Raw genomic sequence first — 69,750 nt, forward strand, 5'->3', positions numbered from 1 at the left:
TCCCACAGGAAAAGCTGCTCAGCAAGAGCCACATGACACACCAGTCAACGGAATCACTGCAGGCTTGTTTCAAGAAAGTCTGAGCCAAGACTGAACCTGAGCACACTGCATTTTTCTCGACAGGGCAGGCAGGTGAGCCAGCCCTGCAGTTGGCAGTAGCCATCATCAGAGCTGTAAAAGAGGAAAATGACATTTGTTTAGCACAAGCATAGCAGTAAGGGATAGATATGAAAGTTGTGGCTCACCACTTTCTCCTCCTCTCCTAGCATCCTGCACTGCACAGAACATCACTACGGTGTATGGAATGGAGGGGGGGACCATATCTGTGAACTGCACCTATAACTCCCGGCAGCAGCGGTGGAGAGAGAAGAGCTGGTGCAAGCAGATCGACGGGAGTAAGTGCCAACACGTGGTGAGCGCCCGCCGCTTCTGGCTGCCGTTCCTGAAGAACAGGAACGGCACCACCTCCATCAGCGACAACATCCAGGATGGGGTCCTGACCGTGACCATGAGGCGACTCAGGAAGCAGGACGCCGGGCTGTACCAGTGCAGAACGGAGTACCTGGGGGAAACCAACACCTTACGGAGGGTGCAAGTGGATGTGCTGACAGGTAGGTCCTGGGGCTCTGAGTTTCACCAGTTCCTACTTAAATTTCACATCCCTGCAGATGCCAGGACTGTACTTCAGTAAACATTTACTTTTGTCTGTCTCTAAGGAAGTCCCCAGCCTGTTTTTATTTCCCAATTTATAGCAACACAAACTCACTGCTACGGGACATCTAATACATGCCATCGGTCACCACCCAGACTAACCAGTGCCCAGCCTCACTTTGGTCACCCGTGCCTATCTGGGGCACTGGTTTTGTGACACCACTGAATATCACATGGAAACATTTGCAGACTGAACTGTTCTGTTTCTGTCACCAGCTGTCCTGGAGACCCAAATCCCAGAGGAGCCCAGTGCTGTGCAGAGCATCTCCAGGTAAACCATAATATTCCTTCTTCTAAGACTAAACTAGATTAGCACCTGTAATCCCATTTGAAGCTGAGAAGAATATCACCACAGGCACATTCTCTGCCCCTTCCTAATGCATGACAACCCTTGTAGCTGCTGCATGGTTTCTGAACACAAAGCAGTGCTCCAGGGCCAGGCAAGCCAAATCCTGCAGATTGCAATTTATCCATATGTGAGATCTTCCAGTTAAAACCTATTACAGTTGCTCTAACCTCGCAGGCTCTGTTGTGCCCAAGCAGGGGGTAGCACTCACAGGAGTTGTTACCACCTTTGCACTTCTATCCTATCCAAATACAAGAGTTTATTTAAGGTTGAATCATCCTCTTCCTTGCTAAGCCTCATTTTGTTGTGTTTATGTTTCCCCATAGCATCCCTCCTGAAGCTGATTTCACGGTCCTCTACATCATTGCTGGATTACTGGCTACTAAGTTTGTGGTGGCTGTGCTGATCTTTATCATTAGCAACAGCATGAAAAACAGAGAGGCAGAGCAGAACAAGCCAAGCTTGAATGAACAGCAGGTCCTCCGTTTCCCTGGTGACCTCGTAGAGCCTGCACATGGTGGAATCAGCCCCTCCTGGGAGAGCACTGCTTAGAGCCGAACCAAAGGGAATCGACAGGGAAATGAACATCAAGCTTTTTTGAGCAAAGCTTTGCCACCTGCTGTAAGAAAGAAAAGCACTGCCTACTAAACATAGGTATTGACAAACCTATCACTCTGGAGAGGGAATGTCACCATCTACCACCTTCTCTCATTGCTTTCTCCAACACAACCCAATTGAAATGATGCTGCCAGTAACACCTGAAACTGATGGAAGCGGGTGGGACTGAGGGCTGGAAGGAGGGAGGAAGAAGAAATCTTTTCGTCAAGAGATCCAACAAAACCCTACTCATGTGGCAGAGATGCTTCCCCAGACACAGTAATGCACAGATAATGCATTGCTGTAAGGAAAACCACTGAACATAAACAAGAGTCCAGGTTAACACATCTCAACTACCTGGTGCTTTTGTGCTCTCACACACACACACAGTGCAAAAATAATATGACAGTTTCATCTCAAACCTCCAAGGAAGTTTTGATTCGTTGAAGAGCAGTGCTGAAGAGCTCATGGCTTTTATTCAGAATGGCCTACACACCTCTACAGAAGCCATGAATGCTTCTCCCAAAAGCACGCAGTACAAATGGACGTATGTGGTTCTACTGAAAGCTAGTATTGCTGTCTAGAAATCAGCTTTGTTAAGACTTGTTTGTAAGACTCCTGTCCATAAGGACTGATTTTTGCCATGCTTATGGCAATGCAGTGCTCTGCTGTCACCTCCAGTCACTGCCAGTAACTGCACCACACGATCAGGCAGTTATTGCTAGTGCTCATCCCCTGTGCAGGTGAGGTCTGTCAGTGTTGTGCCATCTCACAGTACTGCTAGGTGACACAGTCTCTTCTTCCAAGACCCCAAGGATCTCCTTGCACAGAGTGGATCCTTAGCAGGCAGTCAGTGTGGAAAGGAACAAAGAACTGCAGAACATAACAAAGGCATGTGAAATCTGCACACAGCTCTGAGCTTGTTTCCTCATTTCTCAAATCATTCCATGAACACAAAGATCATCTGTCTCTCTCTGTACTTTACCTGCACTTTTTCTCAAGGGGTTCACTGTTCATCATACCCCAGAAGGAAGCTGCAATTACCTGTCCAAAGAAGAACCCAAACCCAATGCCATTCACACTGCTTCCCGCATTGCCTACAAAGCTAAATAAAAACAAACTGTTATCTTACATAGTGTGGATTCATGACAAAGGGCTGGAGCACAGCAATTCACAATAAACCACTCAGAACAAGCTGCTGTGTTCTGCAGTACTCCAAGCAGGCAGGTGGGTGGATCCAGCCAGCTCCATTTAGCACCTGGTGGTAACAGTAGCTGAGATCCCAAATCCAGACAAGGCTATGCACAGCTGTGCTCTAAACTAATTTCATTTCATTTTGGCATTCCCTCACGACTCTGAAGTGCCTAGCATAGGCATGGGCTGTAAAGCAAGGGAACTGCAGCACTAACCAGGAGGCAACCCTGACACCTCATGCAGGGCCACTCACTGCCTCATGTTGATGCTGGGCACTTCTGAACAAGAACATGGAAGTTGCACATAAGCACAAAACTGCAGGAAGGATTAACTTATCCTACTGAAAGCTGCACTGCCAAGGTGGCACCAGAGCCTGAAAATGCCTATTTCTTTTCCAGCCCCACAGTCTGATTGCTAAATAGAGCTATCTACACAACTAAATATTTAAAGCAAAAAAGCAGCCAGTAAACATGAAGCTGTCTTCCCACCCAAGACAGTTTGTGGTTAATAGATGTTCTCAGCAACTCCAAACTGCTATCATCACTCCAAGCACAAGAAACTGTAAATGACAAAGCAAGTTTAGCTTCCTCTGTATCAGAGAATTCCTCAGTGGTAACAAAGCTCTAGGATACATTCTCCTCCCCGTGCCATATACCATTTTCTACTGCAGGATGGGAAGTTTTCCAGCCCTGCTGCTCCTGCTGGTGCTACCAGGTAAGGCTTTGAATCACCCTGAGGAACAGGGTGCTCTCAGTGCTGCTGTACACATTGCAGCTGTTATTTGCTTGAATAATTTTTATTCAGGCCATCCAGGACCAGGCAAGGAATAGGATTGCCAGATGTCAACAAGAGGAGATGTTCAGCCTGAAATGTGTTTATTTTATTTACACAAGCTTAGGTTTTCTCAGTCTGAAATCACCTAGCATATGGGGAGGGAAATCTGTGTTTGTTATTTTCTCAAACATGATGGATGAGGCATTGTGAGCAGTGTGAGACAGGCTAGCTGCTGTTTGCTCTCTTACAGCCTGTGAATACTGAGTCCACAGAGAGGAACAATGTGAATAACAATGGAAAAAGGGTAGTGGCACCAAGGCTGGGTATGGATGTTTCTTTATGCAAACCTGCAGAGACAGATAACTCTTCTCACAGTCCCAGAGGTGTCAGCAGTGTGACGCAAGAAAAGGTGGCACAGGACGCGGTGACTACTTCTGGCATCAATTTTCTTCTTCCTTTCAAAGGATCACACATGGCAGCAGAGGACACGCAAGTCTTTCTGCAAGTACCAGGAGAGTCCTTCAGAGCTAACTGCTCATACGACGTGCACAAGCACTCACGTGAGAAGAAATTCTGGTGCAAGGAACAATCAGAAAAATACTGTCCAGTCTTACCCTTGAGCTTCCCTTCAGAAGAAAGGATTGCTCCTAGCCCTGCACTGCATCCTCCAGCTGAGCTGAGAGACTCTGGAGGCGGTTGGTTTTCTGTAATCATGACAGCACTTCGAAAAGAGGATTCTGGCACATACCAGTGTGGAGTTTGGGTTGAAATGAAGCAAGTTTTGCTGCAAAGAATACAGATGGTGGTTTCACCTAAGGGTGAGCTATGTGGTCAACAGCACGCCGGGTGGGAGACTACCAAAATAAATCAAGAATGATGTGTCAATTCCATTTTTTTGTTTCATAGCTAAACATGGTACATCTAGACATCGTAATTCCCCAAGAGGTTATCGAGGACAGGATAAAACTACGTTCAATAGCTCCATATAAAATCACAATACGTATCTGTATGTATCTAGAGGCAGAAATGGCCAATAATTTTTTTTTTCCCATACAAAATGAAGAAGTTCCAAAGCGAAAGAAAGCATTATTTTAAAAATCACCACGAAAAACCATGAATACAATTTTGTGGGATTGTACTAATCAAAACCAAATGGGTTTGGGATAGAATATTTCAGACAAGCTGATGAAAACTAAAGGAATACAACTTTCTTTTGCAGAAAATTTTCCATTTTGTTCCAAGTGTTTTCCAGTCACAGAAGCCTTTCACGCAGAAAGGCTCTGATAACTCAAGAAGACTCACGAGAGGGAGCAACACCCTCTTAAACTTGAAGATAGATATTAGGCATTAGAAATGTGCTGAGGTGGCTCCTTGTCACAGCACCGGGGCAATGTGACAGCAGTGACAGCCCCAGAATGTGACAGTACCTGATACAGGCTTCCACCTCTTCTGCAAGCTCTCTTTGTGCTGCTGTTGGCCTCTCTCCTTTGCTGGGTGATGCACACTACCACAGGGACTGTTCTTTCTTCTCTTTGATCCTTCTAATGAATCACCACTTTATTTTCTTTAGAACCTGTAACAGTGTTTGCCAAAAAAGGGAAATCTCTGTTCCTCCACTGCTCCTATTCTGCACCAATCAACACTGGAGAACTTCAACATTTTATTTGGTGCAAAATGGTGTCCCAAATTACTTGTCACCCTGTTATCAGAGGTAACACTGATCAAAGTATTGTTAAAGCAGAGAGGACTGAAATGATGAATGACTTCTCATGGAAAATGATTAGAATATGGCTGAAAAAGCTCAAACTTAATGACTCAGGAGAGTATCGTCTTGAGAGCCATCTCCAGGGGAGAAACAAACTACTGAGGAGGATCGTGCTGAAAGTTTTGGGTGAGTTAATCAAAGAATTAATGATGATCTTCTAAAAGTCAGCAATTTCTTAATACTTGACAAGAAAGATTACAGGTCAGTGCTAAAGAGCTCTCTTCTGAGCCTTGAAATTTCCTGAGACACAGATAACTCCTGAATTTCCTTTTTAAAACAGATTTTCTGACACACACTAATGGTATAAATTGCTGCCAGTTCTTGGGAGGGGGGCAGTCTGACTTGGCTTCCTAGACTGATGACATTTCACATTTGCATCAGCAGATGGAACAGACTCCAAGTGATCTGAATGTTTCCATGAATTTCTACCTGAGTTCACCTCTTTGTCACTGTCTGTTAATGAACTTTTGAATTTAATACTTCCCTTCTGCTTTCAGCCAGTGCAGAAAGCAGCAAAACAGAAAGCACTGAGCGGAAACAATCTGATCTTTCTGACCGGACTGAAAAACGCAGGAGGGGAGGTAAATAACGAGATCCCTTCTTTAAGACAAAGATGTCAAGATTTGTCTTCTAAGAAACTTTCTTTCCAGCAGCATTTAAATGCAACTCAGCTTTCAGGCTGCTCTCTAAACTGACATGAATTTTCGTGGCTTACCTATTTGGCAGCAGTGAAAAAGCACCAGAGGCCCATAACCTGAAGGAAAGAAACCTGGAATCACAAGATGTCTGTTCCTGTCCCCATAGCTATTTGCTGCTGGCTCTCTGGCTGAGCCTACACTGGTGCTTTCATGCACATGCACTGCTGACAGTACACCAGCCAACAGCATACACAAAATCCCAGCTCTTTCCTGAGAAAATGGATGATCCTATAACTGGATGATTCCTTTGACTCAGCTGCACTGATAAGCTTTCTTTTGCTGATGAATAGCACAGGATGGATATCCTTGTGCATTCCACAATGTCATGGTTAACAAACAAGCAGTATCTCTGGAGCATGCTAGCATGACAGAGAGTCATCAGGGATGGATCAGTGTGGGAAAATCATTCACTCCTGTTTTTTTTTTTTCCAAGGGGAAAAGTGGAATATGGATGGCAGCCCCACAGACAACAGCAGAAAGGACCAGAGGTAAAAAAAACCAAAGACATCCAGACTCTAATTATGGCATTCTGGCTGCACTGCAGGATTTGAGCAGTGCTGTGATAAACGTGCACACACACACACACAGGCTTCTCCCTGCGGAGTTTGGGTCAACCTGCTCAAGCCCTATGAAAGCCATACAAGTCTCCTATTGGTTTCAGGAGCTCTAGGTGGGGACTCCACTGAAGATGCTCAGTTTCAGTGTTATTCCTTTCTACCTGCTTAAAAAGGGACAACTATACAACCCATGCAATGTTATGTTACAATGATTCTGCTCTTGTACAAGCACAACAGCCTAAGAGCAACCCATAATGATCCTGATCAAAGACAGACCATGAGAAGGGCTCCTGCATCCCGATAAGGGATGCCTTTGAACTCTAAGCAGCACTGAATTGAGTGCAGGAAGAGATTTCAAGCTCCTGAATGTGCCCCAGGCTTGCAAAGAACCAGAGAAAATACAGCTGGGATGGATCCTCTGTGACTGCACATCAGTACTGACCTCACAGAATCACACTTGTTGAGAGACAATGGGGTTAATAGTTGTATGCTGAATTTAATTTCAGACACACAAAACCCCCCCCCAAACTAGCCTAGTCACTGTGGTGCTGTAAATAGTGATGGAGACACCATGCTTTCCTTTACAGGACTCCCTATGCTGTCATGGTGCTGATTTCCTTGCTGGCTACAGCTGCCCTGATCGCTACTGTTACACTCATCACCAGCTGCATCGGAAAGAAAAGAGCAGGTAAAGCTCTCTAATCCTCTTGTCTTTTTCCTGCCCCTGCAGCCTGGTATCCCAGCACCCTGAAGGTTAAGGATGGTTTATTCAGAGGTATCATTGTTCAGGAAAGAAGTGCAACTGAGCTGAGAGCGATACACAGCATGTGCACTAAACTTCAGGGAAGGGAGAGTGGAAGCAGTCATTTTTTTTAATGAAAAAATAAGTGTGTGGTTTTACACTCAAGAGACTCCGTTCTTTGTGGCAGGAAAAGAGATGGACTTTGACAGACATCCAGCTTTCAGAAGGGGAGTGCTACAGGTAAGAGATCATCTGAAATCCCTTCTTCTTGGTGCTCTGTTTGATCTCTGCTATCAGTGCTGGCTCTGCGCTCAGCGCTCAAGGGGATCACAAAGCACACGGTGCCACTCATCCTACAGTGAGAACGTGTTCCATCCAGCCAAGCCAGTAGGCTGAAGCTGTCTGTGTTTGTGACCACGTCTGGGTGCAAAACAGACACAGCCCCAGTAACCTGAGCAAGTCATAATCCCTGTTTTTGTTTACAGTACTCAGAAAATAAATTCAATAACAAATAGGTAATTGAGAAAGTTTACTGGCCTTGGATCTTCAGTAATATCACCAAAGCCTCTCATCAAAGTAAAACTTTGTTATTTGCGATCTCTCTAAATATTGAGCGTTATCTGTTACTGAGCCATTCTATCTATGATTCAGGATTGGAAAAGAGAGTTTTGTGTACAAGAATTTTCCCCTTTTCCCTGCACTCTCTCTCCTCCTCCTCAGTTTCATAATATGTGGAGAAAGTGTTTGTAATCGTAATCGAACCGAGGCTAATATTGAGAATCAAAAAAGTGCTGCGTTTCTTTTTAACTTCTCATTCTGTATGTTTTTAAAGGAAGGAAGAGAAAAAGCAAGTAGAATATCAGATGGGGACCACAGTGAGAGTACGATATACGCTGCAATAAGGCACCAACCTCGACCCAAACCTGAAGATGTGATGTATGCCAACATACAGCCTTCACCGAAAGTTTCCTTCCTTCAGGAACCACCAGGGAGCTCAGATCCCTCAGGGCCTGTGGAATATGCTACCCTTATCTTCAAGGACACAACTCCACAGTCTGAAATTGAAGAGAGAAGAACAGGCCCACTGAAAGAAAGCAGCACAAAGCCTTCAGCTTATTGATGGAACGCTGCTGAACTGAGCTTAGAAACAACCCGCACGTAACCAATTGCTGGAGATGCGTACACACAGCACTGCTGAAAGGATGAGACACATGGATGCACAAATCTTCCCTGAAAAACAACCAAACTTTTCTAATAGCACAGCAGCACAATTCAGCTATTAATATATAATATATATATAATATATATACATATAATATATATAATATATATAATATATAATTCATGAACAAACACTGTGAAAGGCTGTGGCGTATTTGCCTTCTGTACAGGGCTCTATTTTTAAGCAGTGAGCAACTATAAGCCCGACTTCAGGAAACAGGCGGGCTGTGATGGCAGCAGATCCAGTGCCACAGCCAGCAATGGGCTGCGAGATATGGGAGCACAGCACTTCTGTTTGGACTTCCAACTCACTTAAATATCTGCATGTGAAATGTTAATTACTGCCCACTGATTAGGACCAAAACAGCAAAGTAGTAAAAGTGCCTGCTGAATTTCAGCACAGAAGTTGTTTTGCGTACTTCAGGGAGACAAGTAATGCTCTCAGTTTCAACAACAACAAGTAATGCCTGGTTTCACCAAACCAGGGCTTTGCTGAATAGTATTTGTCCACTTAAAATGTCTTCAGTCTGAACATACAGTTGCAGAATTCAGACTGTATGTATAACTTTGGGTTTCCTTGCCTTCTCTGCTTGTTTATTAATGCCACACCCATGCTACAGTATAACTCTGTCTTGGCTCTGTTGTAAGTTTCACTCATTCTGATCAAACTACTGAATCCTGTTATCGTGGTGATCAACACCAACACCCCTAGGAATGATGGATAACTCCTAGGATAAAGCTGACTAAGATTCTCACCTCAGCTCTCTGAGTTGGATCCACAGCTGCTGAATGTGACACAGAAATGGCTTTCGTTTTTTATATTACAACTGGAAGAAAAGGCACGTGAAAAGGCACAGTCATCAATTAATCATATCACCTGCACAGAAACTCCACTTTGCCTGTGGGTTCTTCTCCATTTCTGAGGAGACGTGGGGAGAGAAGATGAAACTTCTCTTGCCAAGTCTGATGTGGCTACAGGACATCAGGGTCTTTGCTGTTAAAGCTGAGATGACTTTGTCACTCTATCGCAAATTCTCTGAAAACAGTACCAGAAAAAAAAACATTAAAATAACTGCTAACTATATGTGTGTGTGCTTTTTGATTCCTAAAGAGCTGCACTGGCTCACACTGGAAAGAATTAATGACTGAGGCTCATGTCACTTTTTAAACAACAAACGTGTTTGCACGCAGCCCTGCATTAAGGTCTGAAAATATGCACACCTGGAAAGACGAGTAATTGTCATAACAAGCATCAATACACAAACTCTACTTCTTATTTAACCAGTTTGATTCTCTGAAAGCAACTAAACTTTGTATGTCCAAATTTCTCATCTAGCTGCAGTGGCACACAGAGTAGATCTTAAAAGTAATGTAATGGAAATAACTAACTCACAACAGAAAGGCTTTCTGGTACACACTTCCTTTTCTCAACAAAGCTGAAGATATCTACTATCACACGATGAAGCTGAGGGGGTTTGTAGGGCCAGTTTGCCACTTAGATTGCATCAGTCCTCTGTCACAAAATGCAGATAAGTAACTGCCAGCCTTAGAGCAAAGGCTCTCTGAGGACTGTTTGCATCTCTAACAGGCAGTAGAAGTATTTCCAAATGCCCGATGGCTGAGCAGCCTGTCTGCTCACTGCAAAGCACTCTGGCCTTAAGTGGACTATAAGAACAGAACAAACACACAGACTGTGAATTACACTGCAGAGATTCTACCCCAATCACCACAGTATTATGCCATCCTGAGAACGTCCAGCAGCAGCTCTGCAAATTGGGCATGCAAAAGAAGCCATTGAGATCTCAGCAAAAGCCCCCCAAAAAAACAAAACGGCGAAGTAAATTGAATTTTGGATGATACTGGTTGGGAGCAATACCAGAGATCAAGGAGTCTCCTGCTGGATGAAATACAGTTGGCTCATCCGTACCTTCCCTTTTCCTCTGGAAATCACTGGGGCATAAGAATATTTTTGGAACAAATGTTTGTCTCCAGCTCCTTGAAATACAAAGAATTGGCAACATGTTACTGCATGAGGAACCAAGGAGCAGAGAAAACCCAACGCTTACCAACCGTGTCCACTTCACACATTAGCAGCACAAAATTTTATCCGTTCTGTTCGCTTTAGAATATCTGTTCAATTGTCCTCAACTTCCTGCCTTACTTCTCTCCTGTTTCCAGCAACTCAGAATATTGATTCCCGGAGCAGAAAGCTAAGCAATAAAGGACAAGATCCTGGCAACCGTGACTAGCCCAAGATTAGCAGATACAGGAACTTCTCTCCAAAGCGAGGGGTTGCTTTAAATTAGTCTGGTCCTGCTCTTGTTAGGGAACTGAAAAGAATTTCAAATTAAGAATAAAGCAAAAAGCTGTGAAAATCAATATCTGAGTGGCTTTGTAATCACATAACCTATTATGTGCTGTGGGCATTCCCTTCAGGCCTATGATGCCTGCTTATTCCCCTGGGCCACTGCCCTTCATGCTCTTCTGCATTCATGACTCCTCAGCTGCGATGTCCTTGAGGATTTATTCTGCTCTATTTGCCCACAGTCACACTTGTAGCATTTCTGCATTTCATCACCATCTCAGAGCTGCCAGCAACACTGTGTCAAAAGGGCAGGCCAGCATCTGTCAGGACCCACACTGACTGCCAGCCTTCGGCGCTGCAGCACAAACCAGTGTCCGAGCTTGAAGCCTGGTGCAGAGAGAAAAATATTTTTTTCAGAAGATAACCCCTAACAGCAGTACCTGACTGGATGCTCAGAACTGTCTGCTGGAGGCACTTCTAGCCCACCTCATCTATGGGGACACCATCCCTCTAATTTGGGCACTGACCACAGGCAGTATGACTGTGCTCTATCAGAACTGCTATTAGAAGAACTCACCTATTTTCACTTAGAGCTTTCAGCCAGTATTTCCAAGCTGTTTTACAGATAGCACGGAAAGCACTGTTAAGGCATCCCGTGCAGGAGAAAGAAACACAACAGTGCTTGGAGTAAAGCTGCCCTTTTTGTCCTTGTTCTGCTTGTGGGCAGCAGGTGACACTCATGCAAGCTCAACACCTCTGCTAGCAAAGGAGTTGCTTTTGCACCAGCAAGGGCAGAACCAAGCCCCAAGAGCTCTACATATTCTAGTTCTTTCAAGAACTCATTGTATGGCCACAAGTGCCTGCAAAGTTTAGTGTATCCCTTCTAAAATAAAGCATATCCCAAGAACACAGGAACAAATGAACAGGCTTAACACAGTATTTTGTTTATATAAATATATATATGGCAATTATTAATCCAAAGAGCTTTGCAAATAACAAACATACAGCAATACAGTAGCATACAACCACTTGATACCGTACAAAAAGAGCCTAACAGCAGCCCTGATAAAAGTATTTATGTTATCATTGCGTAAGTTACAACACTGCTGAGAGATCCTGAGCAGCATGCGTGGAAGGAACAGCACGCCTGAGAGGGATTAGCAGGCGGACATGGAAGCTGAGCATTTCTAAAGCCTTCCAAAGCCTGCCCAATCCTCTTAAGAGGAAAACTTCCTTTTGTACCAAAACACAAAAAATAAGCTCTAACAGTCTCCATTCTGCCATATTTGAGCAAATAAAGATAATGACATGATACTAGGGAGTTTGGGGACAAGAATAAACCACCCTTCTGGAAGATAACCAGCAATACAAAGAAGTAAATGTTTTGGGAAGCACAGCACTTGGGTAACGTGAAGGTAGTGACCTCTTTTATGCTTACACAACCCTGAGCAGATTCCAGCACTGCACCCATAGGGCACTCCCTGTGCTCCAGGGCTGTTTGTGTCATCATTTGACTTTTCTGGAAGACTTCTCCGGAATAATTACCCGAGGTGTGCAATGACTCCTGCAGCATGCACACAGAAGATGGCCCTCAGGTACATGGAGCATAATGCCAATGGGTAGCCAGGAGCTGGATTGGCAAGGGAGAAGAGACAGCGTGACTTCTGGGCATATTTCCCCAAATAATTATTGTCTGAAACAAAAAACTACCAAGCTAATCACTATGCACCTCCTTTAGCCACAGCCCAGAGACAATCCCCCAACAACTCTTCCACACTCAAAAGGACACACAAAAGGAACACTGACCCGGTGACAGCAGCCTTCCTTCCTTCCCTCCCGCAGCTGAGAGGCCATTCCCATCTCCAGGAGGGCGACAGCATCTTCCTCAGCCTCAGAGCTGAGCTACGCCCTCCCCCCAACTCCCTCAGCCCCTCAGCCGCCATCTTGAGACACTGCCCCATGCCAGGCGGGAAACTAGCAGGGCACCACCAGCCAATCAGAGGCGTCCCACCTCAGCACCCACCAATAAGCACGCGTGGCGGGACGCCACAGCTTCCCTCAGCCAATCGGGTTCCAGCCCTCGCGGGCGCCAGGCCTCCACCGGCGGTTCCTTCAGGCAGAGCAATGCCAGGTGTGGAAGAGGCTTCTTCCCTCTGACTGAAAGGAGGACTTTAAAGTAGAGCCAAAGCCGCTGCTTGGTTTATAAATTTTTATTAGCTGGATAGTGTACACAGTACTTACAATTGCATCTATTAAAGACCAAAATACACTTGAAAAAATGCATTATATAAAAAAAATTATAAACTTTTTAACTATATACAAACTTCGCCTTACATGATGCAAATTTCAGTGTCCCCTCCCCCCCTCTCTCCCCCCCCCCCCCCCCCCCCCATTCAGTCACAAAGAATTTTTTCTCCTCTCTCCCGTTTTTAACATGCAAAGCCTTGAAGCACTCCAGCATCACTCCAGGACCATTCTCCAAGTGTTGCCCTGCCACCAAGCAAACGCTGCTTTTAGAGGCCAACACAAATAACCAAATGCAGGTGAAAAACGTAACAGCTGCACTCAGGTTTTCACATCCTTATTTGAAGTATTAACAGTAAAGCTTCCTAAGTAACACGAATCCATAGGCCTTAGTACACGTTCTACAACAACAGATCAGAGAACCTATATATGAAGGGCTCACTGGGGAAAAAAAGTTCTAGTCGTTTGGGAGAAGTTGACAACTTCTTTAAGAAAAACAAGAATTACTAGTTTAAAAGAAATAAACAAAAACCTACGTCAGAGTAACAATCTCTGCTTCCATAACTTCCAACTGTCTGAGGGGGTTCTCTGAGACAGAGATTAGCTGTCAGTTGAAAAGCAGAAATGTTATGGAGGCCGTCTTACTGCAGCACAGAGATATTCCTCCAGCACATGAACACCCTATTGACAACATGTACAGATGCTTAAAAAAGTATTTACAATAGTGCGGCAAATTCAACTAAGGAAAAGGTTTTGTTATTCCTTCACTAAACGAGAGCTATGGGTTTCCTGAAATGGGTGACCTCACGAGAAATGCCAGGTGAGGATCTTATAGTTACTGACTGAAGAAAAAAAAAGCAGCAGCACCACGCTCTAACTGGCCAAGTATTTTAAGGCAGAAGCAACCAAAGGCACCAAAAATGCTATCAATGCCTTTTGAATAGCTGGAAAAAACCCTCATGTAAAGTTTGTGAGCAGAATACTAGATTACTAATATAATTTTTGACAACTGAATCCAAAGATCTATTTGGAACTTGGCTTTTACCTTTCTCTGTGGCTGCAGGCCTGCCTTGCAGAACTGTTTGTCAGCTTTGCTTCAGCTCACCACGTCAGCTGTGTAAGGGTAAGAATGCAGAGCTAGAAGCTCAGAAGAGAATAAACAGAACTTCATTTAGAAAATCCAGCTGCCTTACTGCGAATGCCAAATCTGCTCCTCCTCTTTGTACCTATACTGGCTAAGTGTCTTTGCAGGTGGTTGATCTGGACACTTGTGTTAGTACCTAGGCAGGCACTCTGCATCACAGGTTGCTTGTTCATGAATTCCATCACATTTTACATCAGTAAAAATGGGACAAGATGAAAAACCCATAACGAACAACAAGTTGTGTTGTTAAGGTATGCAGCCAGAAACCAGTTGTAATAATGAAAAATCCACGACATTGTTATTATTATTTTTTGAATGCAGCTACTTCTTGAGTGCCACATTTTAAAAACTCTTCTTTTTTAAGTGGATAGTCTGTTAGAAGCCTGAACAGTTAACCAATACATGCCTTCATTCAACAGTCCTTCAAAACATCAGTATGCACCTGGTTGAGTGGCCCTGTGCTTCTGCCATCATCAAACGTCCCTCACTCTATGTAGAATGAGAACTGTAGAACTGATTTACAGCACACATCAAGAAATACTGTCAAAAAGATGGTCAAGTGTTATCACTCAGACGTTGCAGATTGTATTTCTTTTGGAGAACCATGCATCAGACTGGTTAGGTTGGAAATAAAGATTTTAAAAGTAATCCTTTGGAAGAGACTCACTAGGAAGCTTCAATACTTTAATATTGGCATCCACTCTTCTTCCAAAGCACTAACTGCTGGCAATAAACATACCAAAAAACACCAACAAATTGCATTTACTAACTAAATCCTTATCCTCACATCAATAACCCTCTCCACTCTTACTTCCTGGTAGAGATACACAATAAATCAAATCCTGTAATAATCCTGAACTGTTTTGATCACTTTGACTTGATGGCTGAACTTTTCCCAGAGAAGAGTTTGCTGTTTACATATTTTACAGAGTGGAGCTTAAGAGAACCCCCTTCAGTTTCTGTCAGCTTTGCAGTTGCAAATGCAAGAGCAGAGAACAGTTCAGTAGACAGTAAATCCAAAGATGTAAATAGTGGATGTAACTAACAGTTCTCTACTGGGAAAACGAAGTACTGTGGTATAGCCACATCAGTGCTGGTTGCTATCAACTGGATTATGTCGCTGCGCAGAAGGGCCATAACTCCAAGAAGCCTCTACTGGCCCTCCTTCAGCACGCCAGTTATTGCTGGTCAGTCAGTGGTACACTCACCATGGCCAATCTTAATGTGAGAGATGTTATAAAGGAGAAAAAAAGGAAAAAAAAAAAAGGCATGACCTGTCAGACTGAAATCCCTGCACTGAATCAGAAGAGTATACCAAGACAGTCATTCAGTTTCTATTAGTTGAGTCAACTGCAGTTAAAATCTTTACCACACGCTGAAAAAGTGGTGTTTGTCTGTAGAAAAGGATAGGCTGTGATGTGGTGATTGTCCCATTGAAAGACTTGCTTGATACACTGGTAAGGTAGGACAGACTTGCAGAAGGGACAGGAATTCAGTTACATTTTTATGTTAGCAGTGATTAGGAGACTCTGATCATCTGTGTCATTGCTTCTTCATTGTTCTGAGGTGGATCCTAGAGATACAAAATAAATGTCATATTGTAATTTCAAAAATTTTCCATAACAGAGTCACTCACAACTGCCTTTATCAGGAGCAGATACTCCTCTACCCCCCTCTGCCCACGATCTTCAGACATACCACATTTCTACTGGGTCTTACAAGCCACCGCAGGGTAACTGTGATACACATCTATTAATAACTCCTAGCAACAGATTGTTTCTGGTATTAATGGAAGGTATAGGTCTAGCATTTGGACAGGATTCCACTTTAGAATGAGAAATATCATTCCACTAAAGTCATAGGACGACTTTAAAGCGCTGGTCAACAACAGAATTTGCTACTTCTACCCTACGATATTCCCTCCCTTGAAACCTCTCTTGCATTGGATTTATGTATCTAAGAAGACAGCTAAGAATCAGACAAACATTTTTGAATTTTCCAACATGTGTGAGACAAAGCATGTCCCTTAATACACGTCCTAATAAGGAAACTTCTGGTATGCAATCACAACAGCTGCACAGATTGCATTTCTTAGAACAATAAATACAGGCATTCTCTATTTGTAAAAGAAATGAATACATTTCTATCAACATTACTATGAATTAATTACTCAAGGTAAATGAGTGCTTGCTCTCCAAAGTGAACAGAGTGAGAGGGAGGATTTCTTTACAAAGCTCCAAACAAAAATCTGTAGGCAGGAAGAGCCAAAGGTCAGCAGCCTAACCCAAAAAAAGAACAGGAAACAGTAGCAACACTCCTCTAAACTGTAACCTGGAGAACTCAAAGCGTGCCCTGCTCAAAGAACAGACAAAATTCTACTCACCTGCATATGAGGACTGTCTTTCTCCTTTGGTGAGAAGAAACGCCCCCCTTCCCCTCGCTTCCTGGCCATGGCGTGACGATGCCGAGACTCATGCAAGTATTTCTGTCACAACATGGAAGAGAAGAGCAATGAGAGCGGCCTATTCCTCCTCAGTTCAGTACTTACAGTAATTGAGAACTCGGCAGAAAAACCTGATGCAGACTCCATTCTTTCCCCCCACCCCTGAACTAAGACGTTTATGGTAAAGACCTGTTTGAAATAGAGACATTAGATGAACTATTAAATGTTTGGAAAGGGAGGACTTACTACCACCAAGGGACTTGGAGATTACTCAGAAGTAGTTTATGAACAAGAAAAAAAAAAAAGGAAAAAATACTAAGATTCCAACCATCATTTTTCTGGCAGAGATGATTTTCTGTGCCTTTCTCGCGCAGCAGCCCTGTATTGGATTTGTGTTATATTCTCACCCTTCTCTCTTTGGGAATTTTCCCCTCCGCTTCAAGCTTTGCACGTGCCTGCCTCCTCTTCAGGATCCGATGGTACTGCTTAGCATTTACGTAGAGGGGCTCTTCTTCAAGCATCTCTGCTCCGGGCAAAGGTATCCGCTGGATAGCTGGTACTGATCCAGCTCCAGGCACCATCTGTATGGAGAAGAACGGTTTTAGAACTTTTAGTTTGGAATGAAAAGGGAATGCAGAGATACACTTTTGGAAGTGTTTGCGAATGGGCTTGTTTTTTCTGCAGTTAATGCGCCAATTTAAACTGAAAGGAGTAATAAAGTCCTTCTCAATCTGCAGGACAAATTTAAACACATCAATGACACCATTTGTGCTTCCTTTCTTCGTGATAATGGTTAAAATTTCAATACAATACACAATTCTATGACTATGTTACTGCATCTTGTCTAATTTGCATGCAGGACATGCCCATCACTTCCCCTTCTTTTAGGCTATGAGTTATTTAATTTATATGATAATTTCAGAGCATTTCTTAAGCAATTATTACTCATAGAGCTGCTGACATCTAGTGGAGATGAACAATAAAGTTCAAGTTGAAAGGCATCCAACTACAAAGACGTAAGAACTGGCAGAAAAAAGTCCTAAGAATCAGAAAAACAAATACCAAGGAATCCTCGAGACATGCGATAGTCGATTCAATCTTTTTAAATGCCTGCTTATCAGCTAACAGCTTATCTTGAGTTTCAGCTCCTGTATTTTTTTAACTCAATCTGCTGTAGCTGAAAGCAAGTACAGAATACACAGATCACAACAGGACAGTGGCCATTAAAACTGAAAGCTTTCATCCCTTAAACTTCTAACTCCTGTTCCTACTGAGAAGACTGACCTCATTAAGCTGACGTGGATCTCAGACAACAACTTAAGCACTGACACCTTACAGCTCTACCTTCAAGTTAAACACGTACCATAACCATTCCACCTGAATTGACAACATTTCCAGCAACTGGCAGTGTCACTGTGACAGTCCCTTGTCCGCTGCTGGTGGTATTGGTGTTGGCTCCTGCTTGCACAATTTGTGCTCCAGCCAGACTGGCTGCTGGAATGGTGATCATGCCTGTAACAGGGACTGTAACTTTAAGAAAATAAAACACAAAAGAAAACAAACAAAAACACGCACACAGAAAGAAGGGAACACCATTAGTCCCACTTCTGTTTTTCACTCATTCACCCTTCCGTAAGATTTAGAAATGCATTACAGGATATCAACTAAAACATACTTTGTATTTTCTGTACCTGCACTGTAATCCCAGCCTCAGGTAAGAGAGCAGGCATTTGAAAGTGCAGAAGGAAACGAGCATTCCTACTCTAACAGTTCTTACCATGGAAAAAAAGGATGTTGCAGTTTTCCTGTATAACGATACAAACACGTCTTCTTCCATTTGCTGTGCCATCACACCACAGCAGGCACAGCACTACAACGCACGGTTTGCACCGACAGCCATGGCAAGGCAATGAAAACCTATAAAATGGGCTTTGTGAAGTCCCAGCTTTTTGCACCAGAACTCGTACCTTGTTGGAGAATGGTTCCATCCGCGTTAACGGGCTGATAGACTATGGTCTGCCCTTCAGCCGTTTGTGCTACTTGTTGTCCTTGAACTGCTATTTGCTGCTGAGTCTAAACAAAACAGAGAACATAGGAACTTCAGAAATTGCTTCCTTCTCAAGTTTCACAGTTCCTGAATTAATACACAGTGCTTACGGCACTTCAGGCGTGTATTTCTTTTGCTTTATTACTAGCATAAAGAAATAGAATGGAGTACAAACCAACTGAACTGAAGGTAAAGCACCTGAAGCACGTATAATAAACTTTTTCTAATACTGTAGTATTTAACAGTCAGAGAAACAAGTTCCAGTGTCCTATCTCATTATCAGTACATTAAATTCTGGTCCTAACAAACAAAAAAAACAAACAGCAGAAAACCCAGGTATGACTGGACTACTGCACAACATGGCGCGAGGATGGCATTAGCAGTACTTATGTTTTCAAATTGCAACAGATAGACAAAAACAGCCATGAACCAATATACAGAAACACGATGGATAAGAACATGCAGTCTATTTACTCTGTAAATGAAACACTACAACAATATTAATTTTACTCTCAAGTTCTCCTCCACATTAATATTTTTTTCCCTTTTTACTTAACCGTATCTTAAGTCATTTGCCAAGTTTCTCTTCCTGTTCCTCTCAAGAAAACCCTTTCATGCTGGTGCAGTTACCTGTGTCTGGCCAGCAGTAACTGCAGTCTGTGGCTGCTGTATAATGATCTGCTGGGTCTGGCCCTGCTGCCCCTGTACCTGTACAGCCTGCCCACCTTGAATCTGAATCTGACCTGGCTGGACCAACTGAATCTGTGGAAGAAAGAGTCAGAAAGGAACATTAACTATGCCTCTTATTTCCCCCTCCTTGGCCTCAGCATTACCAGATCATCTGAGGATGATTTATTGCTGCAAAGAAAAACACAAAAACAAAAAAAACCACTGATACTTCTCTTTTTCTATTTTATAACGAAGAGCTTTAAATTACTCTTCCTTGTGACGCAGCAGTCACTGATAGAACAACAGTCAGGAACGTACAGAATAGAGGAAACGTAACACGTAACATGCCAGTGTCGTCATGTTCTAGCAGATCTCCTCTGCTTACACAGTAAAACAATCAGAAGAAATAAATTCACACAGAACTAGGAATACTACTCAGGTCAAAGAAACGAGGAGTAAGATTGAAGATATCTGCAGAGCGTTAATCATCCAGCATGCAGCAATACTCAGGACACAAATAAAAATGTCATCAGCTTTGTGAAATCCTTCTGCCAATTTGGAGCATTTTTGTGAGATAAAAAAAAAGAGAAACCGGGATATGGTTTGCAGCTTCTGCTTTAGAACCCAGTTACAGACCTTCCTCAACAACCACAGCATAAAGAACCTAAGACAAAAAATATTGTTTTTCAGCCAAGGAGTTTGAATTCAGTAACTAAATCAACCTCTCAGGACACCACCACCACCAACGCCTCCCTGGACGGTGCAGAACTTCATTCCCAAACCTCATTCTCTAATCACTGCAACACTTCCAACATGCTGCTCTTAGCAGTTCCTCTCTTATTTCTGAGGAACACGCTTGGAGTGCCTGCTGAAATTTAAAAACTGTCTTTTCAATAATTCAAAGCAATTGCTTCCAATAAAATCATCACATACCCTTCCACAATATTACTTTATTTGCAACAGAAACGTTGAAATCCCCCTTCTGCCATCACATGTAAGATGAACTCAAGCACAAGAATTATTTTCAAGATTTCTTTTTTTGAAGAATTCAAGTGTATTCTAATGAACTTGGAAGGTTTTCACTACCCCTCAACATACAAAAGCCCAATATGAAGTGCATTTTAGATCCACTCTGAATGCTCAGTTCAGATCACAGCCATCACTGCCCAGCCATTCTAACAGCGCTGAGGTGATCCCGCTCTATTTGACAAGGCAGAAACACAGCAGTTCATTCTCTGCAATTCACCTCTAATGAAATCAGGGTTATCTCACCTGCTGCAGTCCTTGCGTTCCAGAAACGGGGACTTGCATGATTGTCTGGCCCTGGCCCCCAGGCACAGCCTGCACCATGATGGGCTGGCCAGTCGATGTGATCAGCTGCCCTCCGCTCACCTGCACCATTAACGGCTGCCCCTGGACCTGAGGAACAGGAGAAAAAACAAACAGAACAATGAAAAAGTCTGGTGGTGTGAAGCCAGGAACAGAAGTGGACACCACGCATGGCTAGCTGCTTACCCATCTCAATGAGCGACCAGAGAACTGACTCACTTCAGTCACAGCAGGAGTCGCTGTGCTGGGCTCGTAATCAGTACCAAATACCTTTGGTTTCTACCACTCTCCATGCTGCTCTGCTGGATTTTGTAAATTATCTTTTCCTGCTGCACTCTATCCAATAAGGCATAAAAGCTGGAGAAGTTTTCTAGACACTATGACTATGTTCATGGACAGCCCAAGAGCAAAGTGTAATAAAAGAAACTTCATTAACTACATCACTGCTAATCTTTTACTGAGGCTTCTAATGAGAAAAAGCTCAAAGTAAGCCATTCTGGCAGAGAGATTCTGCAGCAGCTTCACTCTCTCCAATTACATGCTTACAACATTTCCATTTCCTAACCAATACACAGCCTGTGATATTCTCAGAGAATTTTTTCACGGCTATTAAGTGAAGTTATTAATGTAACAGCACAAAACGCAGCTCAGTAAGGAAGAGTGACAGCAAATGAGCTGCAGACATTTCTTGGACAAAAACCTCAATGCAGATTTCCAAATTGCACATAAAGGTCACTGCAATTGGTCACTGGGAAAAAACTTGATGAAAGAAAAGGCAAGGAGAGAAACTCCCCATTTAAACTTTATTATTACCTTCTAAGTCCCAAATGTATCTTTGAGAAGCCTACAGAAAGCCACACCTCCTCAGCTGGAATGTGAGAGGAGCCTTTTGAACTGGGTAATGACTCCTAACCAGCTGGGAGTTGTTTACAAACCAGAACAAGGTGACAAAAAAATCAGAGTTCTTGGGTTTCCTAGCAGTACAATTCAAGGCTAGGCAGTGCCAAACATACACTCTTCAAGCACTTCCACTGTAGAGCACCAGACTGAGATCGGCACAGACTTTCATTGCATTTCACTTCAAAAACCCACCAACTTCCCTCTGCATAGTTCAAATACCCTGCTGAACTACGTGTTAACACACAAACAGACTCAACCACAGTTGCATCCCAGGGATCAACACCTTAAATAGGACACGGTAGCTCTAGAGGTCACCTGATCCCCTTGCCACATTGATCCGTTCCTTCCTCAACCTCGCAGCTATCACACAGCAGTCGCTGACAAAATGGGCAGTGTGTGTTTTGAGTTACCAGAGAGACAAGCATGCTCGTGTCAGCCAGAGAAGCACAGCAGCAGTACTACATCCAGCAGGCAGAAAGTAAAGTGGGCATTCCAGGATTCGTGTTAATGCATTAAGGCAAGCAAAGGAAAAAAAAAAAAAAGAAAAAAAAAGTGGGGAGAAGTAGGAGGTCACAGTGATCCAAGCAATTCAAGTCAGCCAGCTTTTCATACTTGAACTCCAAACATAAAAAATGCTGTGTTCAACTTGACACCTGGCAAGACCATTCAGACCTGAAGCAAAACCAAAATACTAAGTGAGCAACGCACTGTAAACTGCTACAGCTGCCCAAGGCTCCTCCACAAGTTTCCTACGTGAACCAATGAGATGGCAAATGCATTTGCACGGCCCACAGTACTTCACACTGTAGTAAATCAGGGCTTGAAATGACCATGTGCTTCTTTCCAATTTCTGCTTCGTGTGCTGTTAGGAAGCACACATCTGAGCTCCCCTGCAATGTATAATGCAGGCAGGAAAGGAGCGATCAGGAGCTAATACTGTTGCAGCAGCTAATACTGTTTCCAGGCAGCTTTTCCAATTACAGATACAAAAAGTTTCTCTCTTCTTGCTGGTGGGTCACCCCCTACCTCTGCGTCTCTCTCTCATGTAGGAAAAAAACCTGCAAACTACTCACAGTGAGTATCAGAAATGTAATCGTGGAAGTACAGAAAATCTTTAAGCTTTATCTCTTTTAAGTCGTGTCTCTTGGCTTTATTATCTTGGTGGGTTTCTTCCCTTTTGACTCCCATTTCATCCACTATTTGCTTTCTGAATTACTACAGCTGGAATTCATGAACACGCCTGTGATGCAATGAAAAGCTACAACCTCACTCTTTGTGGGAAAGCTCACATAAAGCACACAGTATCAGCCAACAATTTTCCTGTGCCTATTCCAAATCCTGTAAAAAACACAGCATTAGATATGTGGTGATGGGGAGAGTCATGCAGTGCTCACAAACACAATTAGAGAGGTCACCACTACCTGGAGGGTCTGGACTTGCTGGCCTGAGGCGGATGCCACCTGGGCCTCAGTCTGCAGCTGGACAGCAGTGACACCACCCTGCTGCTGGGAACAGGAACAGGAAGAGCTTGAAACACGGAAATGCACAGCTCACACGAGACAACCACGCTTTGCTGAAGAGGATGAATTTTAAAATTCACATACGCTGCTCTCGGAACATATGGAACGTGATTTAACACATCTAAGAATGGAATACTGGCAAACTTGTGCATCATACTGGTAAGCTTCAACATTCCAAACAAAGGTCAGTCACACAGAATGCGAGAGGTCATTTTACAGAAATCAAAATCGCTGCTTTCGGCTGCTGCCTATCTGCTAAATGTTTCCTTCCACTACTCAAACTTCCTGTGAAAGGCTTCCAAAATTATGATTTGTTAGCTACAATAAAGGCCATACATTCCTTTCTGCACAGAAGAGCAGCACAGCAGCCTAGGAGTTCATCTGTGTCGTCCCTGCATCAGCGCCTTCCCACCACTGACCTTGAAGGATGATCTCGAGATGTTGCAAGAGCAGTTAAACCTAAAAGCCTCATCTATCTTTAGCCTCCTTAGTAAGAGTCCCAAAATAATCAATCTTAACTGTGTTAGCATTTTGAGAGACGAAGGACAGTCTCTCTCCTAAAAACTGAAACTGGCTTCTTCAAGAGAAAAAATCACTTAGAAAAACATTTCATGTGCAGCAAATCACTGTGTTGGTGAGCATGTACTGAAAATGAAAGAGGTCAGTGAATGTTTTTACCTCTATTACTTAGAAGATACCAGTCAAATCAAGTATGTTTTTGGTTACCTGCTGGAATCAGGTATTTTTTGATAATTCTTAATTTGTCATCTTCTAATTCCAATTCCAATCTTATTCTTACTGAAAAAAAAATCAAACTCCACTAAATTCAGTGGAAGGAGCTGCTCCCAGTCATCAAGCACTCCAGCAGGCTGAAGGCAAAGCAGTGTGTCCCACTGCAAACATCATCCAGCATCTCAATCATGTACGTGACAAACTAAGACACACTTCTTGCCTTGAACAGACACAACCAAAGCAGTTCAGCAGCAGCACAGCTCCTCTGTAAGAGCACTGCTCAACGTGCGTGGATGAACCTTAACACTGAAAACCTATAAGCCTTAAAGCCAAACCAAAACCAGCCCAAGAGCCTGCATGTTCTAATCCATAAACTACAATCTTCTTTCTGGAATGGATGAACTCAACCAAAGTTACATGGTTGCTTGGTTTGGTTTTTTTTCTTTCACCATTCTTGTGCTCATTTCGGTGCATGTGAGGTAAAAATCTAAAGGATTTCAATACATATTTCTTTGATACTGTTTCTTCCATTTTGAGGATGTTAGTTTCCTCAAATCACCACCAGACTTCAGACTCCCTGTTGTACTGGAATTAAAAATAGTATTCCATTAACAAAGGTATTTTTTATAAGCCTATTTACTGTGATTTCAACAAGACGACACCGCAGCGTAGTGACAGAACCCCGGTAACTCAGCGGGCACCACAAAGCATCTCGCTGCTTCTGTGCGACTGTGAAGGTCTGTAACCCCCCACACCAGCTCCCCATACCTGCTGCTGAATCTGCCCCGCCTGCACCACGATCTGCTCCGTGGAGCTGTTGCTGTTGGCTGTGTACTGCTCCATGGTGCTTCAGCTCAACACGACCAAGGCACAGCGCAGTCTGCGTAACTGGCAAGAAAAGAGGAAAAAAAACAGGTGATCATTGTCCCAAAGTTTGAAGGTTGTTGTGTCCTACAGCAGCTGAACGGCAAAGCACCTGCTGATGTGGAGGTGGTGCCTTGTGCACAGTCAGGCCATGGTTTAACTGCACACCTTCCTCTTTCATAATGTTGCCTTACTTTGGAACAGAAAACAAGGCCTGGGTGTAAAACTGACCCAGACACTGAGACTTAAAACCAAGTGAAACAGCCTCTCCTTCCCCAACTACACAACAGTCCCTCCTTATCTCTCTTCCTTATGTGTATTTTGAAAAGACAGCAGATCTCATTTCTTGGAGCCTTGCCTGGACACATGAAGAACATTGAAACAAAATACTTTGTTGCATTACCTCCTTCTCCCTCACATCATCCACAAAGGAATTCTTACTCTCACTTTTAATGAGATATCCGATTTACCCATGATTGTTACACTGCTGAAAAGGCAGCACGTAACTTTCACAAGCAACAAAAAGCAAAACAGTTTTCAAGAAAAAAATGTATACAGACTGTAGTCCCAATTTCCACTACCTGGAAGAGTTGCTGTGCTTACGGCTGCAACGCTGCTCAAACTTCCTGCCCTTTCACTTTACAACACCCTTTCTGCTTCAGTGTCATTTATCCAGCAGCTCCCCTTATCCCTGTAAGCTAAGAAAACACACAATTATTTACCACATTTATCACTGATTTGTTTTAGCATTAACATCACTGTGCAGCAAGATGGGCCACAGGCAAGTCTTATTACCAGAGACTTGATACTCAGCCATAATAATGTAAGGACTGGGACTTTGGTTCAGAACCTTGACGCAGTGATACGAACCCTGGAGATCACAACGATAACCTGAGTCACAGCACAGAAAGGCCCTGCGCTCTGATGCAGTATCAGCGCCATCCGTGGCTCGTTTAGCAATAGCTTCTCACTGCCTTCCAGAAGAGAAGATGCTTTTTTTTTTTTCTTTTCCCCTGCAGATGACGCTGCCTATCAAAGTTTCCATCTGAATTCTGCACAGTACATTTAATTTCTGCCCTCGCTGCCTGTGGGCCTACCAGGAAGCAGCTCGCTCTGCAGGGAAGCTGCTCAGTAACGAGCACTGGACACCACTGAGTTCTATTTGCAAGAAGATCTCAGGCTTTCTAACACCAAATCAGAAATTAAAGGATATGTGTATTTAAAAATGCTTTCTATCAGGTCTCTTCTGTCAGGCCTGTCTCTATAACGTAAGATAGCAGCGCAGTTCTATTTCAGGTGCACAGGCTGTGGCCCTGAGCTGAAGTTTCCCTCCTGCAGGATCACAGCCCTCCAAGGGATTACTTCATTTCCTTCATTGAAACAAAACAGCACCAGTGTTACTGTATCAAAGCTGAATTTTAAAGCTCAGCCTTCGCCTTCAGTAGGTGCTCCTCCCACAGCTGATCTCACTTGTCAGCTCCTGCTCAGCAACTGCCTGCACAGAAAATGATTTAAGAGCTCAGTGTTAACGTGCATTCATGTACAGAATCATAGAATGGGCTGACTTGAAAAGGACCACGACGATCATCAAGTTTCAACTCCCTGCTATGTGCAAGGTCACCAACCACCAGACCAGGCTGCCCAGAGCCACATCCAGCCCGGCCCTGAATGCCTCCAGGTATGTGCACACATATACGAGGGTACTGAACCTACAGCAACTGCTCCCTCAGCCAATTACCTACACCAAGAACCACTAAGCTCCAAAGCACCATTTTAAAGCGTGCTGCACGCTGACGTTCAACCCGAGCCGGCAGCCCTCGGGGCACGGGCACAGCACGGAGCCCCAGGCGGGACGCACCGACATCACCCGGCCACGTGTCAGGGGCGCTCGGCGCTCCAGCAGCGGCCTCAGCGGGGCTCAAAGTGCAGCACAGCGGCGCGAGGCCGCCGCCATTTGGCGTCCAGGTGCGTTGTGGCCCCGCTGCCCGAGGCCGGCGGGGGGGGGGGGCGGCGGCGGCGGGAGGAGGAGGGGGAGGTGGAGAGGAGGAGGGGCAGCGCTGCCCGCGGCCCATCTGTCAGCGGGGCGGCGGGGAGGCGGCAGGAGGTTCGCTCGCTCGCTCGCCCGCCCCGCTCCCCCCGCTCGAGGGCGGGGCGCTGCCGGCCGCCGTCCCCGCAGCCCCGTGCCGGCAGCGCCGCGTCCCCGCCGCGTTCGGGCCGGCGCAGCTTCCCCTCCATCGCTGCCGCCCTCGGCCTCGCGCTTCCCGGCGCGCCCACCGAAGCTCCTCTCCTCCCGCGGCCCGCTCGCCCCGGGCCCTCTCTTCTCTCGAGGCCGCCCCCCGCGCCCCGTCCCTTCGGCTCCCCGTCCCCTCGGCTCCCCCGGCTGCGGCCGGCCGGCCCCGGCCCTGCGATCGGCCTCCTGACTGGTCACTCGGCCCCGCCAATCCCGGCGCTGGGGCCGGCGCTCGGGGGCTCCATATTGGCTGCTCGCACTCACCGTGCCTCGCTCCCCCGGTTCGGGTCCCGCGCTGATTGGCTCCGCTACCGGCCCCCGAAACCCAATCAGCGCCTCTACTCGGCCGCCGCGCAAAATGGCGCCCAACCCCGAACAAAGACAGGAGAGTGGGCGGGCGCAGGCGGCGCGTGCGCACAGCGGCTCTCGCTCCGGATGTCCCCGCCTGCCTCGGCGCGGCCCTCGGCGCCGGGCACCGCCCACCCGCGGCCTGCCCGGCTGCAGCGACTGCGCCTGCGCCCTAGGGAGCGCGCGCGCCTCGCGGGGCCGCCGACGCCGGCGATGCGCACGCGCAGCTGCGGTTCCGCCCCCATCCCGTCACGTGTTCTGTAGGTCCCGCCTCTGAGCGTCTCGCGCACGCGCTTTCGCTGAGGTAGGTCGGCCTTCGGAATGTTCTCGGCGGGTACCATAGAGGCGGCGTTCCTCCAGCCCGCCTAGAGGGGCTGGCCGGCGAGCGGGTGGCGGCGGCCATTTTCACGTGATGCTGGGAGTGCCGTAGTGGAGGTGACGGAGCGGGCAGAGCGATGTGGATTGTGCTGGGCAGGCTCGCTACACTCGCAGCGTTGCCGGTCCGGGCCCGGCAGTCCGTTCTTCACGTCGTGCCCGCGGGTGGGCTCTGCTGAGGGGTGTCCTGAAGCGGGCAGGGGTGGCCTGGAGGAGAACACGAGGCCTGGGGGTTCTGGCTCGCCTTGCGCTGGCCCAGCTGGTGGGCTGTTGCTGTGGGGCGGCCCCGCTCTGCTCAGGGCCGTTGCTGCCCTTTGTCGTTCTTTCCCCGTAGCGGGTGCTTTGTGCTCCAGAAGCACGCTGGGTGAAGGCTCAGCCTTGCGCCCTCAGCCACGCTGCCCCGTTCCCTTCTGAGGTTGCTATTAACGCTGTTCTTCTTTCTGTCATTTTTCCAGCCACTGAAGCCTTCACCGCAGCCCGCCTTGCCATGGCCACGCACGGCCCGGAGCAGGGCGAGCGGGTGCGTAGGAAACAGGTTATGTGGGCTGCTGTGCAGTGCGCACTGAGACGTTCCTGCCTGATAACAGCAGCCGATTGCACCATACAGCTTAGGGGACTTTATTGGCTGATAATAAAGCTACTTCTCACTACTTCTGTGCTTGTATCAGTGATGCAGTTATTTTGCATCAGCGCAGAGCTTGGGTGTTAAGTGCCTGGGAGTGTGGAGCTCTGGCACTCGGTGTGCTGTAGATGTGCACTGGTCTAAAGGTACTCTGCATTACGTATCTTACCTTTCTCAGTTTTGGTTGTGTAAAATGAACTGATGAGCTGGTGCGTGTTTCTCATATCTGATCCTGTAGAAAATATGTTATTGTCATATTGACTTTATAATCTAAGTCTTAAACAAGCTACCATATAGATATCGTTGTACAGGTTTGTGCAGAGTGTTCTGTTATCGTGGCCAGCACTCCAAGATTTCACACTTGTGCTTGCTTTTTAGATGAAGTGTGTTAAGGGAGACCTGTTTTCCTGCCCCCCGACGGACGCGTTGGCTCATTGCATCAGTGAGGACTGTCGCATGGGTGCAGGGATAGCTGTTCTTTTTAAGAAAAAGTTTGGAGGCGTTGAAGAGCTGTTAGGTCAACGTGAGTAATTCTGCATGATCATGGGAATTTAAGGACTGACGGATTTCCAGCTTGAAGGTTGCTACCAGGGGTCCAGGGTCAATTGCATAGTAGACTAACTCTTCCTAAAATACCACCTTCTTCCCTTTAGAAAAGAAGACTGGGGAGGTGGCAGTTCTCCAACGAGATGACCGGTATATTTACTACCTGGTAAGAGTAGAGAATGACTCAAGTGCTCCCCTGTAACAAAGTTGTATTCGATATTACGATGACAGCTTTAATAATTTTGAGTACTTTCTCCTAAGTAAGTGAGATGTATTACTCAAGTCTTCCTACTGAGGAGAAGCCAAGCTCTCTTGTGTGTGTTTATTTATACTTATAAGTTCACAGCACTAGCTGCCAAATTATACTATTTCAAGCTATGAAACAGTTCTTTTTCCAAGTCTCTTTCCCTTCACAGTGGTGACTCTGAGTGTAGCGACTCAGGGTGTAGAGGAGAGTTGGAGGGAGGAGGGGGGGAGTTTGCAGTGATAACAACAAATTTATAACTTTTTTTACTTTTATATTCAGATTACGAAGAAGAAAGTTTCTCACAAACCAACATACGAGGACATGCGGAAGAGTTTAGAAGCCATGAAAACTCACTGTCTAAACAATGGAGTTACTGATATTTCCATGCCTAAGTAAGCAAATTAGTGCTGTGTAAATGACTCAGTGTTACTTGGGTAGGAGGATGGTTTTGAGACGTGATCTCCTACTCTGAGAGTTCAATATCATCTTGACTGTAACTCTTCTGATCCGTTGTATAAATGAAGCTTGTGTTCCCTTGTGGGTTTAAGTGATAAAAGTACACTCAGGTTTGGTTATTTCGGTATTTTAACTGCATTATATTGACTTACGGTGAGTTGGGTTACTGCCTGAAGGGCTTGTTGTTCACTGCATACTTCAAAAGAGCTCATTATAGTTATTTTGATGTTCTATTTTCCAGAATTGGGTGTGGACTGGACGGCCTGGATTGGGATAAAGTTTCAGCAATACTTGGGGAAGTGTTCGAAAACACAGATATAAAGATCACTGTTTATACTCTCTGAACAAAAGAGTCTCATTTCCCTGGCTTTCAACAGCGGCAACTTCTTAACTGAGGAGGGGGGAAACTGCATGCTGAGCACAGCTCACTCGTGTGTTGGTGGTGGCCGTGGCTCTAAAAAAAAATAAAAAGCTCAAAAGTCTCAGAGCAGCTGATTTGGGATGTAGTATTCAGGGAACCTGTGTTGAAAGCAGGGGTATTGTGACTCTCAGGGAGTTCCCACTCTGTCCCAGCAAGCCACCAGATGTCACTCGTCCTCCACAGAGCACCTGCCTGCACTGGAGCCTCCTACAGCTGGCAGTTCCTGTGCAGTGAAATTGGAGCTGTCTAATGCTTAGATATTTGTTGTTCTGGTTCATAATGATGACCTGTGGAGCCCTGTCTATTTTTATTTTCCAGGATTTGCAGTGTTCATATATAGTATATGTATTCTCTGCAGGATTAAAAAGTAGTTTTTGTATCTTTTGGACACGAGCACTTTTTAAAAATGGAGTTGTACACAAGAAGAATTGTGCTGTCAACATGCATGTAACAGCTGTTCAGTACTCTGCTGTCAGATCAGAGTCCTCGCAAATGTCTGTGTGTGTGGTGGCTGCAGGCAGTGGGAGGAAAGCAGAGTTCTGGAAGGGAATGCTGGAGGCTTACGAAGACGCCTGCTGGTGCGTTCTGTGCGTTCTGTGGATGTGATTGGTGTCACATGCAGCCCTCCGTTTTCTGAGTCCTTGCATATGAATGATTGACATGGTGTTAAAAATATATGGAAGCTAAGATTTTTCTGTGCTTGTTTTGCTTTACTGTGTTTGTAGTTTGGCTGGTACGCGTTGTTTGGCGTCACCAAATGTAAAAGTCAGTGCCAGCTCGTTAGGCCATTGCTGAACACTTGATTTTGGGAAGTTTGGTTCTGGTACTGAACAGCTAACATCAAGTATTTCCTTAGTGTTTGATTTTTACCCTCTGCCCTTTAATACCAAATCTTTCTATTTCTGTCACATCGAATGCTCACAGAAATGCCAGAAATATTGATTAAACCGAATAGATGGGACAGCTGAGAAGCTGTTAGTGGGAAGAAACGTTTTGAGTTGCTCCTTGCTACTTATTGAATGTATGGAGCTGTTCCTGTTCTGACTTTATGGGTGAATCTGTACTGTGTGTTTTCTTTGCTGGTGGAGATCTGCAGATTCTGTTTGTGTCTTTAAGAACTGCACAGTGTTTCCTTCCCATTTGACTCCTCTGCTGCTTGGTTTTGGTGGATAATTGCTGTAGCCAAATACAGAGCTGTGAGAAATAAACTTGAGCAAGACAAAGGAACTCGGAGTATTGAGCTGATCAAGGGTGAGCATCAGGACTGTTCCTTCATTTAGCCCTTGGGCTTATATCTGTTTTCTAAATCCAGTGGCAAAGAAATCAAAGCCGCAGTGTCTGCCCAAAGGTGGCTCTTACTGCTGTTCGGGGCTTTTGTTTCTTTTGGGTTTTTTTTTTCACTGGAAGGTAATGCAGCATTTTTTGTGTGCTTGTGCGTGTTTAGTGCCTGTCAAATTTGTGACAGTGCAGCAATCAACATCCCACATCCAGCAGTTGGAAGAAGGAGGCCTTTCTGACTCAGTTTCCTAGTTGTGCTGCTCTGTCGCCTCCATCTGTTCTGTGCCTTGTATATGGAAAGACAATCCCATGTTTTCTGTCTGTGCATCTCTGCAATTGTGCATTCTCCTGAAACTCCCTGTACTGCTAACTCTCCCTTCTGATCATGCTGTGCTCCAGATATGAATTTCATATCATGTGTGGGTGTCCCACAGCATCTACTGTCAGGTTAATTTGGGGCCCTCTTTGAAATAGAGAACAGATAACACTGCTTTACTCTTTTTCAGCAGGCTCCAATTTTATTTCGTTTGCTTAGCCCAGGTTTATATCACAGACATACTGAACAAGGGGAAAATTGTATCTGATGCATTCAAAATCAAGTATTTAGGGCTCCACCATAACTGTAGAATTAAGAAATTGACTGTAACTTAAATTGCAGATACTGTTATTGAGGAGGACAGAGGAATAGAACTTTATTTATCTTTTTGATGTTGATGAAGCATGCTGTTTGTCAGTAAGTTTATCACATCGGCAGCTTTGTTCTGCAGTCTTTTATCTCCAAGTAATCCTGGTATGTGAGGCCTACACTCATTCCTGTTGCTCCACTGCAATGCATTTCATTCAAGGCTTTAACCACACAGCTCAGTGCCTGTTCCTGGCAGCAGTGACAACACAGTTTTGTTTCAGGGGGAGTGGGGTGAGTGGAGAAGAACAACAGAACAAAGTACCATAAGATTCCAAACACTAAATATCTGTTGTACGCATATTTGTCATCCATCAGGGCCTAAAATTCCAGAAGCTGGCACTGCATCTGCTGGATTCAAAGCTCTGGGAGGCAGGGGTGTCCCAGTGTCCAAGTCAGTTGCGTCTCTGTGTGGGTCTTTCCTGAGATTGGCCTGGAGGGAAGGGAGAGGAACGTGTTAGAAGCTTCAAATGCTTTTGTGTTTTACTGCTTAAATAGGTGAGTCTTCTGCACCCCATAAAAAGGAGCATGCTGTCACAACTGGTTGCTTTTAGTGGTGTGTTGTTGTTTTGGTTTTTGTTCTGGGTGTGGGGGGAAGCTCCATTTTTCTGTATGTTCTTTGGTTTCTTTCACATGTGTTTGAATATCATACATGCAGGGAACAGTGAGGTGTTCTTGTTCCATCTCGCGATCCTACCTTGTAATTCTTTTTCCCCTGGGAGGTGCTCACTGCGAGGGAAAAAATATCTCTAAGTCCCTTCAGCATCTGCTGTGAAGGAGACAATTGTGTCCTTACTGCCTCTGGAGGGGGAAGGTGCTGCCTAGGATAATATTCAGGTACTGCCAGGTGCAGCTGGGCACATAGGGAATGGTAAATGAAAATGATTGCATGCTATGTTTTTAACAACCTGAAGAAAAAGTGTAGTAGTAATACAGGGAGCCAGGTGAACAAATAGAAGTCCTCACTCACGTGAGCTTCACTGCAGAATCTCAGCCAACTTCTCCTCGTAGTACTGGAAGTTCTCTTGAATGTCCTCCCAGGGCACGAAAGCCTTTGCTTCCTCTCCTTCTTCCTGTTCCACAAAGTTCTGCCAGACGTACTCAAAGTCTTGAGGCTTCATGATCCTCAGCTTGCAGCCAGCAGACTTCATTTTTTTCAGGGCAGCCTGCATGTCTGGCTCCTCCCACATGAAGAGGCGTCCCACCATGATGGTCAGGCGCAGGTTCTTGTTCTTCCTCAGGGTCTCGCTGATCCGATCGGCGCAGGCCACGCAGGGGCTGGAGGAGACGTACCAGGTGATGTTGTAGCGGAGGCTCGATTCGCACTTTGGCAAAATGGTGTTAAAGAAAGCGATTTCTGCATGGGAGGCTGCGTGCTCATCTTCCAGGTAACCCCGGGAAGTTGTCGACTCTTTGCCTTGGGTCTCTACAACGTAACACAGGAAGGTTTTGTTCCTGCCTGAGCTGTATTCCACGTTCCTGAACTGGAACTTGAAAAATATGGCTGGGAGGCGTTCCCTGTGGGAAGTAGAGAGGAGAGAAGCATCTCAGGAAGCAGGTGATGAAAGGTTACAGCATTGGCTTAGATCCTGTGTGATCGTGGATCGGTCGCACCGTCCACCATGATTCTCTTTTGCTATCTGTTAAAAGGAGATCCCTGCCAAGAAAGGCTAAAAACGCATTAAACACCATTGGGTGATCAATTACTGTGTGGTGAGGCTTCCAGTTTTCAACACTTAGTCTTTATCGCTTTGATAAATGGCAGTATGGAGCTTTCCTGCTTGCTCCCTGTACACCTAACTGGAGTGTGTAGTACAAGCATTAGTGGTTGAAGAATGTTGGAAAGATGAAGGATACTGCTGACAACGTGCCCTGCGACCTGCGAGGGTGGGAGTGATGGCTGCATGGAGTAGCCAAAGCAGAATAACAAAAAGCAGCACAACATTTTGTTGCTTAGGTGCTAGTAATCTTCCAGAGTCTTGTACTCCTCTCATCTGAGCTTCAGGTGCACCTGTAACCTTGCTGTTCCCACTGAAGCTATAATCAATCTTTGTAAAACACTAAGTGTCTTATTCATCTCTTGTCTACAGTTACGTTATAATGTCAGATCTCTCCAGGGGGTGCAATGTGAAAAGGTCAGGACAGCTTCTCAAACTCCTAGAAATATTAATTGGGGAGAGCAGTGAGGCTGCAGGAGCAGCGACAGAATGTTGTTCTGCTGAGAGGAAAGAATCTGTGATGCAACGTGGCACAAGATATCTCCAGAGATGGTGGAAATAAATGGCATGGAAAAGAATGAATGGCCTCAAAATCAGTATGCTGTGCTCAGTGTGTAGGAAGTGAATCGCTGTCAGGCTGCTAGTGGGGAATCCTGGCCTGGGCCGTGCTGAGAATGTGGGATAGTTGCAATCCAGGAATAAGGACTGTTTTGTGAAGGGCTGGAATTTGATATATATATAATCAGCAGGTGTCTTCCTATGGACTGTAATGGAAAAGGCCTCGCTTTGAGGGTAGGACTTCACAAAATGCCCCAAGTAGCGTGATGCTCTGCTTGTCAGGTTGGAATGGGAACAGCTCAACAGAAAGCAGGGTGTAGCAAACAGTCCATCACGTCATACCTGGATGCAAGAGCTGCAGCATGGGCTGCAGGACTTCTGTGTGGAAAAGGATTGCAATTGCTGCTGTCTAAATGCATAACAGAGTAAATTATAGCTGCTATCAAGCTTTAGCCACGTCACCCTAAATGTTTAAATACATTTTTCTGTCTCTGTTTAATTCCACTTAGAAACTTCCAGAAACTTCTCATTGCTACGCACATATCCACACTTGTCCTCACACAGCCAGAGGTTTCCCTGCTGCCAAAGTCCTGTGGTGTTTTTGGCTTTTCAGAAAGCAGGAGCATAACAGAGCCCTGTCCCTGCAGAACGTTGGCTGCTGCTCCAGCAGGTGAAGGCTCTGGTTGGTCCTGCAGTGCACATTTGCAGCGAAAGGCCTGGAGTTACAGCTCACACTTCTGGTGTGGGTTTCCCAACAGTGTGATTTTACAGATGAGTGACTTCCCTTGGAATAGCAGTGTGCTGCACAAGCCAAGTCGTGTGAGAGTTGATACGGTTAGGTTGGCACAGTGCTTTGTGCTCGGAGGAAAAGATTGTTATTGTTCAGAATGCAGTGAGATGGATGAGTCGAAACAGCATCGTGTGTGGAACAGCAGCCACACCAGGAATGTCTGTTGGTGCTGTCGCTCAAAGAGTACCCTAATTCTTTTTGCATGTCATTGATTTATATAACATTGCATGGTTAGAGTGCAAGGCTGGCTTCAGAAGTTTTATTAGAAGCAGATTTTCTGCTGCTTTCTGAACTGTATTATTAAACGCTTACGTTATTCAGTGCTGTTTAGATGAGGTCTATCCAAGCTGGGATTTAATAGCAAAGCCTGTCTGGGGCCTTCTGTGTTAGCATTGTCTTAGCTGGAGGTGTGCTCATGAGGGATGGCCAGCAGTAGTGTGGATACAGGCTTTTGTTTTGGTTACTGAGCAAACAGATCATGCTGGTCTGCTGTGATTTGGTCTGTGGCTCTCTGGTTTGTGCACAAGTTCTAAACTACCTAGAAAAGCTTCTGGAGTCCTCTAAATTAAGGGAACAGAGGGAAAACATTAAGAAATGGAAGCTAAGGTTACCTGTTAGAGCCAGTCTCATTTTCTCTGTGTTATAAGACTCCTCTGGTGTCACTGAACAGCATCATCAGGCTATTTCAGCAAAGCTCCTCTCATTCCACAAACTCCATTTGTTGTCTTTAGCTAAGAAAAGTTTACATCCTTCTGAGAACAGCACTTCTGCTGCTTTCAGTCCTAGTAATAATAAACGACTCTTCAGATAATGATTTAATGATTCCTTAATTGAGGTTTTCTTTGGAAGCCCAGCCTGCTGAGTGCCATGAGCTGCCGGCCGCCTCGTGTCGAAGGCAAGTTTGTGTGGGTGCAAGAAGCTGTTCTGAAGTAACGTCATGTGTTCAGATGTGTCACATCGGAGTCGCAGGTGCGAGTTAATTCCTGATTTAACTCCCTTGACTGCAGAGTGGTGACATCAGAGATGAAATTAAGCATGTATGTTGTGATGAGCAGTTTGAACAGCAGTGATCTGTTCCAGGATGCGTTGACTCACTGTGTGTTCAATCAGACCTTCTAGACAGATCTGTGTGCTTATCATCCTGGCATCCATCTGAGATTATCTGGGATGTTCACCTCAATCTGTCCTGGCAGCATGGAATGTGCATTGGCTTAATGAATAGGTTTCCAATAAAGAATGTAAACAAAGCTAAGGGCTTTTTCCAAGCCTAAGTAATTGGCTGAGAGCTTGGAAAACTTGATGGTTGATTCGGAGGCAACCAGGAGATTGTTTGCTAGTTAGCAAGAATCTCCTTAATCCCATGTAAACCAGAGGAGGGAGGGCACTTCAGCACAAGTGTGAATTGTAAACAGCAGTCCTCAGGAGGCTCAGCTGCGTCCTTGCTGTGACTTCCCAGCAGCTGGGACTTTGGCAAGGTGTCTCTGGTCCCCTGAGCAACTGGGAAGTCCCACAGCAAGGGGTGCAGCAGTGAAAGAGCAGGAAGAGCACCCACGTGTGCCATAGGATTGCAAGCATGCTTGGATGCTGTCTGCTGCTTTCTCTCCCCTCTGAGTTACAGCATGCTTGGCAGATGACCCAAGATGAAGCAAGGTATCGTGATTGTTTGTTTGGATAGGTTTAAACACTCCATGAGTGACTGATAACCAAAATACATCCATAAGAAAGCTTTGTCATGTGCTGTGAAAGCAAAGCCTACTTCTTTGGACGCTGAGGTCCAGCTTCGTGTCTGTTCCTGAGTAAATTGCCAAATCTTGGCAAGCCTGTTTTCCCAGGATTGCATGGCAGGTGGTGTACAAACGTTAACATTATCCCTATTTTACCTTTTTTGGTTTTCTAAGATTAGGAAAGCAGAATGCCAACAGAATGTACCAAGATGAGTTCCGTTCTCCTATTTCTTACCCCAGATCCTGTATTGCTGTAGGTGCTAAATGCAAAAATGGTGTTGTCTGGCCTATAACTGTGAATTTATTAAAATAGACAAGTGCCAACTATTGTGGTGACTGGGCTGACAGCTGCTCTGCTTTCTTTCGTTTTGCAAATAGAGAAGCCATCTTCTCACCGTTTCCCTCTCCAATAAGGGCGCGGTGTTTAGGAGCTGCATGTGAGCTCTGTGTGTGTGGAAGGGATGGGGGGGGCTTTGGGATCTGAAGTTTTTGCTGCTTTTTGCCAACTATTCCCAAATAAACACTTGTGCTCATCGATGATAGAAAGTCTGTAATGACCAGCTGTAACAGAAAGCAAGGATTTATCACCTCCTGATAGAAAGAGCCTCATTTACACTCTAGGTAATGTGTGAATAAATATATCCACTTAAATGCCATGAAAAACACACAGCAGGAGCTTACATTTATCCAGGGCTGTGTTGAGCCAAATGCTGACAAAAAGTGAGGGTGGGGGGAAGTTAATGTTCTCAAACAGACTGATCAGTTTCCCAACATGTTTTGTGTATGCCAGGCTCTGCTATGAGCCTCAGCTTGAAAACTTGGCTGTGTGTCAGAAGATGCCCCTAATCCAAGGGCTGAAACTGAAGTTCTTGAATAGTAGGCAGTGTAATTGAATTTAAGTGCTTGCACAGTGGCAGTTGCTTTCTCATAACTCGCATAGCTGGCTTTATTGGCTGAAAAATTGTAAGTAATTGGGAAATCTGAGCAGTGATGAGAGCAGGTGGAGGCACAGCCTGCAGTGACAGGGTCCTTCCCAGAACGAGAGCAAAAATTGCGTATTTTCCTGCACATCTTTCTGGGTCCTCTGGGATTTCTGCTTCGCTTCCTCATCCTCACCTTTAGCACCCAGTATATCAGTCATAAACTAATAATCAGGGGATACCGGGCCATGAGCGATGCAGGAATTCTCCAGATAGCTTTAAACAGTTTCCAAATAGTACCGTAATGAGCACAGCATGAATACCCCTAGTGACAGCTCTGTGCTCCCTCACCAAAGAGCTGAGTCCTTCAGGGATTTCAGCTCTTGTCTTGCTTGGTATCAACATACAGAAAGAAAACAGGCTGCTCCCAGCTTCGTGTACGCAGATAGCAGAGCATGGATTTAAACTCATTCCCAAAAAAGCTTTACCCAAGGTAATCCAATCGATGATTTTCAGAGCCTATGCATTCATCCCTGCTTAACCCAGCTGTGTGAGATGAAACCTCATGCGTGGCTTTCGGAAGTGCCAACCCACCACAGTTTGCAGCATCTCTTACTGGTGGCCACGTCCCAGGCAGCAGCCTTCCTAGTGGGGCTCTGCAGTCTGCTCTGAGGTTTGCATTGCAGCAGCTGGAAGAAATCATGGGTTTGGTTTATGCACTGGGAGCCTTGGTGACTTCAGGGGAGACCAGGGGGACGAACTACAGGGGGCATCTTTATACCAGAGCTCTGACCAATTCTGAGTGCTTAGAGAGAACAGATTACACTTTTTTAGCTGTTGTCAGCAATGTCTGACAAGAGTTCAGCTTCCTAGCAGATCTGTTGTATCTCCTCTTTCAAGGGCCAGGCTCTCTGCAACAAAAGCTGCCTGCTGCTTTGCTGGCTTGAAAGCCACCTCTTGTTTTGGTGCCCATCCATGAGCAGGGCTTCTCCAAGCGCCCAATTCCAGATGTGAGCGTGGAGCTCTTGGAAGATCTGTCCCTTAGGTACGTAAAGCAAATCAGCCATAGCAGGGCTATTTTTCCTAACGCACAGATAGAGAAACTTTCAGACAAGAGCCATTGATTACACCAAGAAATCGATCTCTGCTCACCAAGGGCCGTGCCTCCCATCAGGCAGCGATCCCAGTGCACTCAGCGGGACTCCATGCAATGCAAAAGACTGCTGAATTCTAGGGAAGCAGCCCTACTTGTATAAAAACAAATAGATTTGACTGCCTGCCTGCCCAGGCTGAGTGTGCTCCAAAACACATCGAAACTTAACAAAATCCCGCAGCAATGAAAGCCAGACTTAAAGCCTTTAAGAACACCGAGAAGCGTGCGACTTCAGATGCTGCCTTCAGTTACCCAACATCAGAGCTGAGGCAGAAACCTCTGAAGGTGCCCATGTCAGTCTCCTGCACCCCTGCGTGGTGAACCCCCTTACCCTGTCACGATTTCAAACGGAGGCAGGTCTTCCCTCTTCACCTTCTTCTTCTTTTTCCCCTCGCCCTCCTCTGCGTTGTCAGGTTCACCGTTCTGGGTGTTGCTGGGCTCCTCCTGCTTTTCTGCCATCTTCTCGGCTGTAGGGGCAGTCAGTTACAGCCACCGGGAAAAAGAGCAATTTTGGAGAGCTCGGGGAGTGCAGGGGGCAGGGAAAAAACAGAGCCGGGAGTCCCTGCGCTGGAGACAGTTGTCGGGGGCTAAATATGGAACAAAGCAGCGATAGAGGCTGGATGGGGTTGGGTGTCCCAGGCTCTCAGCTTTCCCTCCCCAGCTTTTGCTACGTCTTTTTAACAATCCCCCGCGCTCCTTTTTAATTTAAAATTAAGTGACGACTTGGTGGTGGGCGGGACAAGAGATGGGTGGAAAATCCTGGAAGCGTAAGGATCTGTTTATCCATGACTGTGACGGATCGCTGGCAAGGTGCAGAGCTGGCAGGTTCTCCATTCACCTTCCATTTGCCAGTTTATTATTTTGCTGACCTTGAAGGACCACTGTTTTGGCTCAGAGGGGAGAGTGGCAATCCCCTTTGGTTTGCTGGAAAATCCCCATTGCTGTGGATTTGGCCCTGAGAGCCACCTGGAGCGCCCAGAGCAAGAGATTGCCTTTCCTTCCCCCTGCTCTTTCAGGAGAATGAAATCCCAAATTGGAGCTTGTTGAAGTTAGTGTTACAGATGGTGTCGGTGGGAATTGAAGCCAGAAGTTTGTTCCAGATGTTGTGAAGTCAGGCTGATAATTCACAGTGGGTATCTGAGGTGCAGGACAGTTCCAATTCCACGTGCTGAGCACATTGTTCTCTATTTTTTCTCTTCTTTGGCTGAATTTTTAAAAAATGCTTAGCACTCTAAGAGTGATAACACTGCTAGATAAGAGTACGGATTTTGAAAGTCTGTTGCCTTAGAGATTCTTGCAGGGTTCCTCTGTTTCTTTCCCCTTTGCTTCTGCAGGGGATGCAGACGTCGGATGAGTGATTGCAAGGAGCCAAAGAATCAGACAGACTGTGAGCCGTGATGATAAACGTGTGTGCAGACCTGGAGGTGAGGCAGCACTTAGTGGGACTGGTGTGAGCTGCGCGCCAAGGACAGAGCACTTGGAGGCATTCTGGTGAAGTGCTTATTGTGATTGCTCTGAACTATTGTGGGTGTGGAACCCGTCCTTCATAAAAGAAATGAGGACTACAGAGATTTTATTGACACAAGCTTCAGGTGTTTGCTTTGCTCAGCAGTGTGTCAAGCAGATCTCTCAAAGAGGCTGCGGTGGCTTGGAAGGATACTCAGGGTTTGTCTGGGCTTCACATGAGCTGTGAAAAGGGGTTTGTATGTTCAGTTTGGGAGGATTCTCTTCAGAAGTGCAGAATGAAGTGAAATTCTTCTCACAGTTTAATCAAAGTTTGTGTCAATCCCATGTGAGCCAAGCCTGGTGAAAACCTGAGCATGCCTTTCTCAGGGAAGCTTTTCTGTGACATGAAGTGGGGTGAATGGGAGGCATGTAGTGATGCAGAACTCAAGTTTTAGCCAAAGCACATTGGAAATCAAAGCTCCAGCATCCTGGGTTCTGCACCCAGGAGCCCATTGTCATGATTTAGATGAAGATGAAATGTTGTGCTGTATCTGATCGAACGTTCAGGCTACGTTAGTGGGAAACAGCTTTGAGGAGGACAGGCTGCTCTGTATAGGAATCAGAGATGTGAGCACCTGCTTTCATCTCACACCCGTGGTTCCCCCATAGCCAGCTCTCCTACAGCTTTAGAGGCTGTGCACCACCACAAAGTGATGAACTTGTGCTGCTGGGCAGATAGTTTGCCTTCTGGCTGCTTTATCGAGCCCCTTGCTAGCTTCGCTTTCTGCACAGTGAGAATCACAATACCTTTTGTAGTTCTTCATTAATAGCATCACTGGAATGTGTTCTGGGGACAGGGCACACCACCCACCCCTTCACTCCTTCTCTGTTTGCTAGCGATGAGAAAGTTGTTTATGTGATGGCTGGCATGGAATTTTGTGACAGCAGCGCAGTGAAGGATTTGAGACGTTCCAAGACATCCTATCCGTGGAGCATATATTTTCCTGGTGCAAAATTTTATTTATTTTTAAGCTGGAAATACTTTCCTGGAGAGCAAGTGTAGTGTTTTTCCTCTGCCTGGTAACTACACTCAAATTCCAGCTCCCCTTGTCCAGTTACTCTCACCTCTGACATTTTGGGAGTGTTTCTGGGGATGGGGATCCTCTCTTAACGACTGACAGCTTGTCTCTGTCTTCCCCCTGTATGTTAAACGCAACCTTCTTCACTCTGACCCACTTTTCTTTTTTTATTTCTGGAAGCTCTTGACTGTTAAGGTCCCATCTTTCCTGCAGCCTTAGCTTTCACTGGCCTGGCCCCTCCGCAGAGCTCAAGGCAGAGCTCCTATCTAATCTCTGGAATGTGGCACCGAGACTCTACCTCTATCCAGCCCTTCCCCAGCTGCTTCACAGTTCCATCTAGGGCAGTGCACTAAATAGTCACGATCCACCCCCCTGCAGAGTCTGCCTGTGCCAAAAATATAAAGGGACACCACCGAGTTGCTGTCGAGCTGACATTTTGCATTAGAGCCTTAGGAATGAAAGCTTTGATCGGTTGTATTCGGTTGTTTTTAAATGACCCTAATTCCCCTGAAGTTGTGCGTGTGTTCAGGAGCATCCGTGCATGGAGCTGATGGCTGGAGCCACTGATGGAATTCTTTCCCCATCAGACGTTATGGAACAGGAGTGCTGGGGGTCCGGGTTGCAGCCATCCTCACGCCAGGACCTCCCAGCAGCACTCAGCTCAAATCACTGCGCTTCCCAACAGGCGTTGTTACCCAGGCTTCCTTCACCCTTCCTCTCCTCACTGATTCCATGCTTTATTTTGTTGCCTGTGAAGTTCGTGCTGCTCTGAGAACCCTGCGCAGCAGAACGGCTATGTGGCCGCAAAGCGCAGGAGGTCTGCATGCACCTCAAAGCTCACAGGCAGGCTGAGAGCAGAGGCCAAATCCTGCTCACCGCCAGCAGAACCCTGTGCCTCTCCCTGCTGGATGCAGCCGGTAGGGGAGGACTGTTCCCTCTTCAGTAAATCTTCAGCAGCTGCACTTTACTTGTGGGGAAAGCTCCCGCGGAGGGACCCGACCCTGCAGAACTGGATGGGCCCTTCAGCTGCTTCCCTCTCAGCGGCGCAAACCCAGGCTGTGGTTTCCTGCCTCAGCCCATTCTCCATCCTGTGAAAGATGTGTCCTACAACATCGGGCAGCCCGTCCCCCCGTGCTTCCCCGTGTTGGGGCATCGAGGCCAGAATGCTCGATCAGAGCTGTGAATAAAGAGGAGGAATAAACCTCAAAGTCACCAACCCTGCAGTAGGACTTGAAGAGCTGGGAAAGCTGCCGGCAGGGGACAGCCAGCAGGGGAAGGCTGAGCTCTGTTCTGGAGGCTGCGCTCTGGCTTGGCTCACGTCTCAGGTATTAACATCTGATCATGGGTCCCTCCAAATACAGAGCACTTTTCCCACTGATTTTAGAGACATATGGGAACAATCTGATGGGGTTTTTTTTCCCCTTTCTCATCTTGAACGAGTATCTGACAAGGAGAGTATTGTAATCCCTTGACCTGTCTGCCCAGCAGGTTATCTGCTTGTCCTCTTAATTGCAGCCCGAGCAGCTTTACTGCTGTTGAAATGGCTGCTCTGTGCTGATCACAAAGGGGCAGTGGAAGAGACCTGGCAGTGGAAGTCCTTGCCAGGAAAAGGAGGCTTTTATTGCATTCTTGGGCTGGAGGAACATTTCTGGATAGATGTGAGAGTGAAATAAGACACTGGCTGTGTGAGTCATGGCTGAGATGTGCTCTCTATTCCAAAGGGACAGCTGGTGGCAGTAACAAAACATCTCCCTAGATACATTGTCTGGCAGCCATCCCCCTCCTGCTTTTTCCGGCTGTAACTACCGTTACGTGATAAATAAATAAACACTCGCTGACAGTGATGTGTGGAGGCAGCTTTCCTTCCTTCAGCCCCTGGAGGCCCTCACCTGTCCCTTTCATTGCACTGCAGGACTGCGCTGCCAAGTTTTAAGAGAAGGGGTAGGAAAACACAGACGTCAGCTGCTGCAGAATCCCACAAGGTTCAACCTGAGCAGTGCCCCTCTGGGCAGTGCTGTGAAAAGAGCAATACCTCAGCTGAAGCGAGCCGTGGTGCAAGCAGAGAGAAGGGATGCTCTCACCTCCTCGCCCGCTTTCTCTTCACATCTGAACCCCGGACGTCCCTGGCCTACGATCCCCAGCACACACGGCCATTACTGCTCTCCTGTAGAGCTGAGAAGGAGTGTTACTGGGCGGGCGCTGCTGTTTGCCCAATTAACTCAAAGTCCAACTGGAAGTTAAGGCCAACTCCAGGCAGCACAACCTCCTTGCTGCTGGGTGCAGTTTTCCTGGGAGCAGCCCCAGCCGTGGGTGCTCAGAGCCCTGGGAATTGATGCTCTGCTCCTCCCAGCGCTAACGAGAGGCTGTGGGAGGGCTGCTGGCCTGTCATCAGCTCACTGAAGTTTACACACAGCAGCAAATTCTTTCTAACGTTTCACTCTCTATTTTAACGTAGCTCCAGACACCAGCGAGTCAATTTAAGTTCCTCCCTGCTGAAGCCAGAGTGTTTTCTGGAACAGCTAGTAAATTATTGAATGAGGAAGGGTTGGAGAAAGGGGCTGGATGGAAAGGTGCAGCAAGATTTTATTTATGGACAAATACTGCGTATCCAGCAGGCAGAGGATGTGCCCTATGGGCTCAGATCAAGTGTACAATCGGTTTCGTATTGAATATGTCTTTCTGGAGAGACTGGCTGAAGCCTGGGGAGAGGGATCATCCCTGGACACGGAGATCTGAGAGGTGGCTCTTCTCTAAATGCCACGACCCTGTGAAAACTGCCACGAATGCATGGCCTTTGTCTGAGTCACTGCTTGAGCCATGTAGACCACGACATGTCCTGCGGTGTGCTATGAATGTTCCCTGACACTGGGGTGGGATATGGTATCCGTTCCATAGGCTAATTTAAGGGGCTGGATGAGCACCTTGCATAGCCACCAAGGCGATATGGATCCAGCCTGCCGGCTGCCTTGGTTTGGCTCAGGCAAAATTCCTCCATGCTCCTTGCAGATGGGCTGGGGAAAAAAAGCCCCTCGGACAGAGAACGTCAGGGAGGAGGGCCCTGAGCTCACCCCCATGGCACCTCCAGTGAAATCCCCTCTTAGAGGCAAAATTTCACAAGTTTTGGCAGGCCAGGCTCCAAGGCACGGTTTGGATTTCTTGCGTCTTTCTGGGTTCTCTTTCCTCTTCCCTTTGATTTGACTGTAGCCCAGGTCTGCAGGAGGATGCTGTGTTGCCACGTGCTTCTTCCAGCCGTCGCGTGGTCAGCAGCACGAGATCCACTGGGTAGCAGTAATAGAAAACCAGGCCATGAGGACAGGCTGGTTTTGCTCTGCACTGCACAACAGAAGAGATTTTCTGGATGGCTGACTTTGAAACATCATTAACGTTATTCTAATGCAAAGGGTTTTAGCATAGTTGTTTAAGTGGTAAATGCACTAAATGATGCTTTAAATATTAATAGAAGAGGGTGCTTTGCTGAATTTAAGTTTGTCAATTGATTTCTTGTAATCGTATGCATTACACATAGGAGCACTTGCTGGCTTTGCTGCCTGCAAGAAACTGCAAGCATCAGAGAAGCTACTGGTGCATGTATAGGTGGGCTGGAAGGGAGAACTGCAATAAAGACAAGAAGCCAGTGGTGAAAATGGGGAGGGCAAATATGAAAATTCATAAAAGTCAATCCTATTTAATTCAAGGTATTGCTTTACCTTAACAGGAAATAAAGATTAGGGAGAAGGGAAAAGAGGGGGAATTCTGAAGAGTGTTCAAGTAGGTGTCCAGGTATTGAATTTGGACGTGTTATTAAGCATTGCAGTTTTGTACCGATTCAAGAGCAATTCACCAGCTTACATGTAATTTAAGTGATGTTCCTCCTCTCTGCAGAGGCCGGAGCGCTGCGAGGACTTGCCTTATCCTTCCTGCTGCACTAGATGGCTCTGCTCTGCTCGTCGAGGCTGCTCTGTGCTAACCAGGAGAGCAGAGGCGTAACGGTGCTCAGATGCCCCCAGTCGTTCCTAACTCCACCGAATTGAATCTCCAGTCCAGATATTACTTTCTTTTTAGGGAGAAATAATGTATGTCCTCCTGTCCTTTGCTGTAAATAAGATGAGTAGCATGCAGTTAGATGAAGCCCAGAAGCACATGGTATTGTTTTGCTTGTTTGTTTGATTGTAATTGGCTTATGATCTTTCTGCTGCTGCTTGCTTTGTGCTTTATGGCCCTACTTTTGCTGACAATCACATCTGCTCAATGCCCTGCTCTCACGCAGCTTTTACTCCAGGGGTTACAGCAGAACGCTCACAGCAGCAGCCCTGAATGAAGGTGTCCTTCAGCTGCAATGGAGGAAATGGATGGGATCAAATTGACAGAACAAGATCCATGGCCAGATTTCCAAAAAGCAGCACAAATGTTGTCTGTGCTCAGCTGCTGCTGTTTGTTTCTCTTGGGCTTATCTTCCTGCCATGCTGAGCACCCAGCTCTTCCTCTTGCAGCTGTTGGGCACAAGAACATTCAGCCCATTTGCCCTTAAAACACGCTCAGGAATGAGGCCGCCTTCAGCTCTGCTGCTGATCCCCTTCTTTTGAGGGCCTGGGCGCAGCCTATGGACTCCAGATGGGATCCTTTGAGTTTTTCAGATCCCTTTTGCAAACCTAATGCCAAACTGGTGAAACAAGAATAACTTGTGTTTATTTATTCTCCATTTTATTGCAAGCAAACAATTTATTTTACATTCCCAAACCTTTGCAAATAAACCCACACACCTGAACCTACAGTCAGCTGCCAGAAAGAAGATTCCCTTACACTTTTCTTCCCATAAATTATTTCTATTGATTGAAAAAATAGTAGTAAATATTTTGTGTAGAACACAACATTTCTGAGGTTCAGATTGAAGAAGATCAGTGCAAGAGCCAGAATAAAGGATGGACAAGGGCTTGTTTGTTCTCCTTTCATGCCTGGCTCTGTGGCATGGCTTGGTGCTGTTTCTCTAGGGATGCTCTTATTTTAGCCTTTCCTGAGCAATAATATTCAGGGAATGGAAATTCTGTGAGATGAGATACCCGTAATTACACCTTTCAGAGCGCTGTCAGCAAGTTTTTACATTTTAAAGAAAAATCCTGTGTTTCTGTACTTGAACAAACCAACATTTTAAGGGCTTTCTGTCTGTTTTTGTGTCCTCTCACCCACCCTAGGCATTGATGTCAGCCTTTCGGTAAGGAATAGCACACAGAGGTGGAATAGAGGTATTTTCTCTTGGGACAAGCACTTGCATTCTAATCATTGCTTCTTTATCTTGGAGCAACACACTCAGCAATGCAGTGCTCCACAAATAGAAGTCAAAGTGCCCAGTTTCTTTCTGCAGCAGAGCAAGACAGATTACTGCCTGCTCAAGAGCTGATATATAAGAAGTTAATGGTATAAAGCACAAACCAGGTGACACGTGAAAATGAAGCAACAGCAAGAATAGCAAAAATACAGGCTCTTAAAAATGGGTGTGCACAAGTGGAGGGCATTTTTATTTGGTCCAGAAGAGATGGGATTTACCACTTGTGAACAGTTTCTGTTTTGAGGGAATGGTAGCAGGACAGAAGGAGGCCCTGGGCTGCTACCCTGAACTTCACTGGTATCAAGAGATCCTAATTTGGCTCGTGCACTTTGGCCTGATAGCAGTAAGATCTCCATACTGCTGCAGCCCCAAAACCTCAGCAGTGTTGGAAAGGAAGTTCCCAAAGCTGCACGACTGCTGTGCAAAAGCACACAGGTGTCTGTGGACACCTCTCCCTTGCACAACCACGATGAAGATGGGAGGAGGAGGTGTGTTCTGCCTATCCAAAAGTAAACCCCAGAAATTATCAGATCTTGGCGTAGTTTCACAAACGCCTTCATTTCGCTCCTGCTCTTATTCGCTCTTTCCTGTCTTTTGCTCAGGGTTGTCCTTCCAGATACGGATGGTCAGGCAGGTTGCCATGGCCAGCCAGCCCAGGTAGGGCAGCATCAGCAGCGCTGCCACCTTGTTGATGCGGTACCAGGAGCACACGGTGCCGATGGCCAGGCTGTCCAAGCACAGGATGTCGATCAGCGCCTGCAGAGCAGACAGAAGAAATTATTGTTGTTCTTCCTCTTACATACAGCAAGACGAAAAACCCTCCTGCTACAGGTCATGGCAGGATGGCCCAGGTTGGGATGGACCTCAAGGATCGTGAAGCTCCAACCCCCTGCCACATGCAGGGCCACCAACCTCCCCATTTCATAGCAGCCCAGGCTGCCCAGGGCCCCATCCAACCCGGCCTTGAACACCTCCAGGAACGGGGGCATCCACAGCCATGGAGGTTGGGAGAAGGAATAGAAATCAGGGAGACTTCACGCTGAGGATTCAGCTAGGCTGATCCTGAGCCCTAAGACCTCGGCTCTGGACTCAAATGAGTGAGACCAAACCAGGAGTGAGAGCAGTGCCGTTGTTTTGTTTGTTATCAGGTTTCACAGATTAATGCACTGCTCAGTGGCCCTTCTACTGATAATGCCTATGTAGGTGCATCAGAAACATGCTCATCAGTACCAATGGCTGCTATCACTTTCTAAATGTACATTTCATCAACAGGGTGACAAAGCTGAAATGGAAACATGCCAATCTGTGCCTCTGATGTTCAGATAAATGCTTCTTGAGTCCAGCACGTGCCCAGCTCTGCCACGCTGCCATACCTTCAGGCATATCCTCCTAAAGGCTCTGCTGTGCACACTGTGTTGTGTTGTACTGCTTGATAAGCACAGCTACTGTTCCCTCCCCCAGGGATGCTGCTTTGCTGCTTGCCTGGGCAGGGTGTGTTTCTCAGAAGGACTTATCTGCCACCCCGAGTCCTTAACAGGGAGATGCAACAGCTGGGCTATTGACTTTTGAATCTCCCGCCCTGCTCTGGTAGGATCCGCTATCAGAGGGACAGGAGCAGGGTGAGGAGTGGAGGGGGCTGATACCATTGCCTAGAGCCAGGTGCAGCATTAATTATAACAGAGCAAAAACTCTTCCTGCAGCTTTCTTTACAGTTGCGTAATGCTAGGTAGAAACTCTCCATAGAGGCCCCAAACACCCAGCAGGGTGTCCAGGATACATTACCATCTTCAGGTTACGAGCACCAAAGAAGAAGGGAGGCCAAGCCCAATTCAAGGCCAGCTGAGCCCCATAGAGGCCAAGCGGGACGATAGCTTTGCTGCTGCAGCCACCCAGGTCATTCCAGATCAGGTAGGAGGCATAGCTGTGAAGAGGGAAACTCGTCAGTGCTTTGCTGTCCCACAGTGAGTAAATCCATCATGTAGACAAACTCCTCGTGCGGAAGATTGTCCTGCAGCAGAGGTTTGCACGACTGCTGTATCTGCACAGCTGCTGCATCTGCGCCCCTCGCTGCTCTCAGTCCTCTCATCTCCCACACCTGCGTGGCTCACAGGATTTCCCCAGAGCAGTGGTTGTTATTGGTGTCCTATCACAGTGCTGAGGGTGAGCTGTGCGCAGCCTGAAGCACAGCCTGGAGCAAAAGCTGAGGAGCTCAGCTCAGAAGGCAGCTCAGCTTCATAGAATCACAGAATGGCCTGGGTTGAAAAGGACCACAACGATCATCTCCTTTCAACCCCCTGCTGTGTGCAGGTCACCAACCAGCAGCCCAGGCTGCCCAGAGCCACATCCAGCCTGGCCTTGAATGCCTGCAGGGATGGGGCATCCACAGCCTCCTGGGGAACCTGGTGCAGCCTGGGCACACACAGACCCCAGCGTGAGTGCAAGGCTAACAGCTGGGAATTCCCATTGCTGGGAATCAGCATACCTGCCCTGCCCTGCTGACCCAGGGAAAAGGAACATTAAGGCAAACTGAAAAGTTTGCAATACTGCACCAGAAGAAGCGTGACGAGCCGGGGGGGCAGTGCAGCACTTACCCCATTCCGGTGTACAGGACGGTCCAAGCAACGGGGAACATTTTGCGGGGTGGGCACCATGAGGGCTTTTTCAGCTTCTCGTACCAAACAGGAGTTTCTTTCCTATTGATGAACCAGCCGAGGAAACCCCCGACGTGCGGCAGGACGGTAAAACCTACGGTGTAAGCCCACATCCTTCCCTGGCGACGTGCAGTGCTCTTTTGCCTATTGTGGCTTAAAAACAGCAATTGATCATCAGTTTGGAAATCGCTTTTTCTTGCTTTGATCTTTTCCGCTCGTTGCCTACCCTCCGCTTTAGTGGGTAAGTGTTTAATTTGTATTCAGCATTGCTAGTGACTTCCCTCTGCCCAGGCTGTGAAGTAGGGGTAGTTATTTCTGCCGTGGTTACATTTTCCCCTTGATCTTCTGAGTAAAGTGGCTCCCGCATTATTTTCCGGGCTCTTACAAGCTCTGTGTGGCAGGGTTCACCTGAGGTGCTTATATTCTTAGCAGACAAGGCTTCAGTTACTTTTATCATTCCTCCTCTGAATGCTGAAGTCAGACAGCGCACAACCGTGTGTGCTCACAGAGCCTACACGTCTCAGCAGAGCTGTTATCTCTCCTCTGCATGCCATTCTGAATATGAAAACCCAGACAGATCATGCCTAGAAAACCCCATCCATTCTGACTTCATCTCACTTTTTGCCATGGATTTGTATTTTAATTGAGGTCTGCAACAAGACAGTGTCCTAACAGTCAATTAAATTCTCAATGAACCTCTTTTAATCCTCCCTGCAGCCCTAGCAGACAGAAGCAGAATTCTTGCCTCCATTAACAGGTAAGCTGAGGCACAGGTTTCTTAGTTTGCTCACAGTCTAACCACGACCTGTTTGCATGAAAGGAACATATATTTAACAATTACCGTTCCAACACAAAACAGCTCTGGGAAGGATGGCATCCAGCATTTCATTCCCCTGCTGTTATCCTCAGGAGGGCTGTGAACCCGACAGCCTCGTGCCCTTCCTCCATCTGCCTGTGTTCGCCTTCACTTTGCTCCATTAAGGAACTGAAGCTGAATTAGCATTCGTTGGAGATAAAGGATTCTCCAGGAGCACAGCAGCTCGGTGCTGTCAGCAGAAGCACGTAATGCACCTGAGCAGATGCACTTGGGGAGATTGCTTTTAGCAGTGCAAGGAGAGAGAAGGAGGCACACAAACAGCCCTGGTGCTCAGAGCACAGGCTGGGGATGCAGGGAGCAGAAGGGCAGGACCGATCTGCTCATCTGTGCAGCATTCTAACTCACAACCAAGGCTTTGCTATTGCCTGTGCTAATGGTTATTATTATCATCATCACGCTGCAGAGCTTTCCTCTTTAGAAGCTCACATCAGCCAGTCTGTATGTCAATAAGGAACAAATGCCCCCGACGCCGTCTGCCACCAACAATTCCTTCACCAGACAATTTATAGCACTATTAATGTGTCTCTGGAGGGAGAGAACCGAGCAGGCAGAAGCAAGCTGTCGCTCCTGCTTTTGGAGTGTAAACCAGCACCAGCCAGGCTGCCCGACACGCTGCAGAAGGGCTGCGGGCAGCACGGCGTTGCTTGGATATCTCAGTTTGCCTCCGTGGGGCTTGAGCCGTAAAGCCTTACCGTCTCTCACCGCCCGTCTGTGCCGTGCGAAGGAGAAAGGTCGGGCATCCGAGGCCAGCTTCTGCCTGCGCTGCTGCTGCTGTGCGAGGAGGGGAACGGCCGTTGAGTTTTGCCCAAATAGCAGAGAAAAGGGGTGTGTGCGCATCGCTGCGTGGGTCAGATTACACAGAGCCCAGAGGGGCCCTGCGTGCACCGCCTGGCCCTGGGCTGACGCTGCAGCGATGCTCGGGGTGATGTGCAGGCAGAGCACGGTGCCAAGGCGTAAGGCGTGCGGTGCTGGTGAGCTGCGTGAGAGACACGGATGAGGATCAGGCCTGGGGTAGCATGAAGTCTGGGGGTGTTGCAGGGATATGAGCTACACCGATGTATTTCAACTGGGGATCTCAGGTTGGGCTCCTGTGGGCAGGAGGAGCTGCTGTGCCTGCAGGGAACCTCTGCCCTTGCCACTGCTGGGTGCTGCTGCACAGCTCGCTGGTCACCCTTGGGCTGAAAGTCACTGAGAAGCACTTGGATCTGAAATAAAGACGTGAGAGGAGCATGTTAAATGGAAAAGGAAAAAGCTGGAAATCAATTTCCATTAGTAAGCTGTCTGCGAGAGACGGGGAATTAAACACTAATTTACTTCAGTTATGGGTCATTACCTGAATTCCATGGCCAGGAGCAGCATTGCTGGTTCCTGGCAGAATGCAGTATTACTGCTGTAACAGAACCACCGAGAGCTGCTGTTTTATTGGGCTCCAAAGAGAATTTTTCAGGGGGAGGGAAGGAGAAAAGACAAAAAAAACCAACAACCCACATGGTAGAGGGTAGATTTTCAGCCAGCATAAATCAACCCGGTGCTATTGAGGTAGTGTTTGTACAGCATCATTACTGCTCTGAAAGAACAGATGCAACACGCGTTCATCAAGCAGAAGTCTGCTGCACATCCCAACAGGCTGCTGCTACTTCATGTGGGAGCTCAGGCCATGCTGCAAGGCAGGTGTGCCACAGCACAGCCCTGAGCAGCCCCAGTGCTCCCAGTGCTCCCAGTGCTGGTGTGAGGTGGTGAAAGCGCAGTCACAGCAAACACTGGAGCAGTTGGTAGCTGGAAGCATCTCTCCTTCCCTGGGCTGGAGCACGGATCTCCATTGCCTTTCTGCTTGGCACAAGGCAGTGGAATCCCCTGGTTATTTTGGAGTATATTATGCTGAAAGCATTATTAAAAGCTAGGCGTCAAATCATGAAGGTCTTGGTAATTTGTGAGGTTGGGGGATGATAGGTTATGACAGTAGAAGAGCAAATGCAAAGAGGGAAAACAGAGCCCTGTGAGTGATGTATCAGCCTTACCTGAGCTTCAGAGCAAAGAAGAAGGTAATGGTAATGAACAGATTTGCCCTGGATCACGGCAGACTGGCTCATGGCAGAGATGTCACAGCCTGGGGTGGGGGTACCCACTGCTCTGGGCTTCTAAACAGTGTCTGCTATGGAGTGAATCAGCTGATGAAGTCAATGGTTTCATATCATAGAATGGCCTGGGTTGCAAAGGAGCACAGTGCTCATCCAGCTCCAACCCCTGCTGTGTGCAGGTCACCAACCAGCAGCCCAGGCTGCCCAGAGCCACATCCAGCCTGGCCTTGAATGCCTGCAGGCACGGAGCATCCACAGCCTGCTTGGGGAACCTGGTGCAGCCTGGGCACACACAGACGCCAGCATGAGTGCACAGCACTGCAGGAGGAACAAGCGTGGCTGTGAACTGGGCAGCCTTCCTTCCTTTGGCACAGAAGAGTTTCTCTTCTCTTACCCAGATTTACGTCCCAATAATTCTGCTTTGAGTCACATTACCTCATCCTGTATTACTGTAAAATTACCTCTTAGTAAAATCATTGCTATATTACATCTCGCTATGCTTCTGTATATTAAAGTAATATTATTATTGGATTTTAGATCACTGTTGTATCACTGCAATATGTTTTCATGAGAGAGGGGACATAGGAGAGCAGAGTTACACAACCATATTTGTTTTCCTCTTCTTAGCAACCTTCTCACGTTGTCCCAAGAGGTTTCCATTCCACGCAAGATTAATTGCTCAAATACAAAAGCCCCGTTAACCTGAATATATTATTGAAAAGCAGCATATTTCAATCTGCCCTAGTTTTGGAAATAGAGATGCCAGGTCAGCTCCTGGCATAAATCTGCAGTGCTCCACCAGGTCGGCAGAGCTCCTCTGATTTACACCAGCAATAAAGCCGGGCTGCTGTGTCTGCTGTGCTGAGACTGAGAGCCGCTGTGGGGACGGAGTGGGGCAGGGACATTTGTGACAATTGCCACACTGTGAACAGCTCAGAGCTGCTGGCTCTGGCACTGCAGAGTAAAACATGGGAGTTGGAACGTGATGATGCTCGAGGTCCCTGCCAGCCCAAGCCATTCTCTGATTCTGTGCCCGTTTGTACATTGAAATGATATTCTATTAAAAATAGCAGCGGTAACAGCAATAATCCACTAGTTTTCTTAGCATTGAAGCGTGGTTTTCAGCGTGCCATAAAGCACTGTGTGCCCACGGGCACTGCCTGCTCCTGGTGCCTGCCCACAGCTCATCCTGGGAGCCGCTTTGTGCAGTGTAAAACCGAATGGCTCTCAGCTTGTGGGCCAGAAGGCCAGAGCGAGTTCCAGGGTAAGTTCTCCATGGTGGGGGGCTCAGCACTGCTCACCCATCAGCAGCGGTGGCAGTGGTGGCTGCTGGACGGGGCTGCATCACAGCGATAACCCCGGGGGAACGGCTCTGCCTTATCTGCGTGCAGAAGTTGCACCCGGCAGTCAAAAAAGCAAACGCAGCTCAGCCCCCGTCTGTTTTACGAGGAGCTTAACGTGGGGATAGGCACAGGACTGCAGGCAATTAAGCTATGCAGCTTAACAAATTAGCGCGCTCTAGCTGAGCCTTGTTAATTAACCACGTGCCGCAGGCCGAGCCCAGCACCAATGCGACGTGCAGCGTCCTGCCTTCACCTCCCTGAGCTGCCATTCCTGCTCGGCAGAGCAGAGACCTGCACAGCTCGGCCCCAGCCCCCCGGTGCCACCCCGATGCGTGCGGGTGGGATGGGGTGCAGACCCCCAGGGTTCAGCCTCAAGAATAAAGCCGCAGGAATCTGCAGCAAAGTCACTGCAGGCTGCTGTGTGGTGCTGGGTTAGCAGCTCCCAAACTCAGCTGCTTCCTTCTGTCTCGCTAAGCCATGATCTCAGCCCTGGGATTAGCATCAGGTCGCGGATATCGGGTTTGAAGCCCATCCAGAGGGTTTTGTAACGCCCCAGAAATGCACTTTGACACCCATCTCAAGGTCCTTCCTACACGTGGGGTTAATTGAGAAAACCTGCTGCAGTTGGGAGCAATGCTCTCACTTAAATCAAATTCACCTCCACGTGCTGCTGTGCCCCTGAGAAGTTTGGGGAGGGGGTTTCCTTGTGGGACCTTCCTGAGGGCTGGGAGCAGCAGCAGTGAGCTGGGGGAGGGCAGCAGCAGCCCGGCGGGCCAGAAACACCAACCCAGGGGCAGCGTCTGCTGAGCTGTTGGGGCATTAATCAGCCTGCAGAGTGTTTATTGCTGGTGGTTATGCATGAAGAGGAAGGGCAACAGCTGCCTGGAATTTTCAGTTGAAGCCATTTTCCAGTCTGATTTATTAATTCGAGGCTTCCACAATGACCTGGGAAGAAGCGCTGCCTCTAAATCTGCATTTATTGGCTTTGTGGTTTTGTTTTTTTTTTTTTCACTTAAGGCCAAGATCCAGCTGGCTGAATCATTGCATCCAAGCATCTCTTGTTTTAACAGAAATGCCATTTCCAGCCAGAAAACTTCAGCAACTGCTTCTTCTTGATCAAAATGATTTGGCTGAGCGTTATGAACCCGTCAACATGCATCCAAACAGTGCTTTGAGAAGACTTTTGTTTGGGAGAACAACTGCTTTATTCTCTTTATTACTTTGGTCTTTCACAGAAATAGAAAGAGAAAAGCTGAAAGAACACAGAGACCCCAGGGAACTCATAGCAAAGGGAAAAGAGAGAGACGAATTCTGCAGCAAGTAAAGAAAGAGAAAACTTTGCTAAGAAAGAGAAATCAAAACATTTGGAAGATAGGAGGGATGGCAGCTGGAGAGTGGGAGAAAGGCAGAACTTCTCCTGAGCCGCTCCTCTCATGGCTTTTCAGTGGCTTCCTGAGCAGCTGGAGCATTTCTTCCCTTGCATGATGGCCCCTACCAACCTGCAGCATCAGCCGTGCTTATCCCAGGCAGCAGTGAGGTGCCAGCTGGGCTGGGATGGAGCGCAGTGCTTTGGCTGGGGGCAATGCTCCGTGTGTGCCACAGAACCACAGAATGGAGGAGCAGCACGGAGCCAATGGAGATCACCAGCACCTGATCATCTCTGCAGCCCCTCCAGCTCCACGTCTGCCCTTTATTGGGGAGCCCAGGGCAGAACAGAGGGGAGCAGCGCCTCCTCACCCTGCTGGCTGCGCTCTGTGCCGTGTGCCCCAAGGAACCACCAGGGCAGCCGATGGTTCGCCGCCAGGACCCCTAGGTCCTTCTCTGCAGAGCTCCTTTCCAGCAGCTCAGCCCCGTACCTGCACTGATATGCGAGGCTGTTCCTCCCCAGGTGTGTAATTCTTGCAAGATGATTGCAAAGAAGAGGAGTTTATCAGTGTCTTGTGATACTCACATGCTGCTGCACAGCTCAAAGGCGGTTATCTGGGCCAGCAGGCTCTGTCCTCTCTCAGCTTTCTGACCTCAGTCTCCCTTTGGCAATAACTAAGCCCACCAACCCCTCTGGTGTAAATCCCCCCAGCCAAGTGCAATCAGCTCACGTGCCAGGGTCCTTCCCCTGACAATCTGGGAGGCCAAAATGATGCAGAGAGGTTTGAGCAAACGTAAGAGTGTTTTAGGGTAGAGAGAGCTTTGAATTTGGAAAGTGACCTGTATGAACACAGTGCTGTGGTACGCTCTCCTCCAATGACTGGAATAGGTAAAAACTGAAATCACTGCTCCCTTTGTGCTGAACCGGTTCTTCTAACTTTGACAGAAGAGGTTCCTCCTTTTGCAGCAGATATCCATCCCAGAGAGCTGAGTTCCTGCAGAATCCCCATGACGACGAGGGTCTCAGTGGTGTATCACAGATGTGAAGTCACCATGCCAGATTTCCAGCTCTGAGCCTGCAAGCACCAGCAGAGCAGAGCACATCCGTGCCAGAACCATCCCAGCTGCTGGAGCGGTCCCACCTCTGCCCTGCCATCAGCACTGCCATGCTCTCGAGCTGTCCTCACTTCAGGTCACCCACAGGGAAAGTTGGGAGGATATGGGAACAAGGAGTGAGCATGAGAAGAGCCCAGCTCTCTTGCTGCCAATTGATAGCATGAAAAAATAGATACTGGCTTAGCAGTTTGCACCGCTGCTGTCAGAGCTGCCTGTGCCAGTTCTCCTCAATCACAGCATTTTGGTGCATCGCCTGCTCTCATTCCAGCTGGGAGCACCAAGCTGCTTCCTTCCCCCTGTGTGCAATGCCAGAGATGGGTGATGAACCAACACAGGAGGTGAGCGGATGGGGACAAGGCCCAGGGAAGGAGGGCATCCCTGTCAGCACAGTGACACAGCTCAGGGCTGCCCAGAGCCCGACCTGATTCTAGAGGCAAGGACTGCCTCAAATGCCAGATCTGGGTTTAGGTTGCCACCAGCGCTCAAATTCTGGTCAATTCTATTTGAATGGCCAAAGGCAAATCCCTCAATAATATTGTGGCCTTATTATTTTTTTTTCTGCTAATTTAATTAGGAGCTTGATCCGGTTTTGGGGCAGGACACAAAGTGGATTATGGGAGCAGTTTGCTCTTTAATTGGGGTCATTTACCCTTTGTTAAAGTTTAACCTTTGCCTGCAGGGCAGCCAGGTCCTGCTGCGTGGCCGGGGATGCTCCAGCCCTGCTTGAATCCCACTGCAAAGCACCAAGCAGCAACTGTGTGATATGGCTATGTACAGAGAGCAGGAACTGGAAGGTAAATGTTTATTTACACTGCGATGCCTCGCCTGCTGCTGGCTGGCTGTGCAGGCTGAGCCCTACTGCTTTTGCAGCGGTGCATGACCAAAGCCCTTGTCTCCTCCCTGTGCTCACATATGCATTCCCCAGGATTAATTCTGCAGAAATGAGCATGGCTGGGGCTCAGGCCCTGCAGCCCCTTCTGGTCCCATGTCCTCTTGGCAGACGTCCTGTCCCCGTCCCCAGCTCTCTCTGTAACTCACCACCGTCAGAGGCACAGACTGCAAGGCCAGGCGTGCCAAGGGTAAAGGAACTGTCACTGCTCTGCCTGATGGACACTCATTCACAGCAATGTGGGATGGAGCAGAGCAGTGGATGGGAGCTGCTGAGCCTCTTGGATTCATTGCTAAGCCAGCTGGAAGATAACAGCCACGCTGCTCTGCCTGCTGACACAGCAAAGGCATCCCCATGCAGTGCTACAGCAACCATGCATCCCATCACCACGAGCAGTGTGGTTTCTCCTCACAGCAGCAGCAGGCAGTGCTGTCTGCCAGCGCTCCCAGCACAGGGCAGGGGCAGCACCTCCGTCCTGTTGGATGTTTCTGGCAGCAACACACATCTCCTCTTTACTTTCTGGAGTGTGTTACAGACCTGTTGTAACTGAGAGCTGAGAACCCTGCCACCCTCCTCTGTAACAGATCTCTCTTCCGTGATTTCCAGCCCTCCTTGTTTCCTGAGGTTTGGACAGGTCCTAAATTTTGAGGCAGGACAAGAGCTGCTGATGAGACAACAGCATGCTGTACCCTGCATCCCTACAGCACCAGCTCTCAGGGATGGTAAAGCGGGATTCAGCAGCAGATCCTTCTTCCCTCGTGCTGGCAAAGCTGTGAGGAGGCAGCTTTGCTCTCCCTAAACCAATGGGGAAGCTGAGCATCTCATGCAGATCTGTGCAAGGGAACCTGCAATGCACCCACTGGTACCTCAAGCACCCAGCAAAGGACACCAGAAGGAGTTTGCACTGTGTGTACCATTTTATTTTCAAATATATATATATATATTACATCACTTTAAAACAGAATATTTGTGAAAGGAAAGGATTTTGTGGTAAAAGCAAACCCGCCGTGTCCCTGTGTCTGCAGGCAGCTCCTTCCCCAGCACACCACAGACCCTGCCTGCTCCTTCCTCCCCTCCTGCTGCCAGAGGGGATGCCTGCAGTGCAAGGCACGCTTCATTGGTCCACGGTGTGCCCTGCTGTGCTGGGAGAGAGCAGGGCTTTCTGCAGGGATGGGGAAAGGAACTGGGGAGCGAGCTGTGAGGAGCACCGTGTGCTTCAAGTATGTGGTGTGCTCTGCAGGAGGCTGAACTGGGCACGAGCACCAAGGATGCTCTCTGGGGTGGGAGGGTGGGTGGGGGTTGTGGCTCAGTGCAGGGCAGGGGGGTGCTGACCAGCAAAGCTGAAATCAGCCTCCTCCATCCAGCAGGGAAAGCCAGGGTGGTGGGCAGCCTGCCATGCCTCCAGGTGCTCAGTCAGAGCTCTTCCTCCAGCTCTTCCTCCAGCCTCTCACCTCCATGTTACAGACCCGTTATAATCTGGATGAAATCCCAGCCCCAAACACACCCTTCTGCTTGAACCCAGTTTTCTGTCTGGGCTGTGCTCCCTTAGCACCTCTTCTAGGCACAAAGAGCCCCTCACCAGAAGAACTCCTTTTCCTCCCTAAATCCTTCCCATGCAGGGACTCAGCACCCCTCTCTGCAAGCCCTGGGGCGCAGCTCCTCCTGCAGTGACTGCAGCCATCCGACCCCACAGATCAGGGTCTGTCTGCAGAGAGGATGCAGCACTTGGCTTCCCCCCCTGCACTGTACAGGGCAAGCAAACCATGCATTGGCACTGCTGAGTGCTGAGCATCAGAGCTGCTCCTTCCTGAAATGCAGGCCCACCATGGGCTGTTGACAAGCAGCATCCCTGCCCACCAAACCCCAAAGTGATTCAGTCACTTTGCTCACACTCTTTCCTTCCAACTGCTGTGCCCACGTGAACAACCTTCTCCTTATGAAAGGCCACAGCAAAGCCTTCTCACCTTCTGCTTTCATTTCCCAGCTGAGAGTTTCCCACCAGGGGAGGAAGGCAAAACGTGGCAGCCATACCCCATAGCACCACAGCAGCTGGGAAGGTGACAGGAGGAGCATCCACTGTCCACAATGCCACCTGTGGCTGGTTAAACACAGCTTATGCTGCCTAAAACCATGATCCTGCAGCACTAAACGTGCTGACCCAGCCTTTCAGGGAGCACCTGGACTTATCCTGAGAACCTGCAGGAGCCCAGCAGTGCCTTTGCTGCATGTCAGACTTCCAGCTCAGCACCCAGCAGCGCTGCTGTCACCCAGCAATAGGACACAGGGCTACAGGGCAGCACCCAGCAGTGCTCCCAGTCCAAGCCTGCTGGGTGCCGGGGGTGAGGAAGGCAAGGAGAGATGAGAGCAGAGGGAGGCAACGTGCTGACATCGTGAAGCAGTCCTCCCTTTAATCCCCTGAGAAAAGAATATATGGCTAGGAATGGAAACTTCCCTTCGTTCAGCACCGAGGTTAAAAACTCCCTTCTCAGTTCTGGTATCACAGACTGCATCAACGCTTGATCATCTACCACAGAGCTGAAAATTCTCCTTTATTTAACGTCCCCTGGCCTTACACTGAATTGGGTTCAGAAGGTGAAGCCCTTCAGGAAGATGAAGATAACTTAACTTAGGGCTGTTTATGTGCTCCCTTAGAGTTCCCAGAGTGTGTTGGTAAAGTAGTGAACAACGTAATGAGCAGACATGTACTGTTTTCTTCCCGAGGTCCTCTGCAAAAAGTCCTGCTGGAACCAAAGCAAAGCAAAGCGAGAGCAGTGGGGCATGCAGATAACGGGGTTGATTGAGAGAAAAGGAAAATAGCAATTAGTAGTTCACAGTGGCAGAGAAGCTCCATCTGGCGGTGTTCTCACCCACAAATGAGGGTGAGGATGGGGACCTGCAGGCTGTCTGTGCTCCCACCAGTCAGGGAATATCAAGTTCTGCTTGAGGCAGTGAAGCAGTGACAGGTTGGCAGATGAAGCTGCATGGTTAAATGCAAAGAAGTGCACTTGCAAAGGGGACAAATCGACTGCAGAGCATCTTCACGGCTGCAAAACCTGGGCACAGTGCACCACAGACACTCAGCACTTCAGGATTACAAGGAAAGCAACCAAGACCAATAGATAAAGAGGAATATAGCAAATATTTTAATGTCCTTCCAGTGAGTGCAGTTCAGGGCACTCCGCCAGGGGCAGGGATACTGCAGATATGGGGTTGGAGGGATGAGCACAGGAAGACCCTGATACAGAAAGAGGCTGAAAAGTTTCATTAAAACACAGAAACCTGAGGAATATCAGTGGTATAAAATTATGGCCAGTCCTGCAAGGCTGCCAGGTGTACTCTGTGCTGGGGCAGAGCAGTCCCAAGACATTGAGGACAAATCTGAAGACAAGGGTAGGAATCAATGCAGGGAGGTGATATGAAAAGTTTTACAAACAGAACAGACAGGCATCCATTAGGAAATGCCTCTGTTGGGGGACAGGAGGGCTGCCCTGGGCCCACCATTCTCCCCCTGGCTCCCATGAAGGCTGCTCAGGGTGTGCTGCTGCTGCCTGTAAGGGTGCAGCCCCACAGAGATCCCCCTGCAGCAGGAGGAGCCCCAGCACAGCCCCACTGCTCATCGCAGGGCTCCTGCTGAGCTGCCCTGGGAGTGTGTGATGCTGGTACAGGGTGGGTTTGGCTCAGAGAAGGCCATCACAGTTTCAAACCTTAAAGAGTCGCCTGGAGTAAAAGGAACAGAGCTGAGCAAGGCAGTCCGTGCTGGGATGTGCTGGGATGCTCTCCCTATTTTGCAGAAGTCAGAAAGATCTAAGATGGGCAAGAGGGGCCAGCTGCCCTTCCCCCCTAAAGCTCATCTTCAAGCATCAGCCATGAACAGAACAAGGTCGGGCCACTCGCCAAAGAAGCCATGCATGCACAGGGCTGCGTGCTGCGCCCAGCTCAGATGTGCCCTGGGCTCCCTGCACCTCCAGCCCAGCTCCTACAGTGGGAGCAGGGACACGGTGGTGCAACCCCAGTGCCTCCTACTGGCAGCGAGGGACACCCACTGGTCCCAGTGGGCAGCATGCAAATGTGTTGGATAGAAATAGCCAGCAGAATGGGAGGAGGGCAGGCTGCTTGCACCCACTGCACGCTGCCCCACAGCTTTTTAGTGTTTGGAAAACCACTGATGCTCCCCAGGCCTGCTGGCACAAAACTCTGGGGGTCACAGTGGGGCTGGGGAGCAGGCAATGAGGCACAGCTGCACCCCAGGACCTGTGCCTGCCCTGGGGAGCTACAGTGTGGGTTGAGCATGGGCAGCCTGCTGGTGCCAGGTACGTTCCCACCATCAGGTAGCCAGTGTGGTTCTTAAAGAAGGTAAGGGATGCTTGTTATAAAGAAAGAGAAGGCTCAAGTACTTGGGCTCAGGAGCAGAGGGAAGACGAAAGCAAACCCCACACTTTCTAATGCTGGCTCGCCCCTCCAGTGATTTGCAGACAACACAACCGAGGTTGGAATCCCTCTTCAAATACAGGCACAGTGTGGGATGGAGCCATCAGCCACGGGGAGCTTTGCGCCCACCCCAGGAGCGCCTTAAGAACAGCACAGAGCAGACACAGCACACACAGACAGGTGCTCTCACGGCAACGCGTCGGTTCCTGCAGAGCAGCCTGATCTGCTGCCTCACTGCTGTGTGCCACGAGGTCTCAGCGCCGCTCTGCCCTCAGCAGCCCAGCAAGGCACCAAGCAGACAGCAGAGCCGATCCCTCTCCTCCCCGCTGCCCCTCTCTGTAGCTCCCAGTGGCGTCTCCTGGGCGGCACGGCCCCGTGTCCTGCAGTGGGAGGCTCAAGGGTCCGCGCTGCTCTCTCTCTCAGAGGTCCCTTGAATGCCCCTCTCCTGTGAGATGTCACCGCGGAGCAGAGGTTTGAGAGAGAGCTCGGCGGGACCCCCGCCGCCACCCCACGGCGGTCAGGGCCTGAAGAAGCGTCGTACCACTAAATGCCCCACCATCACCAGGGCCAGCACCGCCAGCATGTACTTCATGTAAACATTGTCCAGATCGAGTGCAGCCACCTGACAGAGGGAAACAGAGCAGAGCGCGTGAGAAGTGCCTGCGTCCTGCCTGGACCACACTGCGCTCTGCTCCCAGCTCCTGCTGGATCCCACCCACCCCCCTCGGCCCCGTCCCCTGGGCGCAGTGCCCTCGCCTCACCCATCCTCCCTGCTGGGCGATCCACCGCGCAATGCGGTTGCGCAGCATGAAGTCGGTGACGTAGCGGGCGATGCGGCGCAGGAACCCCGTGATGCCGTGCTGGTAGACGTGGATGGCCATGCAGTAACCGAAGCCCAGCAGTGCGATCACCCGGCCCCAGTTAATGCCGCTCTCGAACAAGCTGAAATGAAGCCAATGGTCGGGTTACAATCGCTCCTTGGGGGAGGATGCCCTGCTTGGCTCCATCCCTGCGCTGCCCAGGGCTCCCAATTAGCGTGGGCTGCAGGGCAGAGCTGAGAGTGCTGCGCTGCTGGAGGAGCATCCCAACAGCACAGGGAAAGCAGTGGTTTTGTGGCTGTGCACTGCATGGCCACTGATCACCTCACGTGCTTTAGGAACACAGCCACCACAGTCTGGGCCAGCACTGCTTGGCTTGGCCAGGTCTCTGAAATGCTCAGGTGAAAACCTGGGGATGGCTCTGGGGTTCTGCACACCCCACACACACGTCCTGCCCTTTTCCCCAGGGCTGCATCCCAGCACAGGGCAGAGCTGTGGAGCTGCTTGGGATTGTGTTACACAGGGTGAGCTGCACCCGGTGCCAGTTTAAGCCATCAGTCTGTAGGCTGCAGTGTGCTACACATGCAGCCAGGATCAGGTTTGCAACCCATGTGCACACAGCATCCCTTGCTTGTGCAGCCATACCCAGAGGCAAGAACGTTTATATAGATCTAGGGCAGATGTGTATTAGAGCAGGATTTTCCCTTTTCCTGCACAGACAAATCTCTCCAAGACCAACTGATCTGACTTGCAGCGATGCTCCCAAGGGCTGGGGGTTCACAATACACTCAGTGCCTACTTCTCCCAGTGTCAGCTGCCGTGCACAAACTGCATCACTGTGTGCAGGTTTGGCACTGACCTGGGAGTTTCTGGTTTCCAGCTAGGTTAGCAAGAAGGAAAAGAAAAGAAAAATAAAAGGGAAAAAAGAAGAAAAGTAATAGGAGGCTCCGGCCCTGTGTTGTAACCTGGTGCTGTCATGGCTGTCCCTGCAGGGCTCGCCAGTCGCAGGGGGAAAGGGAGTTCAGAGCCTCGGATGGAGCACGAGGACACAGGAGCACCAAGGGACAGAGGTTAATTTACCTGTTTGCGGTGCGTTAACCGCCTCAGGGTGGCAAACAGCGCAGCATGGCTTCCCAGGGAGAGGGGAGCAGGAAAAGGACAGAAGAGAGGCAGTTAGACAACACACACCGAGCGGAGGGGCGCAGGGACGGGGCTGCGCCAGACCCAGGGACCCCTGCAGGGGTCTTCTGCAGGACCCTGGGTGAGCCAGGTGGCCCTATGGGCAAAATGCAGGGAGAGGGGCGAGGGCTGAGCCCCTCAAAGCACAACTGGAGCTTCCACAGGCCCCTTGATGGGGCCAGCATGAGGCCTTTGAGGCTGCAGAGCAAAGCAGCCCAGGACACAGACTGAGGCTGTGCCATGTGCAGTACGGGCAAAACGTCGTCTGGGTGTTGCCTCCAGTCTTCACACTGTTGCTGGGACATCCACACTTGGCCATGCTTCCCAACCCGAACTTTCTGCCCCCAGGCAGCTCATGCAAGGGCTGCCAAGGGGACGGTGAGTGAAGAAAGTGCAATAGGAACAAGAGCAGACAGGCAGAGAACACAGGAACTGTAACGGTGAGCTCAGTCAGAGCTCAGGGTGGCGATGTGGATGAAGTTGGAACAGATGGAGCCCACGCATTTTGGGGGGCAGCTGCTCCGGGCTGGCTTTAAGGTGTTAATGAGCCGCAGTGCATCAGTGCCACCTTCCCTCCTGGAGGCGTGCTGCCTGCTGTCTCACCTGGAGGCTATGGTGGTGAAGTACTCGTAGGCATTCTCCTTGGTGGGCTGCAATGACTTCAGCATATGGCGGAACTCCGCGTCGTACCGCTTGTTGATGTCGTCCCCGATGATGGCCAGGCGCCTGCCCACCTGGCTCCCGGTGCTGCCGGAGGGAAGACAGGCTGTCATGGGCACGGACTGCTGAGCAGCCGCGCTCGGGTCGGGGCTGGGGATGCAGATTTTACCTGCCCAGCTCCTGCTGGATCTCCATGATCTCCGGGTCCATGGGCACCTCCTCCCCTCCCTCCTCTCTCTCCTGCTGGTAGCGGTAGAAGGTGTAGCTCCGGAACACCTCCTCGGTCTGCTGGGCCACCTGGTCCTCTGAGAGAGGCAAGGGAGAGAGAAGTCAAGAGGCAGCTCGGCTGCTGCTTTCCCCAGGTTGGAAAGAGGCCACGCAGGCTTTTCCAGCCTAAATTTGTGCCGGCGTGTCTAAATCTCTCTCTTTGCGTGCACCCTTGGTGGCTCTCCCATTCAGCCTGCACCTCAGAAGCCAAGGACAAGTGACAAGAGCACCCACACGCATCAGTAATTCCAACTCAAACAGTTCTACGTTTTACAACCCTATCAGTTTATGAGATGTAGTGGTGCCCCATCCCTAGAGACACCCAACTCAAAGCTCTGTGCACCCAATTGAACCGTGGGTGTCTCTGTTTGTTGTAGGGAGTGGGACCAGATGGCCTTTAATGGTCCCTCCCAACTCCAAACCACCCCACGATTCAATGCCACTTCTACCCTTGGCAGTTGCAGGAAATGGTTTGGGTTCATGGCTGTAAATGTTTGGAAAGCAGAAGGTAAAACAAAAGCAATCTGACATACATTCGTTCTCAGAAAGGTGATTTTGAAGTCACCCTTGAGGGCACGTACCCACATTTTGAATGCTTTTTTTGGCAAGACAACAGGACTGTTACCACACAAAGCTGACCTTCAGTGCTGCACTTGGAGCTCTGTCCACACGCCAGCATTTCTCAGTGCAGAACGGCTCAGCACAGTGCAGGAATCCCAGATCCAACCCCAACCAGGAGCCAGAGCTCCATGCAGCATCCCTCAGCAAACAGCACGGGGCTGCTTCTTTTTAAATGCCACCATTTAAAAGTACCCCTGCATGGCACCAGCAGTGACACGGTGACCGAAAGCTGAGCTGCTGATGCCAGCATGCTGGGGGGCACATCTTGTGGGCAGCACTCAATCCCCATAGGGGTGGGAAGGAGCTGAAGCTCCAAGGGCTGTCTGAGTCCAAAGGGATGCGGTGCTCACACAGCACACAGAAAGCTCCTGGGTAAGTACCTAGAGTCATGGCATGGCTCTGATCGGAGCCATGTGTTCTGAACTGAGAAATAAAGTGCTCACAGCACCACATCCCCGGCAGCCATAAGCCCAGGGTTTGGAGGAATCACCTCTCAGGTCTCATGAACACGCTTTTCCCATTTTCTTTCTCCAGGAGCACACAGCAGACCAGCACCAGCACTGCTGCTCAGCTGCAAACCCAGTAGAACCCTGCCCCAGCACCCGGCACAGCCACCTGCCGTGCTGCACACACAGTTCTCTGTCTGCTTTCGCTTCCAGCACAGAGATGCTCCTTCCTGAGCCACATCCCAGCACTGGGGCACAGCATCCTGGCAGCCCCATCAAACCCCGCAGCCTGCCCACACCATGCTGGTCACTGCAGTGTGACACTGTCCTGCCCCATGTGCAGCTCCACGGGGACAGACCTGCCTGGGTGGGTGCAGGGATAGGAGAGGACTGCCGTGCAAAGCTCGGGTTGCACAAGCTTAGGCTGTGTAAATAAAGGTGAAGGGAAATGACGAGCACTGGTGGCTGTGTTTTCAGAGAGGGTTTGTTTGGCGATAAACGAATCCCACCTTACGGAGGAGTGCAGCACAGGGCAGTGAGCAGAAAATGAAACCGACTGAGTCACAGTTTCATGAGAGGCAGAGCAAACAGCCTGCAGGAGCAAAAGAGGAAATAAGCGTACCCAAAAATCCCTGCTCTATCCACCCCGGGCACTATTTTTAGTGGTACAAGGACACCTTGGATACATGACTGCAGCAAGAGGTGCGGCTGTTTGCACAACGATTGGTACCCCAACCTGGAAACATCAGCTCCAAGGGGAGAGGACAGCTCTTCATCTACTGGTGCTGGAGATGGGCACTGCAGGTGGTTTAAGCCACTCTGTGGATCTGAGAGCCCCAACCGAAGCAGCCAGGACCCCCCTTCCCCCACTCCATTTGCAGGTGGTTTTGGAGATGAAGACACAGATTACTCACAGATGTGTGACTAACACCCCCTGAGCAAGGATTTATCAACTGCTGACTGACTTCACGCGCAGTGCCAAGTCCACAGCAAAGATAAACAGCGAAGGACCAAGCCTTACAGCCCTCCAGCTATGTATGTGAGCATCAGACACAGGCAGTGAGACAGCCCAGGTTAATGTCAGGACGAGCTGAGCACTGCAGGCTGTGTTGGATGGATGGGCTTTCCAAGCACAGCCCTGCCAGCCCTGCAGAGATGTGCAGCACATCTTTCTCCATCCCACAACACTAACGGCAGACACAGCAACACATCCACCTCTCTTAACAAAGCCCTGCGCCATTCTGGCTGAGGTGGTCCACAGGGAGATAAATGAGATCACATGGACTCATTCTTCCTCCCTGCAGGGAGGCACACTGCATTGCATGAGAGTTAGCCATGCCCATGGGCTGTGCCATTGGTCTGAGCCTCAGCGTTGGTACGCAAAGCATTCCCAGAGCTGTGCTGAACAGGGAAGCACTGCCAGCCCCAGCTCACAGCTGGGAAATGAAGCAGGGTGAGGTGAATGAGTGCTTCTCGGAAGCAGAAGCCCACCTCCCCAGCTCAGCTCAGCACTGTTCTGGATCCCCTTCTGCAGAGTTCCCTTCCCTTGACCGGGCTGCCCATGAGCCGAGCTCCTCCTCTCCATCACATCCTGCTGGGAGCACAGAAACCCTGCCTTCACCTGCAGCACTCACAGCTCCAAGAAGTGCAGACTGCCACCCAGCCTGGAAACAGCAGCACTTCGTCCTGCTACCAGCAACACCCAGCACAGCAAGGGCTCAGGACAACACTCACACGGCATACAGACAAAACTCTGTGCATCCGCAGGCAAACAAAACAAGGCAAGCAGGCGAGCCCAAAGGCATCACCCAGGTGACAAAAGCCTTCTTGCACTCAAAGCCCACAGCACTGGTGGGAGCTGCACGTTCCCAGTGCACAGCAGCCCAAGCACAGGATCCCACCGCAGGTCCTGGCAGCCCCATTTTGGGCAGCGGGCTGTACAGGAAGCATAGCTCACAGCAGTGTGGTTAGAGTTCAGGGCCCGATCCTCTCACTGGTTTTAACAACAGCATCTCATTGGCCTCAAACAGGAAATCGCATACGTAAACAGCTCTGCTCATTTATTTGTTTTTATGCCTTGTAGACCTTGGTAAGGAAGGACGGCTTTGTCTCCTGCACTGTGCTCATGTGGGATCCAGAGCTACCGATGGAGAGGGCCATGCCAGGGTACAAACAGCCCCATCAGGCAATAAAGCAGCCCTGAGCCAGGTCTGAGCTCGGATACATAAACAGTGAGGGAGGGCTTCTAATCTCTGCTATTGACAGAGCTGCAGTGACTCACGTTATTTACAGGTCCACCTGCAGAACAGGTTAAGAAGTCACTCGTATCGAAAAGCGCTCTGTGCAGCAGCATTTTATCACCGGGGGACGAAAAAGGAGCTGAGGTTTGTGCCTGGTTCCTTTCAGCCCCGCTCCCAGTTTCACCCATCGGAGGGCAGCAGCACTGCAGTGCTTCCCAAGGCACAACACACCTCCTGCACCCTGCAGCCAATGCAACACGACTGAAAGCAGCTGCTGGAGGCAGCCCCGCACGTCCCCTGCGTACTCGAACCCTCAGACACCTTTCCCTCACTTGTGTTCATGGAAGGGAAAGTAAATTGCAGCTGGCATCTGTGGCACAGAGAGCCCTGTGTGGCTGCACTGAGCTCCCAGCACAGCTCCCAGCAGCTCCCCATGCTGTTTACTCCATGCTCTGTGCTCCCCCCTGCACAAATCCATGACACCCAGCATCTCCCACCAGCACGTGAGCTCAGCGTTCCATTCTGCAGACCTTCATAAGCTGATTGATCACGCCAGCCTTACAAAAAGCCCTGGAGGTACGGAATGCTGCCTTTTACAAAGAAGCACGTGCCAAGAAGATTTCAGCGCGCTCCCTCCCCACGAATATCACGCCCCCCTTTTTTACCTGAATTGGTCTCTCGTGACGGCCTGCGCCCATTGCTGCCCTGGCGTCCGTGGGCCCCAGGTGGGTCCCCCTCATTCCCTTCCATTGCAGAGATGCTGTGGGACTCAGCGGGACCTGCAGGGGTAGAGGCAGGACGTGAGGAGGGCACAGCAGCACCCGGCATCGCGCTGGGATGAAGGCACAGCCCAGCACAGGGGGCAGCAGCTCCGCAGGGCACCCGGAACTCAGCAGCGGAGCTCTGCTCCTCCACAGCAAACCAACCCGCGGCTGCAGCAATCGCTCCTCGCAGGCAGCTCTGCCTGCCTTTCCACAGCTCCTACAAAAAACAAGGTCTCTCCTTCCCTACATCCAGAGGCTCCAACTTCCCATGTCATTATGTCTTCCGAGCTCCCCTCTGAACAAGAAAATTAAACGGAGTGCAGGGCTCCAGCTGCCCCCAGCCATCCCAAACAGTACCTGTGCTGAGGGCTCTGCAAAACGCTCATCTGCTGCTCTGCTGCCCGCTGCTCGCTCTGACGTCAGCCCTGCTTTCTGCAGGGAAGGAAGTGGGGCCACCTGCCTAAGTCAGGGCTGGATCCCTGCGGCTGCTCGCCTTTTGTTCAGCATGCCAGTACATGTTCTGAGGCCAGAGCTCAGACAGGGCCGAGCTGGTGGGTTTTCTGCTTTGCACCAGCTTGAAATTCACAGAGACCCATTGGCACTCAGTTTAAAACAAACCCTGGCAAAATTTAAGTGCTGGTTACAGGAAAACAACCAACTATGGCAAGGTCAGAGGTGCAACACCCAGTCCAAGCTCGCAGATAAAGATTATGCAGAAGGAAAAAAAAACAAAAAAAAACAAATTGAGATCATAAACCAGAGTGTGAAGTGCATCCAGGGTGGGGATGGGGGCCTGGAAATGCAAACCGGCTCAGCAAGCTCTCACATATTGCTGCATTCAGGGACTCTGAGCCCTGCTGACACACAGATGGAGGGGCTGTTTTTTCCTACACGCCTACAGGGACAGGATTTCCCTTTTCCTCCCCAACCTCAAACATCCCCATCCAAGGAAAAGCTGAGGGCACGCTGAGGATCAGCAGTGGGGTCCGTGGGGTGGGAGCAGAGCTGGGTCCTGGGGACGCCCCTCTCCTGCTGCTCCCTGCTCAGGGAAGGGCTGTGTAGGGCAGCTCCACGAGATGCAATGCCCAGCAAGGCTAAAATCACAGCTCACCTTTCGTCTGAAGGCTGCAAGGAACAGCCTGGGAGCAGTTCTGTTAGCTCGTGGATAACCAAAGGGGGATGAATTCCTTCTGTGCCTCACGGCTGCACGGAGCACAGTGCTGGCTGTGGACACATCCAGCATAGAGCCCAACTGCTCCAGCACACCTACAGCACAGCCTATTGATGCAG

The 69,750-nt window shown here is 48.5% G+C and overlaps 7 protein-coding genes across 9 annotated transcripts in view; 3 read left to right on the plus strand and 4 right to left on the minus strand.

The window, feature by feature from the left end:
• LOC306955043 (triggering receptor expressed on myeloid cells 2-like) overlaps positions 1-1,609 on the plus strand; it is a gene marked incomplete at its 3' end in the record, with an annotated part of 4,447 nt that extends 2,838 nt beyond the window's left edge. Inside the window, exons 2-4 of the mRNA XM_079546274.1 lie at positions 267-611; positions 928-982; positions 1,384-1,609. Coding sequence (XP_079402400.1) covers positions 267-611; positions 928-982; positions 1,384-1,609 — 626 coding nt within the window. The remainder of the gene's footprint in view (positions 1-266; positions 612-927; positions 983-1,383) is intronic.
• A 554-nt stretch (positions 1,610-2,163) lies between these two features.
• Positions 2,164-8,504, plus strand: LOC306955188 (uncharacterized protein; the record flags this gene model as incomplete). Its single annotated transcript, XM_079546435.1, has 9 exons — positions 2,164-2,201; positions 3,447-3,562; positions 4,087-4,440; positions 5,193-5,513; positions 5,885-5,968; positions 6,519-6,573; positions 7,230-7,330; positions 7,572-7,624; positions 8,217-8,504. 9 exons carry the CDS (start codon positions 2,164-2,166, stop codon positions 8,502-8,504), a joined length of 1,410 nt encoding a protein of 469 aa, XP_079402561.1.
• A 7,313-nt stretch (positions 8,505-15,817) lies between these two features.
• On the minus strand, positions 15,818-24,781 carry NFYA (nuclear transcription factor Y subunit alpha; the record flags this gene model as incomplete). 3 transcript variants are annotated; one of them, XM_079546351.1, is made up of 9 exons in its annotated part: positions 15,818-15,871; positions 16,682-16,783; positions 17,149-17,322; positions 18,105-18,271; positions 18,709-18,814; positions 19,419-19,550; positions 20,730-20,876; positions 23,105-23,191; positions 24,707-24,781. In XM_079546351.1, the coding sequence occupies 9 exons, from the start codon at positions 24,779-24,781 to the stop codon at positions 15,818-15,820; spliced, it is 1,044 nt and encodes a 347-aa protein (XP_079402477.1). The 3 variants fall into 3 exon arrangements, with proteins under 3 accessions (XP_079402477.1, XP_079402478.1, XP_079402479.1); XM_079546352.1 differs by lacking the exon at positions 23,105-23,191; XM_079546353.1 differs by lacking the exon at positions 19,419-19,550 and having other exon boundaries at positions 23,105-23,188.
• Positions 24,782-27,835: 3,054 nt separating this feature from the next.
• Positions 27,836-30,102, plus strand: OARD1 (O-acyl-ADP-ribose deacylase 1; the record flags this gene model as incomplete). Its single annotated transcript, XM_079546356.1, has 6 exons — positions 27,836-27,920; positions 28,211-28,275; positions 28,756-28,900; positions 29,031-29,089; positions 29,450-29,562; positions 29,868-30,102. The coding sequence occupies 6 exons, from the start codon at positions 27,836-27,838 to the stop codon at positions 29,968-29,970; spliced, it is 570 nt and encodes a 189-aa protein (XP_079402482.1). The 3' UTR covers positions 29,971-30,102.
• Positions 30,103-32,248: 2,146 nt separating this feature from the next.
• Positions 32,249-39,329, minus strand: APOBEC2 (apolipoprotein B mRNA editing enzyme catalytic subunit 2; the record flags this gene model as incomplete). The annotated part of the gene is made up of 3 exons (XM_079546538.1): positions 32,249-32,440; positions 32,978-33,525; positions 39,202-39,329. The coding sequence occupies 2 exons, from the start codon at positions 39,327-39,329 to the stop codon at positions 32,985-32,987; spliced, it is 669 nt and encodes a 222-aa protein (XP_079402664.1). The 3' UTR covers positions 32,249-32,440; positions 32,978-32,984.
• Positions 39,330-47,291: 7,962 nt separating this feature from the next.
• On the minus strand, positions 47,292-49,482 carry TSPO2 (translocator protein 2; the record flags this gene model as incomplete). Its single annotated transcript, XM_079546339.1, has 3 exons — positions 47,292-47,474; positions 48,501-48,639; positions 49,310-49,482. The coding sequence occupies 3 exons, from the start codon at positions 49,480-49,482 to the stop codon at positions 47,292-47,294; spliced, it is 495 nt and encodes a 164-aa protein (XP_079402465.1).
• Positions 49,483-61,982: 12,500 nt separating this feature from the next.
• BAK1 (BCL2 antagonist/killer 1) overlaps positions 61,983-69,750 on the minus strand; it is a gene marked incomplete at both ends in the record, with an annotated part of 10,266 nt that continues 2,498 nt past the window's right edge. Inside the window, 5 exon segments of the mRNA XM_079546513.1 lie at positions 61,983-62,087; positions 62,227-62,407; positions 64,066-64,209; positions 64,292-64,427; positions 68,362-68,475. Of these exon segments, the coding sequence (XP_079402639.1) occupies positions 61,983-62,087; positions 62,227-62,407; positions 64,066-64,209; positions 64,292-64,427; positions 68,362-68,475 (680 nt within the window).

Source organism: Tetrao urogallus, assembly GCF_951394365.1.
Source record: "Tetrao urogallus genome assembly, chromosome: 24".
In the NCBI taxonomy this organism is placed as follows: Eukaryota; Metazoa; Chordata; class Aves; order Galliformes; family Phasianidae; genus Tetrao; species Tetrao urogallus.